Consider the following 62,502-nt stretch of genomic DNA (forward strand, 5'->3'; position numbering starts at 1 on the left):
CTGAGTGCTCTGGAGGAGGTTTTCATCAAGGATCTCTCTGTACTTTGCACTGTTAATCTTTCCCTCGATTCTGACTAATCTCCCAGTCCCTGCCACTGAAAAACATCCCCACAGCATGATGCTGCCACCACCATGCTTCACAGTAGGAGTGGTATTGGCCAGGTAATGAGCGGTGCCTGGTTTCCTCCAGATGTGACGCTTGGCATTCAGGCCATATAGTTCAATCTTGGTTTCATCGACCAGAGAATCTTGTTTGTCATGGTCTGAGAGTCCTTTAGGTACCTTTTGGCAAACTCCAAGCGGGCTGTCATGTGCCTTTTACTAAGGAGTGGCTTCCGTCTGGCCACTCTACCATAAAGGCCTGACTGGTGGAGTGCTGCAGAGATGGTTGTCCTTCTGGAAGGTTCTCCCATCTCCACAGAGTAACTCTGGAGCTCTGTCCGAGTGACCATCAGGTTCTTGGCCACCGCCCTGACCAAGGCTCTTCTCCTCCGATTGCTCAGTTTGGCTGGCCGGCCAGCTCTATGAAGGGCCTTGGTTGTTCCAAACTTCTTCCATTTAAGAATGGGACCCACCCCCTGCATTCTCCCCTCTGAGACTAATAAGTCTCACAGGTTCAATCATAATATTCTTCTCTGAAATCAAACCGTGTTGGCAAATCCCCAGGATCCATTTAATCCCAGGGATGGCCTGCTAAAGGGAGAAACAACTCCTGAGGTTCCTGGAATGGTGGTGGGGTGGGGTGAGTCTGTCTATATTCCCATTCCTCCTGAGTCCTGGGAAGAACCTCACGAGTTGGATAGACAATGGGATTAAGAGAAACCAGAAATGCACCAGCCTCACCTTCATCACGATTTGCATCAGCTTCCACCAACACCATCACTCCAGCATGTTCAAGAGCAGTTTCAGTCATTCTCTTACAAATACAAACAGTATCTAAAATCATCAATCCTCCTACAAGTACAGGAGTAAACAATGAAAACAAAGTCAACATAACTTTACCCATTACATTTCCAAAATTTAGCATTAAACCAGTCACCAATTTTGTCAAAGACAGATTTTTCAGATTTTGAGAGTTTTACTAAGATCAGCAATCTTATCAATTATCGCAGTCATATTCTCAGAGAAGTCAGGGGGGAGCATAACACAATTGTCAGGATCAACAATACCCAGTACGTTACAGCGTCCTCCTTCCTTCACCAAAGGATAATCTAAAGCCAACTCATGGCGGTCGACGACTGCGTTCAGATTTTGGACATCTAATGAGAGTTGGCTAAATCCTCGGATCGTTAAATTCATATGGGCCTGTAAAGAATAGGTAAAATTATTTACCCACTTTCCCAGGTCAGCCACACCCCAGGAGGTTATGACTGACATACCAAAAATCTCACACGGGTGTAGGACATGACCATAGGCTTCCTGATTGTCTGGGATCATTCGTTTGGCACGCTTCAGTTCCCCAGATTTGGTTTTACCTGTCTCATTGAAAAGATCGGTGACCGGAATTCTTAACATGTGCATTTCTGTTCTCCCCAAATAACAACAACCCCCCCATCCAGGAGGTAAAGTGAGGTATCCCTTGTCACTGCATACCCACATCCATCCAAAAGGTGCTCCCATGCCTTCCTCTATCTCGGAAAGGTTTACACCTGTCACCTGTTGCTGTAAGTGTAGCACACTAAAATCCCCTTTAGTATAGTTTCTCCTCTCCCGAGGTGAGATCTAGGCCATAGAGGGATCTGCCTGCTTCCTTCTACCACATTAGGTAAGTTTGCTCCCTTCTTGTGACCATCCCAACATACATGTGTCCCATGTTTCCAGGCTAACCTCTCAGTTCTTCTCCCAAAGAACAGTCCTGTGGTCTCTCTTCGCCTAGTAGGTTGTTTCTCATTACCTCTCTGCATAAAGTATAAAAAGCCACATTCAAACTCCGTCCTTCTCATAGGCTCAACCTGACTCCCAAACAGCTCAGTGGTTGATGTAGGCTTTCTAACCACTAAAACCTGGGTTCCTGGCCTCTTAGTCTGATTTCCAATTTTTCTCACCTTTTGTATCCATTTGTTGTTTTCCTCATATCCCCCAGGGGATCCCGTGGCTTCGCCAACAAGGAGGCCCATGGAAAGGACGATGGGGAAAACAAACCACCAGACCAGGTGTAGTCTCTGTTTCCTAGTTATAAAACCTGAGTGTGAGTGTAAAATGATGCCTCCTTCTTCTGCTCATTGGCTAGAGCCTTCTTCTTCATCTTTCTTTCCGGCCTTTTGGTCTGGGCCCTCTGCTTCTGTCCTTTGGCTTGTACCTTCTTCCTCCTTCAGATGCTCTCGGGGCCCTACTCTCCCTCCCTCCAGTCGCTCATCCATGGCTTCCACTCTGGGAGATGCTTGCAGTGGGAGAGATGATGCCAGCCGGACCTCTCCGCCACTCGCAGGGCTGTTGGTGTCACCATGGTTACCTGGAACGGACCCATCCATCGTGGTTGGTTCCATTTACGTTTGTGGACCCCGAGTTTCACCCAGTCTCCAACGTTTATGGGAAGCTCGTCAGGGTCTTCACCTGGGGGAACCCTGTTTGCTTTCCTGTAGGCAGAGTGGAGAGACCTGACAATAGAGGTTAGTTCTTTCATGTACTCAATGTGGTCACACTGTGCCTCAGTTATGTCTATCTGTCGGTCAGTCATAGGTCGAACACCTGGTGTGTTCATGGGTCGTCCTGTTAACATCTCGTAAGGTGTACACCCAATACCTTTGTTAAGGCTGCTGCACATTTTCATGAGGACAAGGGCAAGCATTCCACCCAGCTAATTTTTGTGGAATGGCAGGCTTTTGCAAGCCCCCCATTGATCGTTTGATTAACCCTCTCTGTAATCCATTTACTCTGCGGGTGATAGATGGACACAAACTTCTGGTCAACACCCATCATTTTGGCCACTTGGGCAACCACTTCTCCTGTGAAATGGGTGCCATTGTCTGCAGACAAAACCTCAGGCACTCCGAACCTGGGTATGATTTCCCTGACTAGCAATTTTGCAACTGTTCGCGCATCGCAGTTGGTGGACCGGTCAATAATCACCAGGCAGTATCTCTTTCTTTCTTTTCGCTCTACCATGTCTCTGAAATCCATAGCAAGGTGGAGTGGGGAACTTCCCTGGTTTCAGTGGAGTTCCCTTGTCTATGTTATATAATAAACATGTCGCGCAACGGTAGATTAACTGTTTTATGTGCTGCATCAAATTCGGACAAAACCATTGGGCCGAAATCTTCTCCACCATATCCCCCCTTGACGAATGACTCACACCATGAGCCAATCGGCAAACAGCAGAGATCATGGTGGAGGGTAAACACAGTTGACCCGTCAAACCATGTAACCATAATCCAGATTTAGGGCAAAGGGCGCACTCTTTGTCCCTCCAAACCTGATGATTAAGAACATCAGCCTGTTGCTGTTTCTCAAGTTCAGTAGTTTCAGATGAAACAACCGACTGAAAGTGGAGTGCATGTGTGTGACAACGGGATGCTGCCAATTTGGCCGCCTCATCAGCTAGGCTGTTACCAATGCAAGCATAATCACTCTTACCTGTGTGTGCCTCAGTCTTTAATCCAACACAGTTGTGCTCCTCCCCATCTTCAAGGGACGCCAACAGTTGTGCAGGGTTTACAACAGAACATCTTTGGATTTCAACATTGGGTTGAGTAAGCAAGCATTCATAGCCTGCTAGTCTTGTACCTGTCATACAGGAGTTTTTATGATTCAGTATTGCCATTACTGAATGTGACACAAATACTGTTACAGGGTGGCTTAGTAACAGGTTCTGTGCTCTATCAAGGCCGAATGCAGTCGCTGCCATTGCTCTTTCACATGGATGGGAACCCCTTTCAACTGGTAGAATAGTAACCACAAGGCCTCATCCTCCCCTGGTTCTTCTGAGTTACCACAGCCGTTGCGAACCCGTTCTTTTCCCCTATGTATAGGAAAAATGGTTTAGAGTAGTCTGGTAAGCCAAGGGCAGGAGACATTCCCAAGGCCTGTTTCAAATCCTTGAATGCTTTCTCTTCTGTTTTTCCCCAGTTTAGAACTCTGCTGTTACCGCCTGCACACATCTCTCTGAGTGGTCTGGTGATGAGGGAGAAATCACAGATCCAATTTCTGCATTATCCTGCACATCCCAGGAAAGAAACCATCTCCTTCACTGATTTTGGTTTGGTACTCAGGATAGCCTCAATCCTCTCAGGTGATAGATGCTTCTCCTGATGTGAAATGTTCAGTCCAATGAACAACACCTTCTCTTTCCAGAGCTGTAGTTTGTCCTTTGACACCTTGTGTCTTTTGTTACAGAGTTCAGTTAGTAGATACAGGGTGTCTTTCCTGCACTCGTCTTGGGAGGTGGATCAAACCAGTAGGTCATCCACATACTGTACAAGAGTGCTCCTATGAGGGAACTCAAGGTCTCTTAGGACAGCCTGGAGCACCCTGTTGAAGATTGAAGGGCTGCAAGCATAACCTTGTGGGAGACGATTGTAAGAATACTGAGTTCCCGTGGAGGTAAATGCAAAGAGATGCCTGCTCTCCTCAGCTAGAGGCACTGAGAAAAAAGCACCACTCAGGTCAACAACGGAGAAATAGGTTGACACAGCTGGAATGTTGATGAGTATGGTCGAAGGGTCTGGAACAACTGCCATTTCTTGTTCCACTACTGCAATAGTGGTCTGAAATCTTGAACCATCCTGTATTTTCCCGACGGTTTCTTACCAGGGAGGATGGGTGTGTTACAATCACTGTGACAAGGGAAAATCATGTCTCCTCCCAATAGGTCGGTTATTGTTTCTCCAATTCCCTCCTCTCCTTCAGGTGACATGGGGTATTGTTTCTGTCTTGATCTGGCACATCCCTCTTTAAGTTTGATTATCACTGGTTCTGCTGACCTTATTCTGCCTAATTCATTCCCCCCGCTTGACCACAGGGCGGAGTTGACCTCCTTCAGATCTCTTTCTTCCTCTGCAGTAAGAACCATGCTTTGAGGTGGGAATACACCTTGGGGTGCGGTTTCCTCATAGAAGATTATCTCGGGGTCACAGGGCACACAGGTATAGTCATTTTCGATATCAATCTTCAGGTCTCCATCTATGTTGCTGTAGACATTACAGCAAGTTATTTTGAAATCCTCCCTCTTCACCCACGTTCTGTCTTGGTTCATCCTCCTCACCATAGGACCCAGGTCTTTTGCTTCATATCCAGGGTTTACACGAAGTATAACATGAGGGTAGAATTTATCACATCCCCTGAACCATGGCCATGCATGTCTGGGGACTTCCACCCCAGCTGCCACCCTTTCAGGGCCCGTGTAACAGTTCTGCACGATGACATACGGGTGAGTACCTTTCATGTAATCCATCCAATCAATCCTGTAGTCTACATCCTGTGACCCCCTGTCATAGAACATAGTACAATGCAGGACTTGATTGAAAGTTCTCTGGTTCAGTATGTCATCATAGGGCATTAACCATTCTGATATGGTGTGGAGATTCAAAGGTTTCAGCTGATAACACGTGTCTCTATGAGACCTTCCCACGATAGTAGTAAAGTCTTCAGTGTAGACTTGGTTCATCATAACCGGGATGGTATTTCTTCCAGTAATCCATGGTATATCTGCAGTTAGCCTTACTCCTCTGAACGTCAGGGTGGCGTTCATGGTTGTTAACAAGTCTCTACCTAGTAGGTTTACAGGTGTTTCAGGTGAATTTAACATGAGGTCTGTGATTCTACCCCCATCTCCAAAGTCTAGTGTCAGAGCTTTAGTCCAGTACACATTTCTGGGCTGTCCTGATGCCCCAATTACTGTAACTGATGATTTGCTCAGGGAAGCCTGAACAACTTGTCCAGGTTTGCCTAAACAGGAACAGTGAGCTCCAGTGTCTATTAGAAATGGTAGGTCATGTCCAATAAATGGGCAGGTAGGACGGTAGCGTCCCACATGGCCAACATCCGGTGAAATTGCAGATCGCGAAATTCAAACTACAGTATTATAAATGTTTAACTTTCATAAAATCACAAGTGTATTACATAAAAATAAAGCTTAACTTCTTGTTAATCCAGCCGCGGTGTGAGATTTCAAAAAGGCTTTACGGCGAAAGCAAACCATGCGATTATCTGAGGACAGCGCCCCACATACAAACACATGAAAAACATATTTCAACCAGGCAGGTGTGACACGAAAGTCAGAAATAGCAATATAAAAAATGCCTTACCTTTGATGATCTTCTTCTGTTGGCATTCCAATAGGTCCCAGATACATCACAAATGGTCCTTTTGTTTGATAATGTCCTTCTTTATATCCATAAAAACTCAGTTTAGCTGGCGCGCTTCAGTCAATAATCCACCCAGTTTCCCTCCATCAAAATGCATACAAAATTAATCCACAACGTTACTAATAAACTTTTCCAAACAAGTCAAACAACGTTTATAATCAAACCTTAGGTACCCTAATACATAAATAAACGATAAAATAAAGACGGAGAATCGTTATTGTCTTTACCGGAGAAAAATACCAAAGAACGCGTTCTCTTCCACGCGCTTGGAAACACTACAGCCAAAATGGGAGCCACCTAGAAAAACTACAATTTCTGGCTCATTTTTCCAAAAACCAGCCTGAAACTCTTTCTAAAGACTGTTGACATCTAGTGGAAGCCCTAGGAACTGCAATCTGGGAGGAGTTGGCCTTGGGGTTTCGCCTGCCATATCAGTTCTGTTATACTCACAGACATAATTTCATCAATTTTTAAAACTTTACAGTGTTTTCTATCCAAATCTACCAATTATATGCCTATCCTAGCTTCTGGGCCTGAGTAACAGGCAGTTTACTTTGGGCACGCTTTTTACTTTGGGCACGCAGGCTGTGGTTGTGGTGAGCCTGTAGAAACAACTTGAGCAGCCATCACATTGTGAGTAAAACCACCACTTCCTTTCTCGATCTGTACAAGCTGTGCCTTCTTCAGTGCAGTGTCTAGTCCTCCTCTCCTCGATTTCTCATCATTCTTTTGTTTCTTCCAGTTCCTGAACCAATGTCTGAGATACTCTTCTTTCTCTCCCCCAGTCTTTCGGTCCCATCCTATTTCATCTTCAACCTTTTTTTGATGGGTTCAGGGCAATTCTTGGCAGTATAATCATAGAACATGCGTTATCCAGTGTCATTCTGGTCATATCTTTCTCCGAGTTCCTCATTCCATATTTCTTTAAACTTTTCAAGCCATTCAGCGAAATCTGAGTTTTCGTCGGGGGCCACATGGCTTATTCTGGTCATATCTCTTACCGTGGGGTATTCATCTCTCAGAGTCCTCCACAGGGGTGTTCTTACCTCAGCCAATACTGTTTTAGGTGGGGCATCCTCGATGCGGGCTCTCGCCAGCAGTGTCTCCAGTTGCCCTGGGGTCATCATCCTTGCCAGCAGTGCCTTGAGGTCACCCAGGCATAGGTTTTCGTTGTGCCAGTGTAGATGTTCAAAAGTCCTGATTCAACCCTCTGCTCCTTTCGAGATCCTGGGCATGCCTTTCACTGCTGTTTCCAGGTCTCCAAAACTCCAAGCCTTGTATTCCTGAGTCACCTGTCCTCCAGGACCTGTACGATACACCAAAGGCATATTGCGGAATGTCTCACCCTCTTTGTTTGTCCATGAGTCTCTCAGTTGCTCTTCACACTCTTCAATCTCGCTCTGGTATTGTTGTACCATTTCCGTTGCTCATCTGACATCATCCTTTAACTTTTTACTTTCTCCCTCATCGTCTGTGACCATTGTTTCTTTAACCTAATCAGATATGAACCCCTACAGATCTTCCATCAACTTCCTCTCCTCCTTTCGTAATGCATACAACTTACTATTTTCCAGTCTCCCTTTTTCTCTTTTTCTTTCTTCACTTTCTCTCTGGTCTCTGAATAGGTCACCCATGAATGGTAACACTTTGTACTTTTATTTTACTTCTTTAATAGTTAGTTTCTTTTCTACAGGCGGCCATATGTCTAGGGTCTTCCAGTCTGTTCCTTTTTGTGGAGTGAGTTGGGGTGGCGAGGGAGACTCCCTCCAGGAACTGGGCCTCCTTTTTTCATCCAATTCTATTGTTCTCATGCCGCTTGTTGCTGCTGTTGTGTCATCCATTTCCTTCATCAGAGTCCCCTTAAGGATAATTGTGGTTGCTTCTCCATTTTCTTCTGTCAGTGGTATGAGAGGGTAGATCTGTGTATAGTCACCCAGGGGGTCCTCTGGGTTGAGTCTCATACGGCGGCGGGGCGGTGGGGTGTACACCTGTTGTACCTCTGTCCTGACTAATTTCTTTCCTCCTGCACTCTATTGTTTTCTCCAGCTTTAGTTTGGTCATGGTAGCCTTGTTCATGAATTTCTGTCCTTCCAGCATCATTATTCCTATCACAGTTTCTGATACAAGGGTACTTTTCTTATTCCCCCTTTTTTGTCAATTTTTCTTGTCTGAATTATCTCCTTGACTAAATCCAACCTAGTCTTGTTGAATGAACCATCCATTGGATATCTATTTTCTCCTGTCATCTCTGTCCAGACATGCCATTTCTTAAAAGTGAATGTAAATTCCACAGCGGGAAACTTCTTTTGTATATATTCAACAGGCGTGACAGGCTTCATTGCTCCTATTCCCTCATTCTGGTTTGACTGTGCCATGGTGCTCCGGCTTTTTATTTAGATAGTCGGCGTGTAATGTGTTTTCCAGTAGGGTTATAGGGTTATCCTACTGTGGGTGTAATATGTATGAATATGCCTATATAAATTCTTCTCTATCTCCTTTCAGTGTGTGTTAAACAACGGGGGGTGATACTGTGATTCTAATTCTACTCCCACTTAATCCAGGCTATAGAAAACGGTTCTATTAAACTCAAATATATTTCACACACTGGCCTCACAGAGACAACCGCATGATAGATTTCAATTCCTAATATTATATCTTGAGGGTGTAGAGTAAAAATAATATTATATTCACCAGTGCCCCTGGTAATAGTGTCACAAAGTAATTTTCTATGAAAATCTTTACAGAACACAACTTCCTTGTAATAGTTTACTGGTATACTAAGGGTTGTACATTTCCTATACAGTCCTATGGTAGGAAAGTGTCACTAACAAATATGTTCAACCTTTTATTCAAATAACTTCTGTCCTACTCCTAACTTTTTATTCCACCATTGGGCCATTACCCAATAAAACCCGCCATAATCCACAGACAAACAAACAAATGAAACATACAACGCACTATTCAAAAACAACTCAACTCATTCACTGGGTAATTTTCACAGAATTACCTCTACAAAAATACAAAAATAAACCACCCTCCCCATAGGTCAAGGTGGCTTGAGTAATTGTCGCTGATTTACCTCTACAAAATAACAGATAACTAGTATTTGGGTAATTGTCGCTGAATTACCTCTACAAATACAATTTGATGATTATCGCTGAATCACCTCTGCAAAACTAACTAGTATTTGGGTAATTGTCGCTGAATTACCTCTACAAAATAACAAATAACTAGTATTTGGGTAATTGTTGCTGAATTACCTCTACAAATTAAATTAGATGATTATCGCTGAATCACCTCTGCAAAACTAACTAGTAGTTGAGTAATTGTCGCTGAATTACCTCTACAAAATAACAAATAACTAGTATTTGGGTAATTGTCGCTGAGTTACCTCTACAAATAAAATAAAAATCATGAATCATTCATCATATACAGTGGGGGGGAAAAGTATTTGATCCCCTGCTGATTTTGTGTGTTTGCCCACTTACAAAGAAATGATCAGTCAAAAATGTTAATGGTAGGTTTATTTGAACAGTGAGAGACAGAATAACAACAACAAAAAATCCAGAAAAACGCATGTCAAAAATGTTAGAAAATGATTTGCATTTTAATGAGGGAAATAAGTATTTGACCCCTCTGCAAAACATGACTTAGTACTTGGTGGCAAAACCCTCGTTGGCAATCACAGAGGTCAGACGTTTCTTGTAGTTGGTCACCAGGTTTGCACACATCTCAGGAGGGATTTTGTCCCACTCCTCTTTGCAGATCTTCTCCAAGTCATTAAGGTTTCGAGGCTGACGTTTGACAACTCGAACCTTCAGCTCCCTCCACAGATTTTCTATGGGATTAAGGTCTGGAGACTGGCTAGGCCACTCCAGGACCTTAATGTGCTTCTTCTTGAGCCACTCCTTTGTTGCCTTGGCCATGTGTTTTGGGTCATTGTCATGCTGGAATACCCATCCACGATCCATTTTCAATGCCCTAGCTGAGGGAAGGAGGTTCTCACCCAAGATTTGACAGTACATGGCCCCGTCAAATGATGCGGTGAAGTTGTCCTGTCCCCTTAGCAGAAAAACACCCCCAAAGCATAATTTTTCCACCTCCATGTTTGACGGTGGAGATGGTGTTCTTGGGGTCATAGGCAGCATTCCTCCTCCTCCAAACACGGCGAGTTGAGTTGATGCCAAAGAGCTCCATTTTGGTCTCATCTGACCACAACACTTTCACCAGTTGTCCTCTGAATCATTCAGATGTTCATTGGCAAACTTCAGGCGGGCATGTATATGTATTCTTGAGCAGGGGGACCTTGCAGGCGCTGCAGGATTTCAGTCCTTCACGGCGTAGTGTGTTACCAATTGTTTTCTTGGTGACTATGGTCCCAGCTGCCTTGAGATCATTGACAAGATCCTCCCGTGTAGTTCTGGGCTGATTCCTCACCGTTGTCATGATCATTGCAACCCCACGAGGTGAGATCTTGCATGGAGCCCCAGGCTGAGGGATATTGACCGTTCTTTTGTGTTTCTTCCATTTGCGAATAATCGCAACAAATGTTGTCACCTTCTCACCAAGCTGCTTGGTGATGGTCTTGTAGCCCATTCCAGCCTTGTGTAGGTCTACAATCTTGTCCCTGACATCCTTGGAGAGCTCTTTGGTCTTGGCCATGGTGGAGAGTTTGGAATCTGATTGATTGATTGCTTCTGTGGACAGGTGTCTTTTTTACAGGTAACAAGCTGCGGTTAGGAGCACTCCCTTTAAGAGTGTGCTTCTAATCTCAGCTCGTTACCTGTATAAAAGACACCTGGGAGCCAGAAATCTTTCTGATTGAGAGGGGGTCAAATACTTATTTCCCTCATTAAAATGCAAATCAATTTATAACATTTTTGACATGCGTTTCTTTGGATATTTTTGTTGTTATTCTGTCTCTCACTGTTCAAATAAACCTACCATTAAAATGATAGACTGATCCTTTCTTTATCAGTGGGCAAACGTACAAAATCAGCAGGGGATCAAATACTTTTTCCCCCCACTGTATTGACATCATGCATTTCACCAATAGCCAGTTATGTAATTTCTCCAATCTGGAATTCGACTATGTCATATTTTGTGTATGTATATATTTTAGAGTGAGTGAGGTGCCACTTACTTGTTAGAGGGAAACCACACCAGTGAATGCCAATTAATTACAGACTTAGATTAAACAGGTGTCTGCTTACCTTGTTTAATTTGGAGCTCTGACACCATGGTGTAGAATCTCCTCCAACCGGGGTGGACACTCACTCCTGGCACGCTCGCCAAATGTCGGGGTAGGTTCCTTGTTCCTTGTCAATCATTTGCTTATTGGTGAAATCAGCAATCAGACAATATCTTTAAGTAAATCAATCATTAATTTATTTATGCAATTGCAGACAGAAGTTGACAACGGGAACACAGCACGCATGTTTCACAGTAAGTTCTGCACCTCACCTAAGGGCACAGCTGATTTATACATGTGATCACTTCCTAGTGGTACGATCACCTACGTCAATGTATGTGTGTATCAATAAGCTGAGGTTACCTTATAAGGCAACCCAGTACAGTAGCTTCTCTGAATTTATGATAATTGTCCACTATCACACAAGATCAAAATATCAAAACCAGACAGACCCAGCCTGCAAGCACACTCTCTCAGCAGCCAGGGCTTAACCACAAAAACTAATATAGATGGCTTGTGCAACGTATAGTGGCAGAGTTCTTAGACACATAGCAACAGTATCTTATTATCAGGCCTGCAGCAAAACATATGGATCTTAAGGTCCCCTTAATCAATAATGGGGAGGGTCTTTGGGACTCACCCCCTACATAACATAACGTAGAGTAGAAAGACGCCTGAGCGTAGTCCCCACTCCTGTTTTCAGGGGAAACGGAAGTTAGCTTGAAAATATTGTATCCCTGAAAACCAGAAACATCTGCTTTCTGCCAACGCTGTTAAGGGTGACTGTGTTGTCACATGTTGTCCAGGAGCTCCTCCCCAATTAGCTGAATGGATTGGTCCCCCAGCAGGCTGTTGGGCTATATGACCTCTGGAGTGGCAACACAGAGGCATATCATTTGTGTGATGGGACAAGGCCATTATGTGTGGGAGTCTGTGTGTGTCATCATTAAAATGGCCCACAGATGATTGCTTTTTGTAATTTGCAATTGAGGTTAAAATAACATACTGGGAATACTGGTTGCAAATACCAGCAACTGTAGAAGTCATCCAAGTTTTGTTTCTCTCGCTCTCTTGGTTTTAAAGATTGAAGTTGAATATTCTGATCGTTGTTGTACAAGAAACCAGTGATAATGTTTTTCCTAAGCATCCCCATTGTTTTCTTGTTCCATTGTCTTTACTAATCAGTGAGACCCTGACAGGTTGGCCTCATTAGAATATGCAGATTTTAGATCGTAAACTCACACAGGTGTCCAGGCAGTGAGTTTGCCAATTATGAAATTGTGTGAATAATTTAAAGACTCATGATCCTCCACTCATCGCTTCTGTCATGATTATTTATGGCTGCCCAGCCATAAACCTCCCTGAGCCTCTTCTCTTCTCTACTTACACATTACACAGCTCACCCCCTGAATAGAACAAAATACAAATAGAACATGAAAAATACAATAGACTGTATAATAGAATGACACTGCATGACATCAATAGAATACGTAGAATAAAATAGTTTGTCAGGCAATAAAAGGGGATGGTTTGGCTTCACAATAAATCCATTAGTCGAAAGGACAATATTTACGTGGATGTAAATAGATTGGCTGAGATTGATTGGCTTGACACATGAAATACAAACGACCATGAAATCCTATTTAGTTTGAAATTATGGGCAAACTCGAATATGTCCAGCCTACTACAGTAGCCCTACACCACTAACTATATGCCCCCGTCGACCTGTCTGAGCACTTCTTCTTCAGGACGCATCTGTGTCTGTGAAAGTCATTTAACACACTGTCGCACAGTGAACTGACGAGCGCGAGGAGGAGGGATCTGTCATCTTCACGGTCTCAGGCAGCATGTTGACCGGCTCCTATCGTGCCACTGTAGAGCGAGAAATGGCGAGAGCCAGTGTCAAAATTCGAGAACATCTATCTTTGGATGCAGAGTAACCTGATGTTTCACAGCTGTAAATAGTTTTGGAGTCTTGGTTCATTGTATTCAGTCTACAGGGCACGCGCTACACTTTGGCGGTGGTGACAGTTAATCTATCTGAGCTGGGTTCTCGGCCAGTGCAATCTAAGGAATTAATCGTTATACAGGACTATATACCTGCAACTTGTTCCCAGAACGGTGGAGCCTGACTCCCGTTGGATGTAACGTTGAGCGGAGTGACGCGGGTCTGTGTGCGGACAAATAGAGCGGTGGCGGACCAAACGCACAACGTCCAATTCAATCTCCCTTCCCGTGTCCCTGTGCTCGGCCCGACTCATAACGGAGATGTTGCTCCTCGGAATACTGCTCAACATCTTCATACGAGGTAAAATGAAAGAAGGTATCCATGCTGTTACATACATTTTTGTCGTCAGTCATGCAGGCTACATGCTAGTCTACTCTGACCTTAAAATTAGTTTTTTAGCACCTGGGTTTTATAGGCAATCATGACACATTTACTCATCTAATTTAAGTATTTGATGATTTCAATTCGTAATAAGGCTAATTTCCCTCATAACACCATAACAACATTTTACATTATGGTTAAAATGCGCGTTTTCAGTGAGCTTTGGATGCAGGCATGGCTTCTAATATGCTCTGCAATGAATAAATGTATTAAACCTATTCCTTGATCTTCTAGGCTACATACACTGCTCTTAATAAACATTTTATGACAACATCAATATTTAGTGAAATGAGAGACTGTAGGAACCACTTGGAAACCACTTGAATTGAAACTTTGGATTAATGAAAGTATTTAAGAAATGATTTCCAATGTTGGGACAAAGGCTGATGATCGCTAAAACCACTCGTTTTTGATATTCTGAAATTGATATTCTGTGAGTTGGTGCCGCCCGATGCATAGGCTACACAAATAATTCCCCCGCGATTGACAGTTTTATTTATTAGCCGTGTTAATGATTGTGTGTTTGGTGTGCTGGTGTAAGCGACAGGCCCAGGGGTCGCATTGTATATCATCTGTGAGTTGTCTGTTTCTCCCTCACCCGAGTGAGCGTGGTTTGATTTACGCAAACACATTTCTGGCTTGCAGGTCTCTTTCTTAAAAAAATTAAAAAATCTTAATATAAAATTCAGCTCACCTCCAACTGCACATCAGAATAAATGGTAAAGTTGTTGTTCAATGAGGAAGCTCACTCAACCGACGCCTGTGTGCAAACAGCGGAATCGTGGTTGACGTCTTATCGGCGCACAGGTGCGTATGGCCGCCAGATGTGCGTCCAGGTGTGTTTGAGTAGCCGCAGAGGCAGACACTGGGACCGGGCGCCGCACGGCGGGGTGCGCATTATGTTTTGACAGCCCAGCGGGTCACACACACACAGGTGACAGATGTCTCCATCAGAGGTGATTTTACTGCACAGCGGGGGGCTGGGGTGGAACAAGAGGGCTTTGGAAAAGGTCAACGGCAGATAAACAGATAAACAGCTAGCTGTAAACTCCTTTATAATTTCCTCATAGAAAAAGATGACGTTAAGGGAAAGAAAATAACATGCATGAGAAATGAAAAGGTATACATCAATGTAAAGATTTGACCAGGTACGACAAGTAAGCAAATCAAATAGGCTAAAAGACAGGGACAAAGAGGAGTCGCAATTCAATGGCTCAGACACGAGACGCATGCGGCAGAGACTTCAGACAATCACGGATTATGGAGGAAAAAGCAGCCTACATTGCGGATACTTTGAAAAATGTAACATATTCTCTGCCCGCTTCAAGTTGCACGGTAGGCCTATACAGAAACAGCCGTTGGCTAGGCAACTCTTTCGATACTATAACATGAAAAACGGTTCGGTACTAGAATTTCTGTTACTTTAGGTTAACCTACTTCTGTCAAATGTGTCTCATGTCATAGCCTACGGATTGAGATGACGAGTCTGTCTAGTAATTTGTCAGACTCTTCTCAAGGGGGCAGTAGTAAATTAGCCAGGCTGACACAGCGCAAAACACGTTTGAGAAGCAAGCAAGAGAGAGAAAATGCCGACAGCATGGCTTCTTCTAACGAAAACATACTTCCACGCCCGCAGTTTATTGACAAAACTGGCTCCAGAAGCGAACTATGGGAATACTTTGCCTACAGAGCAGATGATGGGAATAGATTCCTTACAAAGCATACACTCTAAAAATACGTTTCCTGGAGTGTCCTTTAGGGGTTCTGCAAATTGAAACTGGGGGAACCCCTATAAGTTATTCGTAGAACCCTTTTAAAAGGGTTATTCAAATAACCCATTTTAATGAATACTCAAAGAACCCTTCGAAGAAACTTTTGCCGTTTATTTTTGAACTACCCCCCCACCCCCCCTATTATTATTATTAATAATAACACCATAACAATAACACAATATTTGTGGTAAAATGTGAATGAAAAAAGACTGTTAATGGTTTTCATACACATACCTTGTCCTATGGGATATTCATTTATGAGATAAGGGAGGAGGATCTGCATAGCATACCAATACCAGTTGACATACCTCTGTATGCCTCCTCTGTATACCTGCAGACACAAAAGTGAGCAGTTCAGTCATCTGCACCCAATACAGCTATATATTCTTACCTCTTTTTGATTGATATCCATTGAATTGTGTCCATTTTCCATTTTAGAAAGACTTGAACAAATATGAAAAGATAGATGGTATCATCATAAAACAATATCAATGTATATCATACAAGGGACAAACCCTTACCTTAAATGTAGGATATCTTTACGTTTTTGGGTTAAGTGCCTGCACCTGCTGTCCTTTCAAATTCAAATCCAAATGTTTCAGTTGAGCAGTTAGGTTTCTACAAGAACCCCATCCAACTAAGGAGGTTCCTTGATGAACCCCACCTCATATGGGGATCTTGGAAGAATCTTTTGGGGGCATTTTTCAGTGCCAAGACCCTGAGGTTCTTCAAAGAACTTTGAGGATCTTAGAAGAACCCTTATTGAACCCCTCATTTTTAGAGTGCACCGAAACAACTAAGGGCGGTTTAGTTCCAAAATGACAAATTATTTTTCACATAACATTTGAATTGTAATGTTATTCTACTAGCAACTACAGTAGGCTATTTTCAAATTATTGTTCAGTGACACCAACATGAACATACACTATATACACAAAAGTATTTGGACACCCCTTCAAATTAATGGATTTGGGGATTTCAGCCACACCGTTGCGGACATGTGTATACAATCGAGCCCACAGCCATGCAATCTCCATAGACAAACATTGGCAGTAGAATGGCCTTACCGAAAAGCTCAGTGACTTTCAACGTGGCACCGTCATAGGATGCCAACTTTCTAACAAGTCAAATTCAACCGTACTAGAGCTTCCCTGCTCAACTGTAAGTAAAATTTGTCTGTCCTCGGTTGCAACACTTATTGCCAAATTCCAAACTGCCTCAGGAAGCAACATCAGCACAAGAAATGTTAGTCGGGAGCTTCATGAAATGGGTTTCCATGGCCGAGCAGCCGCACACAAGCCTAAGATCACTATGCACAATGCCAAGCGTGCCGCGATTGGACTCTGGAGCACACTGGAAACGCATTCTCTGGAGTGATGAATCCCGCTTCACCATCTGGCAGTCCGACGGACGAATCTGGGTTTGGCGGATGCCAGGAGAACGCTACCTGCCCCAGTGCATAGTGCCAACTGTAAAGTTTGGTGGAGGAGAAATAATGGTCCGGGGATGTTTTTCATGATTTGGGCTAGGCCCCTTAGTTCCAGTGAAGGGAAATCATAACGCTACAGTATACAATGACATTCTAGACGATTTTGTGCTTCCAACTTTGTGGTAACAGTTTGGGGAAGGCCGTTTTCTGTTTCAGCATGACAATGCCGCCAAGCACAAAGCGAGGTGCATACATAAATGATTTGTCGAGATTGGTGTGGAAGAACTTGACTGGCCTGCACAGTGGTTTGACCTCAACCCCATTCAACACCTTTGGGATGAATTGGAACGTCGATTGCGAGCCAGGCCTAATCGCCCAACATTAATGCCCATGATTTTGGAATGAGATGTTCGACAAGCAGGTGTCCACATACTTTTGGCCATGTAGTGTATCATTCTTACTATATATTTTTGGTGTATATACACATACAGTACCAGTCAAAAGTTTGGACACAATTACTCCGTGGTTTTTCTAGATTTTTTACAATTTTATATATTGTAGAATAATAGTGAAGACATCAAAACTATGAAAATACACATGTGGAATCATGTAGTAAACAAAAAAGTGTTAAACAAATATTTCAGATTCTTCAAAGTAGCCACCCTTTACCTTGATGACAGCTTTGCACACTCTTGGCATTCTCTCAACCAGCTTCATGAGGTAGTCACCTGGAATGCATTTCAATTAACAGGTGTGCCTTGTTAAAAGTTCATTTGTGGAATTTCTTTCCTTCTTAATGCGTTTGAGCCAATACGTTGTGTTGTGACAAGACTCTAAGGTAAGGGTGGTATACAGAAGATAGTCCTATTTTGTAAAAGACCAAGGCCATATTATGTCAAGAACAGCAAGGAGAAATGACAGTCCATTATTACTTTAAGACATGAAGGTCAGTAAATCCAGAAAATGTCAAGAACTTTGTGTGCAGTCTAAAAACCATCAAGCGCTATGATGAAACTGGCTCTCATGATGACCGCCACAGGAAAGGAAACCCAGAGTTACCTCTGCTGCAGAGGATAATTTAGAGTTACCAGCCTCAGAAATTTCAGCCCAAATAAATGCTTCACAGAGTTCAAGTAACAGTCACATCTCAACATCAACTGTTCAGAGGAGACTGTGTGAATCAGGCTTTCATTGTCGAATTGCTGCAAAGAAACCACTACTAAAGAACACCAATAATAAGAAGAGACTTGTTTGGGCCAAGACACACGAGTGTAAGGGCTATTTGACCAAGAAGGAGAGTGATGTAGTGCTGCATCAGATGGCGTGGCCTCCACAATTACCTGATCTGGACTGCAGAGTGAAGGAAAAGCAGCCAACAAGTGCTCAGCATATGTGGGAACTCCTTCAAGACTGTTGGAAAAGCATTCCAGTTGAAGCTGGTTGAGAGAATGCCAAGAGTGTGCAAAGCTGTCATCAAGGTAAAGGGTGGCTACTTTGAAGAATCTCAAATATTTGTTTAACACATTTTTGGTTACTACATGATTCCACATGTGTAATTTCATAGTGTTGATGTCTTCACTATTATTCTACAATGTAGGAAACGTATCCTGGATGAGAGTCCTCTGATGGCTGCCAAACCAAAGACTGTATGGTGTGCTTGGCAGCCATCTTTATAGGGTCGGGTGACAGGTCACCTGATGGGTCAACTGACCAGGAGGCAATCATGGCCATCTAGTGTATTCACGTTGATGAATTAATGAACAGCCGCCCCCGCAGTAGTGCAGCTAATTCATTATTCCCATCGGACTCAAGTCATCTGTAGCACTTCCTGGGGCTGTATGGACCGATTACTTGCTGCAAGGCCATGTTCTGGCTGAGCTGTTGTGGCTGACTGTTGCAGCTCGGGTAGGCAGGAGTTGACCACGGTTACTGGTTGGCAGAGAAAGTGACCATCTTGGCTGCCCCGTCGACTCCCGAACTCGTGCTCCTTGGGGCATGAACGGCTCCGGCCGCCCCATGAGAAGATCTTTGATGGCTGGAGTAAATGCCTGTTGGCTCCTTTTCTGGAGGCCATGGTTGGGTAGGTAGAGCTGGATTCAGGTCAGGTATTAGCAGAGGGTAGATTGCCTGAGCCGAGTCCAGAGCAGTTAAGGTCTGAAAGGTACTGGGAGGTCCTAGGAACTGGGATTAGGCCAGTTGATCTAGACCTGGAAAGAGCTGAGGGCAAACTAGCTGAGCTGCTGACCTGTATACTGAACTCAAGGGTTGTGGTAGCATTCAAAGCTGGTCTCCAGTTATATCTCCTTCTGGGGATGACTGGATGGAGCTGCTTGAATAGGCTTGTACTTGACTTGCAGAGAGAGCTGCCCTATACTTTAGTTGGTCTGCTGCTGCCTTAAGGGAACCTGGGGCAGAGGTTCTCAATTGTTGAGATTGAAGCTCGTCTTCGTCCCTTGGGTTGAGGGGCTCAGCTTCCGTGCTGAGCTCAGAGTCTCTTGGTGGTTTCAGACATTGCACTGAGGCTTGAGACTGGTTGTCTGAATCGAAGGGGTCACCTTGTTTAACACATTTTTGGTTACTACATGATTCCACATGTGTAATTTCATAGTGTTGATGTCTTCACTATTATTCTACAATGTAGAAAATAGTAAAAAAAAATCAAGAAAAACCCTTGTAAGAGTAGTTGTGTCCAAACGTTTGACTGGTACTGTAGATTGCATTTGGATTACTGATAGTGTGATTTGTGTTGTTAACTGGATTCATTCTGACATTCCTGATTTCTTGTTTCTATTTTTTTGTGTACTTGTTTTAGGAGCTGGCAACACAAGCATTTCGCTGCACCCGCTTTAACATCTGCTAAACTGTGTACGTGACCAATTAACTTTGATTTGTTGATAGGATTGATAGCACATAGGATTTGTTTGGAATACGGATTGTGTGTGCAAATGGGGACAGGGAAAGCCAAGGTGTGTGTGTGTGTGTGTGTGTGTGTGTGTGTGTGTGTGTGTGTGTGTGTGTGTGTGTGTGTGTGTGTGTGTGTGTGTGACCGTCTAGGGGTTGTGTGCGTCCATGGGGTAGCTTGGGGTCGTATGTGTGTTTTTGTTGATAACTATGATTTGGAACTCTAACACAGGAGTAACAGATGGTGTGTTGGGCTTTTGCCTCCTTGGCTGGGAGATTCACCCTGTTTATGTGTGTGTGTGTGTGTGTGTGTGTGTGTGTGTGTGTCTTCACTGGAACTCTTTAATTTGCCCATTCTGCTGTACACACGGGGACTGCATGACATCATACCTCACTGCTCCCTCATATGAACTGTGGGATCGCGCTCCACTGCACTGCATCCATAACCACTGATCTCGAGCCAGCTCTCCCGATCCATGACCTATCCCTAACCATTAATGAACAACACATCAGAACTGGCCCAGGATCAGTTACATGTAAAACGGTAACACTTAAACCCTATAGGTGTAATGCTTTATAGCTTGCTGTTAAAATGGGGTTTTACCATTTATAATGTCTTACAAACCACATACATACTGGTCCCCTCAACTTCTTTCAAAAGGTGATAAGGTCAATGTGACGTCATGTGATTGTGAGTGATTCACCTGGTATGTGTATGGCAACGTGTGACTAGTTCAGGGGGAACGTCTGAGTTTCCTGGTTTTTATGTGACATGGGTAACTTGTCTTCTTCCTCTACCTGTAGTTGGTGCTCTAGTGTTTAAAGCGACAATCTGCAGTGGAACAATAACGAAGCGGCTTCCCAACCCCTGGTTTGGTGAAATGCTGAGGGATGGGGCTGGATAAATGTAATCACTCTCAAATTCATAGACAGAGCTATGGATGCAAGGATTGACCATCCATGATATCAAAATGATAGTTTTAACCATGTTTTGAGGCTATATAGTGTTTGTTTACATTTTCTTTGTTTACAGACATTGGAGTAAAACAAGCTTCTATTTTGGGTTCTGATCGGGGTACGACAGTTGAGCTAAGCTTATGAAGCCTTTATAAGTTATATTCTTCAAGAATCAATGGGTACATATCATTCATTTATAAGTGGAGAAATAGATGTAGCAACTGCTGATTGCCTCTGTAAGCGTACTTACGCCCCACTGTACTTAATTTATTCAATTTGCGTTCTCCCATTGATCTATGTTGTACCTAGAGTCTCGGGTAGTCTATTTCCTGAAACTCAACATATTCGATTTAAATATGCTGCTCTGTTGAATATGAAGCTCTTTTTGCTCTACCACTTCAGCCATCTGGTGCAGGGTTTCCCAAACCCAGCTGATTCAAACAACCAACTCATTATCAAGCTTTGATTATTTCAATCCGCTGTGTAGTGCTAGGGCAAAAAAAACCCGAACGTGTACCCAGGTGGGGCCCCAGGACCGAGTTTGGGAAACCCTGATCTAGTGTGTGGCGCGGTGTGTGTGTGTGTGTGTGTCACAGACAGATTGCTGTACCCCCTCCTGTGGGTGTGTGGTATTGTGTTTTGTAATAATGATAGACTCCGTGCCCACAGTCCCCCTCACAGCAGGAGTCAGACATAAAAGGTTTCCTCTCAGGTTGTGTGCGCGTGTTTTTCAGCACATGCTGATTGCGGCTCATACTGTGAGTGTGTCCTAGCCAGCAAGGTTCTGATTGGTGTGTGTCGCCAAACGGTGTTTGTCTCTGTCTCGCTTTCTCTCTCTCTCCGGTGAGTTTTTAAAAGACTGTAATCGGAAAACGTTAGTGTGTCTGTAGGTTTGTGGGTAAACCATTGAATTTTACCAAGGGAGAATTTTGTATTGTTTTACAAATAACAGTCGAAAGCAGCCGAAAATATCACGTGGAACATTTCTGGGGTAAAATAGGAGGTATTTCCCAAATATGAAACCTCACACTGTAAACTCTGGCTTTTGATTCACTCAATGACAATGCCTTCACGTCCATGGAAATGAGATACTGTTGAGAAAGACTCACAAATCCAGTATTGGCTTTTCATATTTAACATCAGTGCATTCAGCCCAAATACAAATCAATGGGTTCACAGAGTGAAAGTACTTGTATGGAAGTCATAAGAGATACTAGAATGGACATGCCCTTTAAAAGCAACATTCCGTGGTGGGTTCCCCCTGTCCACCATATTGAGTGAACCCTTTAGAAATGATTGGAACAATTACTCATCCCAATACGATGGCTGACCATTGTCCCCCACCCCTGTCTCCTCCGCCCTCTTTTCTGTAGGTGTGGTCCCCTCCTTGTCGCCCCTCCCCCTTGGCTTTGTAGACTGTGTGGAGGCAGAGAGGGGGTGTAAGGAAGACCCCCGGTGTAAGGAGCTGTACATGACCCTGGAGTACTGTGCATCCGAGGAGGCGGTGGCGCCGCTGGGGAACAAGGCCAGCATAGAGTGCCTGGAGGCCCTGAGCAGCCTGCACTACCTCCCTCTGTTGGCCTGCAAGTGTCAGCGCGGCGCACGCAGAGAGGAGCACTGCCTCAAAGTTTACTGGAGCATCAGGATCCTGCAGGGTGAGTGTGTGTCCGCGCGTGTGTGTATGAGTTTCTAAAAAACGTGGTAGGTGTAGACGTGCATGGGTGTCACCAAGTGTGTATGTTTGATTACTAGCTTGTAGAGGGAAGGGGGCAGTTTACATTGGTTCTTGACCCACCGTTTGGCCAATACTACGTTAGACCCCTGGCCATCCTCTGTGACACATCTCTATAGCCACCGTGTTTTGCCACTGATGCTACAGTCACAGCATGGCCACGCATCTGACTATCAGGCCTCTGTCCCAAATGGCACCCTATTCCCTACATAATGGGCACACTATTCCCCATAGGTCCTGGTCAAAAGTAGTGCACTAATATATATATATATATATATATATATATATGGAATTGGGTACCATTTGGGACTCGCTGTCAGTGAGAGTTAATGACAGCTAATGGAGCTATCCCCCATGCTCCGTTAGTCACCATGCATACGGTAATTGCACAGCACTCTTCTCTAACACAGAACAGAGTTCTCTCCCCTACCGTGTCATTAAGGAAAACAGTACACAGGGATTTACATGAACAGATTAGTAGATTTATATACTGAACAAAAAATATAAAGGCAACATGCAACAATTTCAATGATTTTACTGAGTTACAGTTCATGTAAAGAAATCAGTCAATTGAAATAAATAAATTAGGCCCTAATCTACAGTTTTCACATGACTGGGCAGGGGCGCAGCCATGGGTGGGCCTGGGAGGGCATAGGCCAACCCACTGGGGAGCCAGGCCCAGCCAATCAGAATTCGTTTTTCCCCCACTTAAAGGCTTTATTACAGACAGAATTACTCCTCAGTTTTATCAGCTGTCCGGGCGGCTGGTCTCAGACGATCCCGCAGTGGAAGAAGCCAGATGTGGAGGTCCTGGGCTGGCGTGGTTACACGTGGTCTGAGGTTATGAGGCCGGTTAGAAGTTCTGCCAAATACTCTAAAACGATGTTGTAGGCGGCTTACGGTAGAAAAATCTACACTAAATTCTCTGGCAACAGCTCTGGTGGACATTCCTGCAGTCAGCTTGCCAATTGCACACTCACTCAAAGCTTGAGACATCTGTGGCATTGAGTTGTGTGACAAAACTGCACATTTTAGAGTGGCCTTTATTGTCCCCAGCACAAGGTGCACCTGTGTAATGATCATGCTGTTTAATCCGCTTCTTGATATGTCACACCTGTCAGGTGGATGGATTATCTTGGCAAAGGAGAAATGCTCTCTAACATGGATGTAAACAAATTTGTGGACAGAATTTGAGAGAAATAAGCTTTTTGTGCGTATGGAACATTTCTAGGATTTTTTATTTCAGCTCATGAAACATGGGACCAACACTCTACATGTTGAGTTTATATTTTTGTTCAGTGTAGTTAGGTTGTACTGTAATTAGTTCAGATCTGGAACATGCCTATAATTAGGTAAATTAAAGAAATACACTGCTGAAGTAGCTTTTAAGACCACACTAGAGTAGAGTTGAAGTGTACTGAGACTAAAGACTAAGTTGTGGGTGGATGCTAACCGCCAATTCAGACAAGACTCCAATGAACATTTGACCATTTATTGTAGCACCAAAAACCGTTCCAGCACAGATGGCAAATGCATGAATGAGGACTGGTAAAATTATGGTTTCTGCCATAGACAGAGACAAGTATTAGTGTTCACAAACATCAATGGAACATAATTAGCATAAAGGCGAAAGCATAAAAGATTACATACTGTGAACTTCCAGAGTAAACAATAGCGTAACATGTCAAAAGGCACAGGTAATACACTCACTTGGTCATGAACGTATCCTGGATGAGAGTCCTCTGATGGCTGCCAAACCAAAGACTGTATGGTGTGCTTGGCAGCCATCTTTATAGGGTCGGGTGACAGGTCACCTGATGGGTCAACTGACCAGGAGGCAATCTTGGCCATCTAGTGTATTCACGTTGATGAATTCATGAACAGCCGACCCCTTAGTAGTGCAGCTAATTCATTATTCCCATCGGACTCAAGTCATCTGTAGCACTTCCTGGGGCTGTATGGACAGATTACTTGCTGCAAGGCCCTGTTCTGGCTGAGCTGTTGTGGCTGACTGTTGCAGCTCGGGTATGGAGGAGTTGACCACAGTTACTGGTTGGCAGAGAAAGTGACCATCTTGGCTGCCCTGTTGACTCCCGAACTCGTGCTCCTTGGGGCATGAACGGCTCCGGCCGCCCCATGAGAAGATCTTTGATGGCTGGAGTAAATGCCTGTTGGCTCCTTTTCTGGAGGCCATGGTTGGGTAGGTAGAGCTGGATACAGGTCAGGTATTAGCAGAGGGTAGATTGCCTGAGCCGAGTCTAGAGCAGTTAAGGTCTGAAAGGTACTGGGAGCTCCTAGGAACTGGGATTAGGCCAGTTGATCTAGACCTGGAAAGAGCTGAGGGCAAACTAGCTGAGCTGCTGGCCTGTATACTGAACTCAAGGGTTGTGGTAGCATTCAAAGCTGGTCCGCAGTTATATCTCCTTCTGGGGGTGACTGGTTGGAGCTGCTTGAATAGGCTTGTACTTGACTTGCAGAGAGAGCTGCCCTATACTTTAGTTGGTCTGCTGCTGCCTTAAGGGAACCTGGGGCAGAGGTTCTCAATTGTTGAGATTGAAGCTCGTCTTCGTCCCTTGGGTTGAGGGGCTCAGCTTCCGTGCTGAGCTCAGAGTCTCTTGGTGGTTTCAGACATTGCACTGAGGCTTGAGACTGGTTGTCTGAATCGAAGGGGTCACCTTGGCTTCTGAGTTTGTAAGGTACTTTCTCTTGGAAAGCCTGTGGCAGTTCTTCCCTTTCTCCCTGGGTAGCATTATAAGTGCTGTCAGACTGAGCGGGGGTTTCTGGACTGGGCACAGAGGTTCGCCTGCATGCACTAGTGACTAGTTGTGTCCTGTCTGTGCTGCCTAGGTCCTATATAATTGTAAAAAATTTAAATAGTATACTTCAAAGGGTCTTAAAATTCAAAATCAAAGAACTAAATGATCCTTGGTATTGCCTTCTTAAAACAATTCCATATCGCTTAGACAGGACTTAGACTGTAATGGTTAACAACAATTACCAAAATCCTTTGGTCTTCCTGTGGCAGTTTTTTCCGGCTCAGAGAGGAAAAGTTGAAGTGGGAGGTTTCACTTGCCAAAATCAGTCCAAAAAATAAGCCCAATGCGTTTCTATGGGCTGATTTATGGACCTAAACTTGACGCCTGCTTTCCTGCCTTTGAGACAATGACTCCCATTGTTAGGGCGGAGACATAAGCATCTCGTCATTATATACAGATCTCTGGAAGGATACACTTTTACGCCTGCCACGTTAGGTTAGATACACAGACCACATGAGAGAGGGATATACACAACAATGAGAGGGACAGAGACCGTTTGTGAAAGTATGCCTTACCTACTTTGAAGAACTTGTAAAAGGATCGTCAGACAGCTCTGCAGCATACTTAAGCAGGCTTGACTGGATACAGCCCAAATAGGATGACTAAAGACAGTACAGTATGGGGAACACAGCCATCTTTATAGGGTCATCTGACCCTCATGAATGGTAAATGTACCCATGATGGAATTTAGACTAGGTGTTATTATGATGTTGGTAGCAGGTGTGTGATGTTTTAACGAGATGTTGGCTGAGGGCTCTGAGTCCCTGTTATGATGTGACGCTTCCGTGTGTGTTTGATTATGTTGTGATTCTGTGTCTCCTGTGGTGTTGGGAGATTATGATGCGATTCGGTCTACTGTCGTGTTCTTTTCAGGTTACGTGGTGATCTCTCCTGCATTTGTCATGTTTAGGTTGCGATGTGACATCATGATGTTAGGTTGTAATATGACTCTGCCTCCCATGTTATTATTATTAGGTTGTAATGTGATGTTCTCCTCTGTGATCATGAAGGTTATGATGACTTTGAGGGGTCTCCCTATGAGGACTCGCCGCTGGAGTCTTCTCGAATGTCCTCCTTAGTGGCAGCAGGTAGCCTGCAGCACAATCATTTATTACCCTCAGGCACTCCTGATCAATACACTATTAAACCCTATCACCAATCAATCCACTCATCTCTACAGCGCTCAAGTGAGCAGATTTTCACTTTCTCTCCCCTTTCTTTCTCTCTCTGTTGCTCCCCTCTATCTCTCTCTCTCCCCTTCTCTCTCTCTCTCCTTCCCCATACCTGCCTCTATATCTGTCCACCTCTATCTTTCCCCATCCCCATCTCCCTCTCTCTCAGCCTCCTCTCTTCTTCTAGATGGACAGAACGTATGTCTGAAGGCAGCCCAGGACTGTGGTCTGTATGAGAAATGCGGCTCCCTGAGGTCTGAGTACGTCCTGGCCTGCACCAAGCATGCCCCGGGCTCGGACCACTGCAACAGGCAGAAGTGCCACCGGGCGCTGCGGCGCTTCCTGGAGCGCGTTCCGGAGGAGTACAGCCTGGGGTTGCTGTTCTGCCCCTGTACTGACAAACTGTGTGGGGAGAGACGCAGGAAGACCATTGTCCCTTCCTGTTCCTACCAGGAGAGAGACTGGATACAGCCCAACTGTCTGCTTCTGCAGAGCTTCTGCAGGAAGGACCAACTCTGCAGGTCAGACAAACACTATATGTACACACACAAAACACAAACCTTTTTGCTCCTAGAAGCACTCTCATTCGTGTGTGTGTGTGTGTGTGATTCAGGTCCAGACTGGCTGATTTCCAGCATAACTGCCAGCCCTCTGGCCATTCCCCTTCTGGCTGTCTCAGAGAGAGTGGAGCTGTGTGCCTCAAATCCTACGCCGGACTGATCGGTAAGAGAGAGCGTGAGAGAGGGAGGGGAGAGGAGGGGTGAAATAGCCTTAAGTGCAGAAGTCAGTCTGGTTCCACGAGGCTTGAGGAGAAAGGGGGATGCAGCGAAGTATGAAGGATGGAGAGGGGTGAGATGAGGGAGGAGAGAAACAGAGAGACTCAAAGAAAAGAGAGAGTGATAAAGATGGCAGAGAGTGTGTTAGCGGATCGTGTCAGGAATGTGTCAGTGGGCCAGCCTTAGGAACTTTTGCAGTAGGAGTTGACTTTGGTAACCTTTGACCTCCTCCAGGCACCATCATGACCCCCAACTACGTCAGCAACAGCACTGTGGATGTGAACTTGTGGTGCAACTGCGAGGGCAGTGGCAACCAATGGCAGGACTGCCTGAGGATTCAGCACATGTTCACCAACAACGCCTGTCTGGGTTAGTCTGTTCATCACCCATATGAGTATGTACTGTTGAAGTCGGAAGTTTACATACACTTAGGTTGGAGTCATTAAAACTATTTTTTCAACCACTCAACCACTATAGTTTTGGCTAGTCGGTTAGGACATATTCTTTGTGCGTGACACAAGTAATTTTTCCAACAATTGTTTACAGACAGATTATTTCACTTATAATTCACTGTATCACAATTCCAGTGGGTCAGAAGTTTACATACACAAAGTTGACTGTGCCTTTAAACAGCTTGGAAAATTCCAGAAAATGATTTCATGGCTTTAGAAGCTTCTGATAGGCAAATTGACATTATTTGAGTCAATTGGAGGTGTACCTGTGGATGTATTTCAAGGCCTAGCTTAAAACTTGCTTGACATAATGGGAAAATCAAAAGAATTCAGCCAAGACCTCAGAAAAAAATTGTAGACCTCCACAAGTCTGGTTCATCCTTGGGAGCAATTTCCAAACACCTGAAGGTACCACGTTCATCTGTACAAACAATAGTACGCAAGTATAAACACCATAGGACCACGCAGCCGTCATACCGCTCAGGAAGGAGACGCGTTCTGTCTCCTACAGATGAATGTACTTTGGTGCGAAAAGTGAAAATCAATCCCATAACAACAGCAAAGTACCTTGTGAATATGCTGGAGGAAACAGGTACAAAATGATCTATATCCACAGTAAAACGAGTACTATATCGACATAACCTGAAAGGCCGCTCAGCAAGGAAGAAGCCACTGCTCCAAAACCACCATTAAAAAGCCAGACTACGGTTTGCAACTGCATGTGGGGACAAAGATCGTACTTTTTGGAGAAATGTCCTCTGGTCTGATGAAACAAAAATAGAACTGTTTGGCCATAATGACCATCATTATGTTTGGAGGAAAAAGGGGGAGACATGCAAGTTGAAGAACACCATCCCAACCGTGAAGCACGGGGGTGGCAGCATCATGTTGTGGGGGTGCTTTGTTGCAGGAGGGACTGGTGCACTTCACAAAATAGATGGCATCATATGGAAAGAAAATTATGTGGATATATTGAAGCTACATCTCAAGACATCAGTCAGGAAGTTAAAGCTTGGTCGCAAATGGGTCTTCCAAATGGACAATGACCCCAAGCATACTTCTAAAGTTGTGGCAAAATGGCTTTAAGGACAACAAAGTCAAGGTATTGGAGTGTCCATCACAAAGCCCTGACCTCAATCCCATCGAAAAGTTGTGGGCAGAACTGAAAAAGCGTGTGCAAGCAAGGAGGCCTACAAACCTGACTTAGTTACACCAGCTCTGTCAGGAGGAATGGGCCAAAATTCACCCAACTTATTGTGGGAAGCTTGTGGAAGGCTACCCGAAACGTTTGACCCAAGTTAAACAATTTAAGGGCAATGCTACCAAATACTAATTGAGTGTATGTAAACTTCTGACCCACTGGGAATGTGATGAATGAAATAAAAGCTGGAATAAATCATTCTCTCTACTATTATTCTGACATTTCACATTCTTAAAATAAAGTGGTGATCCTAACTGACCTAAGACAGGGAATTATTTCTAGGATTAAATGTCAGGAATTGTGAAAAACTGAGTTTAAATGTATTTGGTTAAGGTGTATGTAAACTTCCGACTTCAACTGTATCTCAATCAAGCAACTGTCAGACCAATCAATCAATGCACTTTACATGAGGCAAACAATCAATTTACTGCTTGACACTGCAATCCATCAATCTGTCAAATAGTTAAACACTCAGACACACACTCGCTCTCATGCACGGATGTGAATACTCACACACACACACACACACACACACACACACACACACACACACGTACACACACACACACACACACACACACACACACACACACACACACACACACACACACACACACACACATTATGTAATGTAATGTGTCTATCTGTCCGTCTCACAGAGAACTCCATCAGTACCATGGGTAGCTCCCCCCCTCGGCCAGTAGAGAGCACTTTTCCCCCGCCCTCTCGCCCCTCCCCCTTGGACCAGCAGAATGAGCTCAGCAACAACGCCCAGAATGAGCTCAGCAACAACGCCCAGGATGAGCTCAGCAACAACGCTGTGAGTACTACTACTCAACATTCCCCAATACTACCTATCATTACTCAACATTCCCCAATACTACCTATCATTACTCAACATTCCCCAATACTACCTATCATTACTCAACATTCCCCAATACTACCTATCATTACTCAACATTCCCCAATACTACCTATCATTACTCAACATTCCCCAATACTACCTATCATTACTCAACATTCCCCAATACTACCTATCATTACTCAACATTCCCCAATACTACCTATCATTACGCAACATTACCCAGTACTAACTGACATTACTCAACATTACCCAATAGTACCTAACATTACTCAACATTACCCAGTCTAGCTGACATTACTCAACATTACCCAATACTAACTGACATTACTCAACATTACCCAATACAACCTATCATTACTCAACATTACCCAATACTACCTATCATTACTCAACATTACCCAATACTACCTATCATTACTCAACATTCCCCAATACTACCTATCATTACTCAACATTACCCAGTACTAACTGACATTACTCAACATTACCCAATAGTACCTAACATTACTCAACATTACCCAATACTAACTGACATTACTCAACATTACCCAATACTAACTGACATTACTCAACATTACCCAATACTACCTAACATTACTCAGCATTACCAAATATGACTTAACATTACCCAATATTATCCAATACTACCTAACATTTCTCAATACTACTTATCATTACTCAACATTATCCAATACTACCTGACATTACTCAATACTACCTAACATTACCCAGTACTATCTAACATTACTCAATACTGCCTAATATTACTCAACATGACCAAGTATTACCTAACATTACTCAACATGACCAAGTACTACCTAACATTACTCAACATGACCAAGTACTACCTAACATTACTGAACACTATTCAACATTACTCAGCACTATGCAACGTTGTTAGTTTTAGATCAATTACCATCCCTCAGAAACATGCACTGATTCACTAAACAATGATCACACAACTGGTCAATGAAATGAAGCAAAGCAATTGATCACTCCACCCAGCACTGGCCACTGCCTGCTTGACCACAAACAGTTGGACTGACCCCTGACTGACCGTTGAATTGGACACTGACCACCTGACTTGGGTGGCAGGTAGCCTAGTGGTTAGAGCGTTGGGCCAGTAACTGGAAGGTTGCTGGATCGAATCCCCGAGCTGACAAGGTAAAAATCTGTTGTTTTGCCCCTGATGTTCCCTGGGCGCCGAAGACGTGGATGTTGATTAAGGCAGGCCCCCGCACCTCTCTGATTCAATATTTTCCTGTTTGACCTGGGTTTTTATTTTGGGAGCAACAGTGCAACTAAACAGTGCCAGTTGTGTCAAGTTGGCTGGATGTCCTTTGGGTGGTGGACCATTCGTGACACACATGGGAAACTGTTGAGTGTGAAAAACCCAGCAGCGTTGCAGTTCTTGACACACTCAAACCGATGCCCCTGGCACCTACCATACCCCGTTCAAAGGCACTTTAATATTTTTTCTTGCCCATTCACCCTCTGAATGGCATACACAGACAGTCCATGTCTCAATTATCTCAACGCTTAAAAATCATTCTTTCACCTGTCTCCTCCCCTTCATCTACACTGATTGAAGTGGATTTAACAGGTCACATCAATAAGGGATAATAGCTTTTTCACCTGGATGCAACTGGTCAGTCTGTTTCATGGAAAGAGCAGGTGTTCCTAATGTTTGTACACTCAGTGTATATGCCAAGTCCAATTGAAAAATCCTAATTTGAGTTTTTTTGCCCTTATCATGCAGCCATACTAACAACCTGGTAACTTTACTAGTATATGCAAAGATTCTTCAGGAGATGTGTTTCAAAAGTAAGTAGTATTCATATAGGCCCAATGGAGGTATCTATTTTTCTGTTGCTCCTGAATTTCATGTGGTGCTCCTAACTTTTAAGAATTAGGAGCACCAGTGCTACAAATTATTTGTATTTATTTAGAGCCCTGACCAGAGGCTTCTGGAATGACCATTGACAACAGGAGTGACTGCTGTTGGCTGACCGCTAAATCCTGTTCGGTCAATTGATCAGAATGGCAGTGAAGCGCTTTGTGTCTCCACTGCTTCCCGCATGCTCAACACAGCCAGAGATTATCTCCGCCGCCAGCTAGACCGGGGGGATTCCAGTACCCTCTCTCTCTCATTGGCTATCTCCCTTTCTCACTATCTCCGTCTTTAATTCTGTCTCTCCCACTACAACTCTGTTCCACTTGCTCGCTCTCTCTCCCTCCCTCTCTCTCTCTGTCTCTCTCTCTCTGTCTCTCTCTCTCTGTCTCTCTCTCTCTCTCTCTGTCTCTCTCTGTCTCTCTGTCTCCCTCTCTCTGTCTCTCTCGCTCTCTGTCGCTCTCTCTCTCTCTCTGTCTCTCTCTCTCTGTCTCTCCCACTACAACTCTGTTCCACTTGCTCGCTCTCTCTCCCTCCCTCTCTCTCTCTCTCTCTCTCTCTCACTCTCTCTCTCTCTGAGAGGATTAGATGAAGGTGTTTGCAAGAGAAAGTGCATCAATCAAACTTCATCAGTATTAATTTATGCATGCCCATCTGTCTGTCCATCCCTCCCTCCTTTCCTCTCCCCCAATCCTTCCTCCTACTCCCTCCCTCCCTCCCTCCTTCACTCTCTCGCTCCTCTTCTCTCTCTTTCCCTCCTCCGTGTTCCACATTGTAATCCCTCGCTCCATTCTCTCTCTCTCTCTCTGTCTCTCTCTCTGTCTCTCTCTGTCTCTCTCTCTCTATCTGTCTCTATCTGTCTCTCTCTGTCTCTCTCTCTGTCTCTCTCTCTCTGTCTCTCTCTCTCTGTCTCTCTCTGTCTCTCTGTCTCCCTCTCCCTCTGTCCCTCTCTCCGCTCTCTGGTCCGCTCTCTTCTCTCTCTCTGTCTCTCTCTCTCTGTCTCTCTGTCTCCCTCTCTCATGTCCTCTCTCGCTCTCTGATCCGCTCTCTCTCTCTCTCTCTCTCTGTCTCTCTCTCTCTCTCTCTGTCTCTCTCTGTCTCTCTCTCTCTATCTGTCTCTATCTGTCTCTCTCTGTCTCTCTCTCTCTGTCTCTCTCTCTCTGTCTCTCTCTCTCTCTCTCTCTCTCTCTCTGTCTCTCTCTGTCTCTCTGTCTCCCTCTCTCTGTCTCTCTCGCTCTCTGTCGCTCTCTCTCTCTCTCTCTCTCTCTGTCTCTCTCTCTCTGTCTCTCTGTCTCCCTCTCTCTGTCTCTCTCGCTCTCTGTCGCTCTCTCTCTCTCTCTCTCTCTCTCTCTCTCTCTGTCTCTCTCTCTCTGTCTCTCTGTCTCCATCTTTCTGTCTCTCTCTGTCTCTCTCTGTCTCTCTCTCTCTATCTGTCTCTATCTGTCTCTCTCTGTCTCTCTCTCTCTGTCTCTCTCTCTCTGTCTCTTTCTCTCTCTCTCGCTCTGTCTCCCTCTCTCTGTCTCTCTCGCTCTCTGTCGCTCTCTCTCTCTCTCTGTTTCTCTCTCTCTGTCTCTCTGTCTCCCTCTCTCTGTCTCTCTCGCTCTCTGTCGCTCTCTCTCTCTGTCTCTCTCTCTCTGTCTCTCTGTCTCCCTCTCTCTGTCTCTCTCTCTCTCTCTCTCTCTGTCTCTCTCTGTCTCTCTGTCTCTCTCTATCTGTCTCTATCTGTCTCTCTCTGTCTCTCTCTCTCTGTCTCTCTCTCTCTGTCTCTCTCTCTCTGTCTCTCTCTCTCTCTCTCTCTCTGTCTCTCTCTGTCTCTCTGTCTCCCTCTCTCTGTCTCTCTCGCTCTCTGTCGCTCTCTCTCTCTCTCTGTCTCTCTCTCTCTGTCTCTCTGTCTCCCTCTCTCTGTCTCTCTCGCTCTCTGTCGCTCTCTCTCTCTCTCTCTCTGTTTCTCTCTCTCTGTCTCTCTGTCTCCCTCTCTCTGTCTCTCTCGCTCTCTGTCGCTCTCTCTCTCTCTGTCTCTCTCTCTCTGTCTCTCTGTCTCCCTCTCTCTGTCTCTCTCTCTCTCTCTCTCTCTGTCTCTCTCTCTGTCTCTCTCGTCTCTCTCTATCTGTCTCTATCTGTCTCTCTCTGTCTCTCTCTCTCTGTCTCTCTCTCTCTGTCTCTCTCTCTCTGTCTCTCTCTCTCTCTCTCTCTCTGTCTCTCTCTGTCTCTCTGTCTCCCTCTCTCTGTCTCTCTCGCTCTCTGTCGCTCTCTCTCTCTCTCTGTCTCTCTCTCTCTGTCTCTCTGTCTCCCTCTCTCTGTCTCTCTCGCTCTCTGTCGCTCTCTCTCTCTCTCTCTGTCTCTCTCTCTCTGTCTCTCTGTCTCCCTCTCTCTGTCTCTCTCGCTCTCTGTCGCTCTCTCTCTCTCTCTCTGTCTCTCTCTCTCTGTCTCTCTGTCTCCCTCTCTCTGTCTCTCTCGCTCTCTCTCTTTTTCAACCACCAATACATTGTTCCGCTTACCTTTATCCCACTCTCTCCTTCCATCCTCTCTTCTCCTCACTCATCCCTCATGTCATCCTCTCTTCTCGTTCCTCGTTTCTTTCTCTCTTCCTCTCTTCTAACAATATATCTCTCTCTGTCTCAGGTGGAGCAGAGTGAGGAAGAGGAGGATGTGGAGGAGGAGGGTCAGTTTGACGTGATCCCTCTCTATGCTGAGAAGGCCACGGTGTCCAACCTGGGTTCTGGGGGTGGGGGGGTGTCCCCCCGTCTTTCCATCGGCCCCCCTCCTTCCCTGCTGCTGCTCCTTCTGCTACTGTCTGCCTCTCTGAGCTGGGGGTAAGAGGGGGGGACCCCCTTCACACAGACAAGAGCCCCCACACAGACACAGAGACTCAAAGAAAGGCACAGAGAGAGAGAGAGAGAGAGAGAGAGAGAGAGAAAGAAAGGACCTTATGCTTATTTCTTCTCTCTTCCTTTTGAGACAGTCTTGTACAGTTTTCTTTGTCTTGCTTCACCTCCCACTGTCAGGTGATAGTTTTGTCCAATGGAGACTTGTTGTGTATGACAGACCAGGATGAACCAACTCCAAAGTGAGTGTGTGTGTGTTCTGTCTGTGCCAGTGTGTGAGCGTTACGCAAAGAGTGGAGGGTTTTTCAGAATCATCTCGTCTCCCGCCTCATACTCAACACCCGTCAACAGTCCCACACACACACACACACACACACACACACACACACACACACACACACACACACACACACACACACACACACACACACACACACCCTGGCAGCAGAACATTAGATCCAGCAGATGCTTATGATTTATTAGTCTATCTGTGATCTGTGTCCCTATGACTCAGCACAGGCCTGGGAGAATAACCAGCGGCATTAACACAAATAAAACAGTCATAAAAGAAAATAAGAAAGACGTTCCATAAATGTGAGTAATAAAGTACAAAAAAAATCTACTAACTTTTCAACAGGTGCAGGCGCCCATCTGGGGTTGACACTAGCAAAGAAGACGAGGGATAGAGAGAGAGTTTATCATGTGTGGTCTATTTCCACTTTTTACTTGTTTTAGTTTGAGGGGAGATAATATGGCACGGCATGAACTCTTTATCTTATAGTGGCTCTTGGGGGAAAAATGTTGTTGAGCGAGCAGTAGAGGGAGAAAAAGAAAGAGTAAACCAGAGAAAGAGAGAGAGAGAGAGACCCTTGAGCGGAAACATACCATAGAGAATGGCTGGCCCTCCATTTCCTCTGTCTTATAAATCTTTTGCTGACACTAATGTTTTTTGTCTCTTGTTCTTTCCTATTTCTGGGGGACGTAAAATTAACTTCCATCCGGAGGGGTTGGAGATGGTGGTGGACGGAGAGGGGGGGGGGGGGGCTGGATTGGTGGTAGGTCTGCAGTATGTGTCTTGCATCACTCTCTCCCGGGCACTAAAATTGAATTATAAGCTCACACACACCAACTGTCCAACGGCACGTGAGCAACAGACAGTTACACAAAGTGTCTGTCAATCACTCATTCTTTCCCAAAGAAAAGAGGAACACGCTCACCTGAAGATTTATCCCTCCATTCTATAGAACACGAGCATCATTAATGCCAAGGTCAGCTAGTCGATCGCAGATCTCGTGCTGGGGTTAATTGATAGCAGTGAGGAAAGTAGGCGGGAGATTGATGCGCCTGTCAGGCCTGTGTGGGGCCTTTACAAGGCCTGTTGTTATTTTTTAATTGTTGTCGCGGCCGTTTGTCGTCCGCTGACACCTCTCCACTGCCAACAGACAGACTGAGAGAGAGAGAGAGAGAGAGAGAGAAAGGGGAGGAGGAGAGGATACCAATCATTTACATCAATATCTCCTAAATAAACAAGCCGAGAAGCCATGCGTTAAATCAACTGGCATAGAGAAGGGTAGTGGAATGAGGAGGGATTATTTTACTGTTCTTGTTCGCTCATATTACAGCTCTATCATAAACACACACACACACTGTCAAACATTAGTTCAATGGTGTCTGATTCCCCTGGACTTGAGCATTTTAATCCTTCGTTGGCCTGACACAAGGATGTTGGCGCCACTGTTGGCTTAGCTATACCGCCCACTGTGGAGAGACTCAGCCAGAGAGAGATACAAAACAGCACAAACAGAAAGGCACACAAGGAACTAGAATGACACACACTACACACGACTCTGTAAGAAACATGCCCAGGGAGAGAAGACGGGAGGAAAGCAAAGCGGGAGAAAAAAAGAGAGGAAGAGAGAGAGCGAGAACTGATATGACCTGCAGGCTTATAGCAGAATAAGTGCTGTAGCTTGGCCTTACTGATCTATTTCACACTCTGTAGGTCCTTAAAGCATCAGCACTCTACTGTAGCACAGCCTCAGCCACAGCTCTGCCGCAACAGCCAGACGCACAGTGGAGGACGCGTTCCATTGGATTCATTTAAACAAATACACAAGGAAACGAAAGCAGGAAAAGGCACCATTTGAGCCCAAACCTTCCTAAACAGCTCCTATAGCACCCACACCGGGAACATTGGTTGTATTAATTCATAGCTCAATGGATGTTTCTGTGTGCTGTGTTTTTGTGTGTGAACAACCAGCTGTGCTGTGCTGTCTACCTGCCTGCCCTGCTATCACATTCATAACCACCTATCTTTCATTTATAGAACTGCTGCACTACGTACTCATTAATATGTCTATGCCAGATGTGTACGTCGTTATTTATGCATATGCGCAGTAATTACCGCAAACAATGTCATGTTGTATTGACTGCATATCGGCCATCGGGATGACTTAGTGTGTGTGTGTGTGTTCGTGTGTTGGACATGGCTGTGGAGCATATGGAAGACTCAGAGGATGCTCAAGGGTTACAACGTTTTCCGGCTGCACCTGTACTTAGCTCTGTCTGTTTGTCACTCTGCGTAACCATGGCGATGCTGTATCTGCCGCTGTTCGCTGTAGCACCAAATCATGCTAAATGGTGTTGAATAATGCTCAGATGTTCAGCCTTTTCTATCCCAGCACCTTCGGAGGTGAAGCAGTAGGCCGTGCCTCCTGCAGGTAGTCGGCTGAATAGGCTGATGGGTATTCGGGAGGGGAGAGGACGCACGCTGGGACTGCAAATGAGACGCAGAACTGTACTGCCTGACTACTCTGCACCGCAACAATATCATGATGAAACCCTTTCCTCTTTCTTGCTCACTCTCCCGAATGCTGCAACGCTGAGTGGACCGATCTCCTCTCTGTCGTCAGGCTTGAGACCCCCCCCACTATCTTCCGTGTGTTGCTCCGGACAGCGGGCAGTCACAGGAAGGACCGTTCAGGATCACAGAGCTGCTCTGCTGGTGTTCACGATGACAAAACACTGATGCCATGAACATTCTGTTCATCCCGCTTCCCTTTAAGCATGCATGTGTTAACCACAGGAGAGGGCCAGCTTTGGCCCACTACCCCCCAGAACTGGTTCTGTTCCGACCCCTCCAGTACACACCCCGCCCAGCGTTCTCTAGATCCGGTAGTGTTCTGTGCTTTCCTCCATCTGCTGTTCAGAGAGACAGCCACCACCACTGTGTACATCGGTGAACGTAATAAATACATGATCTTACATTTCCTTACTTTTTTGCTTGTTGTTTTTGTGTACAGTTGACCTTAAATGAACTGGGATATATATTTGAATTGCACAAAGGATGCACTTAGCCAATATACTTTTATCAATAGTCGACTACATTTAATGAACACATTAAGACGGCCTATAGATTACCTTCACATGCACCAGTTCTCTGTCCCAGGTGTGACATGGTGATATTGTGTCAAAGCAGTGACAATGATGATGATAACTGAAACACTACGTCTGGTTTAATGGCCGTTGTCAGTGTGCGGTTAATGAAATCATCGGGATGTATTTCTGCTTCGTCTGAATTCTCCTTAATTCTACACGCTCCGGTGCTTTATTAAATCATTAAAGAGTGACAAGCGACTACCAAACACTGTGGTCACACACACACGCACACTGACCCACACACACACACACCAACACGCGACACGCACGCAAACGCACGACGTCTGTGAATCAGAGGAGCACCAATCACAGACCCATTAAATAATCAGACAGCTTTCTCTCCCATTGTGTCCAATCAGAGCAAATGGGTCTCCTGCTCTCTGCTCCTTCGTGATCACTCTTCCCCTGGGCTGCTTGTGTGTGTGTGTGCGTGCGTGCGTGCGTGCACATTGGCATTACACAGTTCATCTCACCCAACGACCCAGACAAAAAAAAGGCCTCAACTGGAAAATAACTTCCTACCTGAAAAATCTTGTTCCCTATTTTTCTAGGGTCTTTCTCTCACTCGCTTCCTCTCTCTCTCTCTCTCTCTCTCTCTCTCTACCTTATCCTCCATCCTCCCTGTGGAACCCAACAAACTTTTCCTCCTGAGTCTGCTCAGACAGATGAGTGTTCAGACGGAGAGAGATGGAAGAGCAGGAGACCCAGTAAAGCTTTTAATCTGTAAATGGAGAGAGAGGTATCCAGTAATGGTCATTTAAGCATTAAGCCCTCCTCCGTCCGTCTCGTTTGTGCTTCCTAATGGTCCTTAAACATTTATGACCCTGATGATAACAAAGGAAGACTGCAGCCTAATCAGATCAATGCTGGTTAAAAACCCTACTCTGAACTGCACAGGCATCAGCCATTGGCGGGGAGAAGAAAACACAACTCATATCTGGCTCCATATCATCTTTTAAAGCAAGCATCTGTCCTCCTTATATAGGCAGTAAATAAACTGCATTGTGGTACTGACTGTCTGTTCGAATCCAACTCACACTTGCTTCCTTGTTCACTTACTTTGCAGTGTAGTCCACTCTCTCTCTCTCTCTCTCTCTCCTCTCTCTCTCTCTCTCTCTCTCTCTCCTCTCCCTCTCTCTCTCTCTCTCTCTCTCTCTCCCTCTCTCTCTCTCTCTCTAGCTCTCTCTGTTTCTCTCCATCTGTTTGAAATGGAGAGATATGTACTCTCTGAATAGCTGAGACTGCAGTCAGAGATTGGGGTGGCTGTGAATAGCCGGCCAGATAAAGATGGATTTCATTCAGGAATGGATGGAGAAACCGCGTCTGTCTCTGGGTGGTACAGAACGACTCATTCTACTCCGTCTAAATGGCTTCTATTGGGAGTGATGAGATTCAGTCTCCACTCCCCACAGACTGCGTCCTGCAGCATTACAGGGTCACAAGGGTTAAACGGCCTAATAAGGAAAATACACACTGCATTACACACTGCATTACAACACAGACACACACACTGCATTACAACACAGACACACACACCGTGGGACTCTCCAGCTATCAGGATCTGTTCATTCACACCTGAGCTGTTTATTTCCATCCACCTGCACAACCCGGCTGGCTGAACCGACCAAGCTGCACTATTGAATGGAGTGCTGAGCTGCAGGGTATTTGCAGGAGTTTGTTGGTGGTGCGAAATAAAGCTAATTTGATTGGCTGTGGCGGTGCATTTTGTACTCAGTAAATTATACAACTACAATAATATGGTCTTCCTGATCGATTTCTCTCAGGAAGCACGCGGGGTCTGTCTACAGGTGTAAAAGTATTGTTATCGTTACAGATCGTTCATTTTGCTCATCCTCGTTGCGCTCTTGTGTTCTGGCTGGCTGCAGTGGCTGTGAAGTGAACACCCATTGCTTCCCTGGGCTCACACACACACACACACACACACACACACACACACACACACACACACACACACACACACACACACACACACACACACACACACACACACACACACACACACACACACAACAAAATCATCACGACATTGGCTTTTCATCAGCGTTCAGACATTCGGTCTTTACTGTTCGCTGTATCAGTGTGTGTGTGTGTGTGTGTGTGTGTGTGTGTGTGTGTGTGTGTGTGTGTGTGTGTGTGTGTGTGTGTGTGTGTGTGTGTGTGTGTGTGTGTGTGTGCGTACATGCGTGTGTGTCCACTGCCTATCGCTGTGGCATAACTTTATGTCCCTTCATTATACTTCCCCGCCCCAGTTTGCTGACTAATGGAGCCTTTATTCTTAATGAGTGTTGCTCTTGTTCCTCTATCTCTTGCCCCCCTCATTACCTCTCTATCTCTCACCCCTCTCTTCCTCTCTTCTATTCCTCTACCGCCTTCTTCTACCATCACCACATCCACTCTGCTTCAATTTAATTACAACTCCCATCCTGCCATCCTCTCCTCTGCCTCATCCCCCCTAACCCTCATTCTCTTCCTCTACCTCCATCTCTCGCACATTCACTCTCTCTCTCTCTCTCTCTCTCTCTCTCTCTCTCTCTCTCTGAATTCAATTCAAGGGAAAACATATGTTTACATTGCCAAAGCAAGTGAAATGGATTAACAGAAGTGAAATAAACAAAAAGTCAACAGTAAATATTACACTCACACAAGTTCCAAAATAATAGAGACATTTAAAATGTCATATTATGTCTATATACAGTGTTGTAATGATGTGCAAATAGTTAGTACAAAAGGGAAAATAAATAAACATAAATATGGGTTGTATTTCTAATGGTGTTTGTTCTTCACTGGTTGCCCTTTTCTTGTGGCAACGGGTCACAAATATTGCTGCTGTGATTGCACACTGTGGAATTTCACCCAATAGATATGGGAGTTTATCAAAATTGTATTTGTTTTCAAATTCTTTGTGGGTGTGTATAATCTGAGGGAAATATGTGTCTCTAAAATGGTCATACATTGGGCAGGAGGTTCGGAAGTGCAGCTCAGTTTCCACCTCATTTTGTGGGCAGTGTGCACATAGCCTGTCTTCTCTTGAGAGCCAGGTCTACCTTCAACAACCTTTCTCAATAGCAAGGCTCTGCTCACTGAGTCTGTACATAGTCAAAGCTTTCCTTAATTCCCGGGTCAGTCACAGTGGTCAGGTATTCTGCCCCTGTGTACTCTCTGTTTAGGACCAAATATCATTCTAGTTTCCTCAGTTTTTTTGTAAATTATTTCCAATGTGTCAAGTAATTATCTTTTAGTTTTCTCATGATTTGGTTGGGTCTAATTGTGTTGCTGTCCTGGGGCTCTGTGGGGTCTGTTTGTGTTTGTGAACAGAGGACCAGCTTGCTTAGGGGACTCTTTTCCAGGTTCATCTCTCTGTAGGGGATGCTTTGTCATGGAAGGTTTGGGAATAGCTTCCTTTTTGGTATCTCTCTCTCTCTGTCTGTCTCTCTCCCTTTCTCTCAGTGTCTCCTCGCTCACATACAGCGCATTCTGAAATTATTCAGACCCCTTTGTCTTTTTCCACATTTTGTTACGTTACAGCCTTATTCTAAAATGGATTAAAAAAATAATTATCCTCATTAATCTACACACAATACCACATAATGACAAAGCAAAACAGGTCTTTAGCTTTATACAAAATGTTAACTTTTTACATAAGTATTCAGACACTTTACTCAGTACTTTACAGCCTCGAGTTTTCAAGGGTATGACACTTCAAGCTTGGCACACCTGTATTTGGGGAGTTTCTCCCATTCTTCTCTGCAGATCTTCCCCAGCTCTGTCAGGTTATTTTCAGGTATTTTCTGGTCTCACCAGAGATGTTCGATCGGGTTCAAGTCTGGGCTCTGGCTGAGCCCTAGCTGGGCCTCTCAAGGACATTCAGAGACTTGTCCCGAAGCCACTCCTGCGATGTCTTGGCTGTGTGCTTAGGGTCATTGTCCTGTTGGAAGGTCACCTCCCTGACCAAGGACCTTTTCCCCCGATTGCTCAGTTTGGCCGGGAGGCCAGCTCTAGGAAGAGTCTTGGTGGTTCCAAACTTGTTCCATTTAAGAATGTTGGAGGCCACTGTGTTCTTGGGGACATTCAATGCTGCCAAAATATTTTGGTACCCTTCACCAGATCTGTGCCTCGACACAATTCTTTCTCGGAGCGCTATTGACAATTCCTTCGACCTCATGGCTTGGTTTTTGCTCTGACATGCACTGTTAACTGTGTGACCTTGACCTCATATAGACAGGTGTGTACCTTTCCAAATCATGTCCAATCAATTGAATTGACCACAGGTCCAATCAAGTTGTAGAAACATCTCAAGGATGATCAATGGAAACAGGATGCACCTGAGCTCAATTTCGAGTCTCATAGCAAAGGGTCTGAATACTTATGTAAGTAAGGTATTTCTGTTTTTATTTTTAGTGAATGTGCAAAAATGTCTAAAAATCTGTTTTCCCATTGTCATTGTGGGGTATTGTGTGTAGATTGATGAGGAAAAAATAAATGTCATCCATTTTAGAAGAAGCAAGAGGTCTGAATACTTTCCGAATGTACTGTGTGCTCCTTCTCTCCCTCTCTCCATGCCCATCTCCTCTTCCTCTCTCCATTCCTCTCTCCCTCCAGCTGCAGTGTGTGTGTGTGTTGGGAGCATGTGCTGGTACGGAACAGAGCAGCAGTGTCTTTTGTCCGGCCCGTCTGGCCTGGCTACGCCTCGCCAGCTGCTACTCTGCTCACTCTGTTAATAACCCAACATCTTATTTATGGTCTGTCGTTTGTTTTAGCGGCGTCAGTGGCTTTCGCGTTCCCAGGTGTGCCAGCACACCATTTAGACTAGTACCCTTCTGTACATAAGTGTCTTCTCTTTCCCTCTCTCAATCTGCCAAGCCTTACTGCCTATCTGTCCTTTTAACTGTATCTCTCTCTCGCTCTACCTCCATCGATTCATCCTCCCTCTCTCTGTCTCTCTCTCTCTCTACCTCTCTCTTTCTCCTTCTTTGTCCTATCCGTTAACTTCAGATAGACCTGAAATCTCTCCTGAGAGAGGACCTGTTTATCATGTCTCTCTCTATCAGTCCAACTCTCTCGCTCTCTCCCTCCCCCTCTCTCTCTGTCTCTCTCTTTCTTTTTCTATCTCTCTTCCTTTCTCTATGACCATACTCTACATCTCCCAGTCAAAGCATTCCTAATAGAATTCTAAATTCCCCCAGCAACATGACTGTGAACGAAATATAGTTACTCACACACGAGTAAATGAAAAGGTTCGGCACTACACTTCTTTCTCCCCCCTTCCTTGTATCTCTTTCCATCTCTCTCTTCATAGTTCACTCTCTCTTCTCTTTGTCTAGTTCTCATCAGAGATTAGGTAAGTGCAGAGAGAAGTGAGAGCTAGCAAGATAGGAGGTGAGGGTTGGAGGAGGGTAGATAGAAGGTGAGGGTTAGAGGAGGGTAGATAGGAGGTGAGGGTTAGAGGAGGGTAGATAGGAGGTGAGGGTTAGAGGAGGGTAGATAGGAGGTGAGGGTTGGAGGAGGGTAGATAGGAGGTGAGGATTGGAGGAGGGTAGATAGGAGGTGAGGGTTAGAGGAGGGTAGATAGGAGGTGAGGGTTAGAGGAGGGTAGATAGAAGGTGAGGGTTAGAGGAGGGTAGATAGGAGGTGAGGATTGGAGGAGGGTAGATAGGAGGTGAGGGTTGGAGGAGGGTAGATAGAAGGGGAGGGTTAGAGGAGGGTAGATAGGAGGTGAGGGTTAGAGGAGGGTAGATAGGAGGTGAGGGTTAGAGGAGGGTAGATAGGAGGTGAGGGTTGGAGGAGGGTAGATAGGAGGTGAGGGTTAGAGGAGGGTAGATAGGAGGTGAGGGTTAGAGGAGGGTAGATAGAAGGTGAGGGTTGGAGGAGGGTAGATAGGAGGTGAGGGTTAGAGGAGGGTAGATAGGAGGTGAGGGTTAGAGGAGGGTAGATAGGAGGTGAGGGTTAGAGGAGGGTAGATAGGAGGTGAGGGTTAGAGGAGGGTAGATAGGAGGTGAGGGTTAGAGGAGGTTAGATAGGAGGTGAGGGTTGGAGGAGGGTAGATAGAAGGTGAGGGTTAGAGGAGGGTAGATAGGAGGTGAGGGTTAGAGGAGGGTAGATAGAAGGTGAGGGTTAGAGGAGGGTAGATAGGAGGTGAGGGTTGGAGGAGGGTAGATAGAAGGTGAGGGTTAGAGGAGGGTAGATAGGAGGTGAGGGTTAGAGGAGGGTAGATAGGAGGTGAGGGTTAGAGGAGGGTAGATAGGAGGTGAGGGTTGGAGGAGGGTAGATAGGAGGTGAGGGTTAGAGGAGGGTAGATAGAAGGTGAGGGTTAGAGGAGGGTAGATAGGAGGTGAGGGTTGGAGGAGGGTAGATAGGAGGTGAGGGTTAGAGGAGGGTAGATAGGAGGTGAGGGTTAGAGGAGGGTAGATAGAAGGTGAGGGTTAGAGGAGGGTAGATAGAAGGTGAGGGTTAGAGGAGGGTAGATAGAAGGTGAGGGTTAGAGGAGGGTAGATAGGAGGTGAGGGTTAGAGGAGGGTAGATAGAAGGTGAGGGTTAGAGGAGGGTAGATAGAAGGTGAGGGTTAGAGGAGGGTAGATAGGAGGTGAGGGTTGGAGGAGGGTAGATAGGAGGTGAGGGTTAGAGGAGGGTAGATAGGAGGTGAGGGTTGGAGGAGGGTAGATAGGAGGTGAGGGTTGGAGGAGGGTAGATAGGAGGTGAGGGTTAGAGGAGGGTAGATAGGAGGTGAGGGTTAGAGGAGGGTAGATAGAAGGTGAGGGTTAGAGGAGGGTAGATAGGAGGTGAGGGTTGGAGGAGGGTAGATAGGAGGTGAGGGTTAGAGGAGGGTAGATAGGAGGTGAGGGTTAGAGGAGGGTAGATAGGAGGTGAGGGTTGGAGGAGGGTAGATAGGAGGTGAGGGTTGGAGGAGGGTAGATAGGAGGTGAGGGTTGGAGGAGGGTAGATAGGAGGTGAGGGTTAGAGGAGGGTAGATAGGAGGTGAGGGTTAGAGGAGGGTAGATAGGAGGTGAGGGTTAGAGGAGGGTAGATAGGAGGTGAGGGTTAGAGGAGGGTAGATAGGAGGTGAGGGTTAGAGGAGGGTAGATAGGAGGTGAGGGTTAGAGGAGGGTAGATAGGAGGTGAGGGTTGGAGGAGGGTAGATAGGAGGTGAGGGTTGGAGGAGGGTAGATAGGAGGTGAGGATTGGAGGAGGGTAGATAGGAGGTGAGGATTGGAGGAGGGTAGATAGGAGGTGAGGGTTGGAGGAGGGTAGAGAGGAGGTGAGGGTTAGAGGAGGGTAGATAGAAGGTGAGGGTTAGAGGAGGGTAGATAGGAAGGTGAGGGTTAGAGGAGGGTAGATAGGAGGTGAGGGTTAGAGGAGGGTAGATAGGAGGTGAGGGTTAGAGGAGGGTAGATAGGAGGTGAGGGTTGGAGGAGGGTAGATAGGAGGTGAGGGTTGGAGGAGGGTAGATAGGAGGTGAGGGTTGGAGGAGGGTAGATAGGAGGTGAGGGTTGGAGGAGGGTAGATAGGAGGTGAGGGTTAGAGGAGGGTAGATAGGAGGTGAGGGTTGGAGGAGGGTAGATAGGAGGTGAAGGTTAGAGGAGGGTAGATAGGAGGTGAGGGTTAGAGGAGGGTAGATAGGAGGTGAGGGTTTGAGGAGGGTAGATAGGAGGTGAGTGTTAGAGGAGGGTAGATAGGAGGGGAGGGTTAGAGGAGGGTAGATAGGAGGTGAGGGTTGGAGGAGGGTAGATAGGAGGTGAGGGTTAGAAGAGGGTAGATAGGAGGTGAGTGTTAGAGGAGGGTAGATAGGAGGTGAGGGTTAGAGGAGGGTAGATAGGAGGTGAGGGTTGGAGGAGGGTAGATAGGAGGTGAGGGTTAGAGGAGGGTAGATAGGAGGTGAGGGTTGGAGGAGGGTAGATAGGAGGTGAGGGTTAGAGGAGGGTAGATAGGAGGTGAGGGTTGGAGGAGGGTAGATAGGAGGTGAGGGTTGGAGGAGGGTAGATAGGAGGTGAGGGTTAGAGGAGGGTAGATAGGAGGTGAGGGTTGGAGGAGGGTAGATAGGAGGTGAGGGTTGGAGGAGGGTAGATAGGAGGTGAGGGTTAGAGGAGGGTAGATAGGAGGTGAGGGTTAGAGGAGGGTAGATAGGAGGTGAGGGTTAGAGGAGGGTAGATAGGAGGTGAGGGTTAGAGGAGGGTAGATAGGAGGTGAGGGTTGGAGGAGGGTAGATAGGAGGTGAGGGTTGGAGGAGGGTAGATAGGAGGTGAGGGTTGGAGGAGGGTAGATAGGAGGTGAGGATTGGAGGAGGGTAGATAGGAGGTAAGGGTTAGAGGAGGGTAGATAGGAGGTGAGGGTTAGAGGAGGGTAGATAGGAGGTGAGGGTTAGAGGAGGGTAGATAGGAGGTGAGGGTTTGAGGAGGGTAGATAGGAGGTGAGGGTTAGAGGAGGGTAAATAGGAGGTGAGGGTAGATTGGAGGTGGAGCGGGAGCGGGAAGAAGGAGAGAGATCAGATGAGGTGAGTTGAGAGGAAGGGGAGAGAGTTGAGAAGAAGGAAGGTAAGAGGGCGGAGGAGGAGGGGTGAGAGGAAAGGGTACAGAGAACAGAGAGAGGGATGAGGGAGAGGGATGAGGACCAAGGGAGAGGGGGTGAGGTGCAGGGTCGATAACTGAGCAGCTGACATACTGTAAATCCCTCATGCATGTAAATAATTCATAATTACATCTCTTTCCTCGCTGGTCATCACTCTTTTTTATCACTATCGCTCTGTTCCCTACTGTACCTCTGTTCTCCTCTCCAACATTCAATAGCCAACACTCCAAATGTTCCTTTCCTTTCTCTTTCCTCTCTTCATTGCACTCCTCTTTCTGATTCATCTAAAGCCTGCTCTCTAATTTTACACTCTAATCTCTTGCTCATTATTTCTCTCCCTCTCTCACGCTCTCTCCCTCCCTCTCCTAATGATAGATCAGGGTTGTTTCGTGATAGGGAAGAAAGGAGGACAGGCTTGTTGTCACTTACGTTGTGGTGATTGATAAATAAATGGTGATGCATGTAGCTATGCAGGACTGGGTTGGGCTGGGTTGGGTTGGGCAGGGTTGGACTGGGTTAGGCTGGGCTGGGTTGGGCTGGGTTGGGTCGGGTTGGGTTGGGTTGGGCTGGGCTGGGTTGGGCTGGGTTGGGTTGGGCTGGGTTGGTTTGGGTTGGGCTGGGTTGGGCTGGGTTGGGCTGGGTTGGGCTGGGCTGGGTTGGGCTGGGTTGGGCTGGGTTGGGCTGGGTTGGGTTGGGTTGGGCTGGGTTGGGCTGGGTTGGGTTGGGCTGGGTTGGGCTGGGTTGGGTTGGGTTGGGTTGGGCTGGGTCACATAGGGAGACTGATGTTGCGTACAACTGGTAAAAATCAATTACAACGCCCCTCAAACTCATAATTACCAGTGGAAAACTAGTCTGACATGCAGACCTCTGACGTCACCTAGTGAAGACATTACCTCGATAACAACACTTTCGGCAGTTCAATGTAACAACCAAACATAATTTATAAAACTCAATCTATTAATATGGTTTACTTTTAGTTTATGGTTTATGCAGCTTGTTGGCCAATAGCCAATCAATGTTTCTTAATGAGTTCAAAGCACCTGAATGCATCCACCTGGTATTTATGACTTCGTAACTGGTAATTACCACCTTCCCACTTGGTTATGAATGCGGCATTAGAGAGAGGAACAGGGGAAGAGGGAGGGAGAAAGATGGAGAGAGAAAGCAGGTGAGAGACAGGTAAGAGTGATGTGAGGCCAGTAGGTGTTTTCATATCTTATAAGCGATCGATAGTGGCGTTTATTCTGGAGCCGACTACTGTGGGCTCAAATAAATAATCAGAATCACAAAACGCCTCAAGATTGATTTTGATAGAATTATCATTATTTTCTCTTTGGCAGATTAACTTATTGCTCCTTGGGGGTATTCAAATGAAACACACACACACACACAGACACACACAGACACACTGAACAACATATTTAAGTTTCTGTCAAGCAACTGAACTGAATGACATGTGAGGTGGTAATTCAACTTTGTGTAAATGCCTGTGTTCATGTGTGTGTTTGTGTGTGGGGGGGGGGGTGTATAGGGATGCACAGGTTGACTCATAATAATCGCGGGGCGGCCGGGTGGAATAAAGAGAAAATAATGCAATTCATATCTATAGGCTACATTGAGGCTTTTCTTTCATTCTTTTTTATCTGGCGTTAGTGCGTAGCCTAAGCTTTAGGGCCTAACTGCCCGCGCACCAAATACACACCAATTGCCAAATGCTTTTGGAAACTTGGGCAGAAAAAGTTAACGTTGATCCACTGAGGCAAAAAGGACAATGTAGGAGTTTAATTCAATAAGAGAAAAGCTGTGAAATGGAGAGTTGAAAATAAAGAGAACTGTGGGCCAGAACAACAGCCTAATGTTTGGGAAAGATGTTATGTGGGAAGACTGAGGCACTATAGGCCTACAAATTTCGACAGTCACAAGACTGTCAAATATGGGGGGGGACAAATATGTCGCATCAAGGGAATTGTACTGTTCAGATGGGTTGACTGGAATATTAACTGAAATCTGGACCAGAGGTGTGGTGCAGTTCCGGTGGGGCCAAATTGATTGTATATCATTTTTGCCATGGGTCAGAGAGAAAAATGTGCAGTTTTATAGTTAATCTCATGCTATGTTACACATTTAAAAAATCTAAGCTCCTAGAGTGTGCGTCTCTCCTTTTCATTTTTCAAGTGTTCTATTCCGCTTGCCAGCACCTCACCTAAATAAGTGTGCGTTTCGTTCGCCTGTATGTTAGACATTTTGCCATGAAACTGAGATAAATGTTGGTGTTTTACAGCTCAGGGAGTCTTGAAAGATGTGAAACTCCACAAATATGTGTCTAAATATTAGCAAGACTTGAAATATATATTTTTATAGACCAAAGTATCAGCTATCACACCATGTAAAGAAACCTCTTAATTATTTTCATCTTCATAAAACGCAACTAAATGAATTCATGTCAACTCTGTCAGACACCATAAAAGGTATTTCATTTTAATAATTAATGTCCAACAAGTGTTTAAAGGCCTTGTTAAATTCTAACATTTAGATGATTCAAATTTGTAATACAAATCTCCAAATGTATTTTTGTTTTGTTTTATAACAGTATTCAATTCTCCAGGGCTAATTTCATTAGCATTTTGGCATATTTTTCTAGATTTAGAACATAGAACAACATCTATAAACCAAACATTATCCCTTAGGTCTAACACAGTAAATACTTGAATTGTTTAAGCATATGTTGCAGAACAGTGATTCCAATATTTTTTGGGATTGTGGATAATAAAAATGTATCTTAAGAGGGGTGACGGAGTTGACAAGCCACTGACAGAGTTTACAACCGATACTCAAAACAGATATGTTTTTGCCTCTAAAAATAAAAGTTCAATACAAACATTTGTAAAATATGGAAAAATAATTAATTTGAAAATCCCCAATAAAAACAACCATTATATCAGATCTTTTTAGACAAAAATCATGTTTTACAAATTTGACAAAAATTCATTTTTTATTCTTCATTCAAGTGGTATACACAGTAGCAATTCAGTTTTTCCTCATTTGCTTTATGACTCTTAAACCTAAATAAATGTAACATATTTGAACCAAAATTAATATTGTATTTTAATCTATAAGGGAGATGGAGTTGACAGGTTATGGTTGGGACCATGCTGATTCCAATATTGTTTGTTTAAATCTATCAAAAGTAGAGAACTTTACAGGCCATGAGGGGTCTTGTTTCATTACAGTACATGGAATGAGGACATGAATAAAGGGTCCTTATGCTCATTCCTGATTAATTAAGGATCTGAAGGAGTTGATCAAATCGTCGGACACATCTTTTATGAAAGTTTTGAGATAAATATTCTTTAAAGTCACAGAGGGCTATTGCAAGAAACTACAGTACATATGATAATTTTTCAGTTCATATCCATTATTGCCATTTTTTTTCTTCAATTTAAACACTATTTTGAAAGTTTGAAATTGTGATCCTTTGCTCCAGACAAGGGCATTTCCAGGCATACAGACAACATGGAAATTAATAATAATTAAAGTATTTTGAAAATTCCAAAAACAAATATTTTCCCTTATAAATTTCACCTACATGTACATTTTAAGATCAAATAATGCAACAAAATCCATATTTTTCTATTTAGAAAATAAAGTTTTCCTTTCGGACAAGGATTGTCCCAACTTTCAAGAATCCCTGAGCTAATTTCCTGTTATTCTACACATTTTGCCATAAGGCTGAGAGAAATGTTTGGCTTATGACGTGATTATTTGCTATCTGTGGAGCCCCGACCTCCAGGGGAACACAAATCAAATCAAATCAAATGTATTTATATAGCCCTTCGTACATCAGTTGATATCTCAAAGTGCTGTACAGAAACCCAGCCTAAAACTCCAAACAGCAAGCAATGCATGTGAAAGAAGCACCATGGCTAGGAAAAACTCCCTAGGAAAAACTCCCTAGAAAGGCCAAAAACCTAGGAAGAAACCTAGAGAGGAACCAGGCTATGAGGGGTGGCCAGTCCTCTTCTGGCTGTGCCGGGTGGATTTTATAACAGAACATGGTCAAGATGTTAAAATGTTCATAAATGATTAGCATGGTCAAATAATAATAATCATAGTAGTTGTCGAGGGTGCAACAAGCACGTCCGGTGAACAGGTCAGGGTTCCATAGCCGCAGGCAGAACAGTTGAAACTGGAGCAGCAGCATGGCCAGGTGGACTGGGGACAGCAAGGAGTCATCATGCCAGGTAGTCCTGAGGCATGGTCCTAGGGCTCAGGTCCTCCGAGAGAAAGAAAGAAAGAGAGAAAGAGAGAATTAGAGAGAGCAAAGCTTTGCATTTTCTCCCCGGTCCCTAAACGTCCTTGCTGCTCGAGAGAAGCAGAGATGAAAGAGAGAACTTTACAAATGTCAACTACACTGAACAAAAATATGAACACAACATGTAAAGTGTTGTTCCCATGTTTCATGAGCTGAAATCAAAGATCCCAGAAATGTTCCATACGCACAAAAAAGTTTTGTGCACAAATTTGTTTACATCCCTGTTAGTGAGCATTTCTCCTTTGCCAAGATAATCCATCCACCTGACAGGTGTGGTATATCAAGAAGCTGATTAAACAGCATGATCATTACACAGGTGCACCTTGTGCTCGGGACAATAAAACGGCACTTTAAAATGTGCAGTTTTGTCACACCACACAATGCCACAGATGTCTCAAGTTTTGAGGGAACGTGTAAATGGCCTGCTGACTGTAGGAATGTCCACAAGATCAGTGGCCAGAGAATTTAAGGTTAATTTCTCTACCATAAGCCGCCTCCAATGACATTTTAGAGAATTTGGCAGTACTTCCAATTGGCCTCAGAACTGCAGACCACGTGTATGGTGTCATGTGGGAGAGCAGTTTGCTGATGTCAACGTTGTGAACAGAATGCCCCATGTGGTGGTGGGGTTATGGTATGCGCAGGCATAAGCTACGGACAACGAATACAATTGCATTTTATCGATGGCAATTTGAATGCACAGAGACACGTGGACGAGATCCTGAGGCCCATTGTCGTGCCATTCATCCGCCGCCATCACCTCATGTTTCAGCCTGATAATGCACAGCCAGTGCTTGACTTGGGCCGGAGCTGTCCGGAGCGCTATACCGGCACTTCAAATTTTGGGGGAATTGCGTACCAGCTCCTCTATAAAACAAAGTATCCTATCGCCATCCCAGATTCACACACCAAGGCAAAAAAGGTTGATCAAAGCGGAATGAAGGTGGGATCTGCATTAAATAGCAATGGAGAGTAGTCATTCATTTCCTGAGTCCGCTTTGTTCAAGTTTATTTGCCTTTAGTCTGTGAATCTGTGTATGATCGTAGGCTGTTCGAGATTGTGCAGATTGAAAATGTGCCAACCTGAATTCGCATGATGCTCTGTTCCAAGTTGTCAAATGAAGATTTGTAAGGTCATGAAAAGTCATGGACATTTGTTTAATCATTTCATGTAATTCATGAAGGCACACTTAAATATGAAATATTATCAATCCCTTTAAAATCGACATGTCTGCCATTATCGGTATGACGCTTCAGTGCATGTCTATGTGTGCTGCGTGTGTGCCCGTGCGAGTGTACCGTTGCCCCGAGAAGAGAGGGCGTGACATTTCAGCAGCTTTTCACCGACACTGTAGATAGCCTAAATAAATCTGGACTGTTGGAAAGCTGGGATTCCCCCCTATTAAACAGTAGCCATGGAAAACTCCATCCAAAACGATATTTTGGTATTTGCTACATTGGTCCATTGTTGATTAGTCCATTGTTGCTGTGTTTTGCATCATAAAATGCATCATAGAGGGATGATTTCTGTATTTTGAACGTTACATAAATTGAAAACTTGATTGCTGACAAGCAAAACATTTTGGGACTATGTCAACAATGGACTAATGAAAGAAATACCAAAATCTAGTTGTTGGGTGGAGTTTTCCTTAAAACATATTCTAATAAAAGCTTAATTGACAAATAACTTGCTGTGCATAGATCTCCCCTGAAACATTAATACTTGAGCCTTACATATAAACATGTTTAGTTAGATAGCTTGCTTTGATGTAGACTACCTTATCCTTATCCATTATCCATTTGATCCCTGATTCATTGAATGAGGGGATCATTTTATAAAGACAAAAGTATTTGGTTTGTTACCCAATGTTTTATGTCAAGGGTGGCAACTATCCCCCAGGATAGCTACTGGGTGTGCAGGCTTTTGTTCAAGTCCTGGTCTAACCACGCTGTAGCCTAAAGATCAGTGGCTCCAACAGAACCTTGATATGCAGAATTGGGTGTTTCAGGGCTGGATCAAAAGCTAAGCCTGCACACACAGGAGCTCTCCAGATGCTGGGTTGACCACATTTAAGTGCCTTGATCAAGTGCACAATGGCAGGAGATGGTCAGCCTACATGGGATCAGACACAGCAGCCTTCCAGTATCAATAATCAGTGGTGTAAAGTACTTAAGTAAAAATACTTTAAAGTACTATTAAGTAGTTTTTTGGGGTATCTGTACTTTACTATTTATATTTTTGACAACTTTTACTTTTACTCCACTACATTCCTAAAGAAAATAATGTCACACCCTGATCTGTTTCACCTGTCCTTGTGATTGTCTCCACCCCCTCCAGGTGTCTCTTATTTTCCCCAGTGTATTTATCCCTGTGTTTCCTGTCTCTCTGTGCCAGTTTGTCTTGTATGTGCAAGTCAACCAGCGTGTTTTTCCCCGTGCTCCTAATTTCCTATTCTCTTCTACTAGTCCTCCCGGTTTTGACCTTTGCCTGTTTTTTGGACTCCATTCCTGCCTGCTCTGACCTCGAGCCTGCCTTCCATTCTGTACCTCTGTATCTCTGAACTGGTTTTAACCTTTTGCCTGTCCACGACCATTCTCTTGCCTACCCCTTTTGGATTGTTAATAAACATCTTGGACTCTAACCATCTGCCTCCTGTGTCTGCATCTGGGTCTCGCCTTGTGATCTTATAAATAATGTACTTTCTACTCCATACATTTTCCCTGACACCCAAAAGTACTCGCTACATTTTGAATGCTTAGCAGTACAGGAATATGTTCTAATTCACACACTTAAAGGGAAAATCCCTGGTCATCCCTACTGCATCTCATCTGGCAGACTCACTAAACACAAATGACTTGTTTGTAAATTATTTCTGAGTGTTGGAGTGTGCCCCTGGCTGTCATTAAATAAAATAAAAAAATTAAATCGTGCTGTCTGGTTTGCTTAATATAAGGAATTTAAAATTATTTATACATTTACTTTTACTCTTGATACTTAAGTATATTTAAAAGCAAATACTTTTTACTTATTCTCAAGTAGTATTTTACTGGGTGACATTTACTTGAGTCATTTTCTACTAAGGTATCTTTACTTTTACTCAAGTATGGCAATTGGTTACTTTTTCCATCACTGGCTATAATAGTCATGAAAATGTGTATGAACCGTTAAATGTGAATAATCAGAGGTGTCTATAGCACATAGTCTAATGGAACAACTTGGAAAAAGACATCTCCTGCACTTCTTTCATCCCTAGACAAGCCCTGTGCACGGCTCCATGTCGCAAGGATCTTTACACAATTCCTGGAAATGTCCCAGTTCTTCCTTAGCTTGTATACTCACCAGACATGTCACCCATTGAACATGTTTGGGATGCTCTGGATCAACGTGTACGACAGAATGTTCCAGTTCACACCAATATCTAGCAACTTCACACAGCCAGTGAAGAGGAGCGGGACAACATTCCGCAGGCCACAATCAACAGCCTGATCAACTTTATGCGAAGATATGCGGAGATATGTCGTGCTGCATGAGGCAAATGGTGGTCACACAAGCTACTGACTGGTTTTCTGATCCACGCCACTACCCTTTTAGCTGACCCTAACCCTAAACCTAACCTTAACCATTTAACCCAACTCCTAACCTTAACCCTGACCTTAACCCTAACCCCTAAGCCAAACGTTAGTGTAAGCCACCTAGCTAACATTAGCCACAACAAATTGGAATTTGTTGCATATCATACGTTTTGCGAATTTGTAACATGTTTTATGTTTAGCAAATTCATAACATATTCAAATCTAATCAAATTTTATTGGTCACATACACATATTTAGAAGATGTTATTGTGGGTGTAGCGAAATGCTTGTGTTCCTAGTAATATCTAACAATTCACAACAATATACACAAATCTAAAGTAAAAGAATGCAGTTAAGAAATATATAAATATTAGGACGAGCAATGTCGGAGTGGCATTGACTAAAATACAGTAGAATAGAATACAGTATATACATATGAAATGAGTAAAGCAGTATGTAAACAGTATTAAAGTGACTAGTGTTCTAGTGGTTAGAGAGTTGGGCCAGTAACCGAAAGGTGGCTGGATCGAATCCCCGAGCTGACAAGGTAAAAATCTGTCGTTCTGCCCCTGAGCAAGGCAGTTAACCCACTGTTCCCCGGGCGTGGAAGACGTGGATGTCGAATATGGCAGCCCTCTGATTCAGAGAGGTAGGGGGCTGCGTAAGACACATTTCAGTTGAATGCATTCAGCTTTCCAACTGACTAGGTATCCCCCTTTCAGTATTAAAGTGACCAGTGATTCCATGTCTATGTATTTAGGGCAGCAGCCTCTAAAGTGCAGGGTTGAGTAACCGGGTGGAAGCCTGGTTGTTTGTTTTGCTAATTCATAAACATCATACGATTGTAGTTCGTAACATATCATATGAAATGGATGATGGACATCCACAAATTAATACAGTTGAAGTCAGAAGTTTACATACACCTCAGCCAAATATATTTAAACTCAGTTTTTCACAATTCCTGACATTTAATCCTAGTAAAAATTCCCTGTCTTAGGTCAGTTAGGATCACCACTTTATTTTAAGAATGTGAAATGTCAGAATAATAGTAGAGAAAATGATTTATTTCAGCTTTTATTTCTTTCATCACATTCCCAGTGGGTCAGAAGTGTACATACACTCAATTAGTATTTGGTAGCATTGCCTTTAAATTGTTTAACTTGGGTCAAACGTTTCGGGTAGCCTTCCACAAGCTTCCCACAATAAGTTGGGTGAATTTTGGCCCATTCCTCCTGACAGAGCTGGTGTAACTGAGTCAGGTTTGTAGGTCTCCTTGCTCGCACACACCTTTTCAGTTCTGCCCACAAATGTTCTATTGGATTGAGGTAAGGGCTTTGTGATGGACACTCCAATGCCTTAACTTTGTTGTCCTTAAGCCATTTTGCCACAACTTTGGAAGTATGCTTGGGGTCATTGTCCATTTGGAAGACGCATTTGCGACCAAGCTTTAACTTCCTGACTGATGTCTTGAGATATTCCTTCAATATATCCACATAATTTTCTTTCCTCATGATGCCATCCATTTTGTGAAGTGCACCAGTCCCTCCTGCAGCAAAGCACCCCCACAACATGATGCTGCCACCCCCTTGCTTCACAGTTGGGATGGTTATGTGGTTATGTGGTTATTAGCAATTGCGGGCGGGTGAACAAACAGCTGACCCTCGTATCACTGTGTGTGTGTGTGTGTGTGTGTGTGTGTGTGTGTGTGTGTGTGTGTGTGTGTGTGTGTGTGTGTGTGTGTGTGTGTGTGTGTGTGTGTGTGTGTGTGTGTGTGTGTGTGTGTGTGTGTGTGTGTGTGTGTGTGTGTGTATTGCCAAGGGATGTGGATAAGAACAGACTACTGTAATTGAATCTGAGTCTAATCATCCTGTGTGGCTCAGTTGATGGCGCTTGCCACTCCAGGGTTGTGGGTTCCATTTCCACGGGGGACCAATACGAAAACGTATGCACTCACTACAGTAAGTCGCTCTGGATTAGAGTATCTGCTAAACGACTTAAATGTAAACAACAGTGAGCGAGATCAAACACACACATCCTCATTTCATTCAGCCTCATTAAATCGCTACCACCAGCTGGTTATGTCTCTGTTTTCATTCTTCCCCCGCGAGACAATCAAATAAATATGAAATGGTGTTTCGCACCAACAAAACACCACAAAAGACTCCTAGCGGCTCGGCAAATCAACTCCCAGGCACAATAATGATTTCAAAAATACACTGTAAGAGATGTGTGTGTGTGTGTGTGTGTGTGTGTGTGTGTGTGTGTGTGTGTGTGTGTGTGTGTGTGTGTGTGTGTGTGTGTGTGTGTGTGTGTGTGTGTGTGTGTGTGTGTGTGTGTGTGTCTGAGAGAAGGGGTGTCTGAGAGCAAGAGTGAGAGAGACAGAGAAAGCACATTTACACAGCACTGTAAGTGATCACTGTGATGCTGTTTGGCTGGGTCTGTGACTGTGACTGAATGAAGTAGTCCAACGTTACTATTGATTTAGTAAGACAATAGAGCCTGTTGGGCAGCTGTACCGTAGACATCAGAGTGCCATCACTGTAGATAATGTCAAGCCTACAGGTCCAAGATGATACACATCTTCTGATGCTAGCTCCATTGTTAATATGACCACCACAAATACTGCAGGGTGGGACTCAAGTTTTAACAAAACATCTTTACCCACCTTGTGCTCTGCAGCAGCGGTGTGTGTTCTGTGTTTATTCTTCTGAGAGAGTGTGTGTATGTTATGTCTGTTTATGAATAATATGTGTTTCTAACTCCTCTGGGAGTTATCATCTACTGAACATCATACCCCCCACCTTCCCTTCCCTTCCTCTACCACCTCTCTCTCCCACCCTCCAGCAGCCACTCTCTCCCTCCCTCCACCAGCTCCCATCCCTCCACCAGCCACTCTCTCCCTCCCTCCACCAGACCCCATCCCTCTAACAGCCACTCTCTCCCTCCCTCCACCAGCTCCCATCCCTCCACCAGCCACTCTCTCCCTCCCTCCACCAGCCCCCATCCCTCCACCAGCCACTCTCTCCCTCCCTCCACCAGCCCCATCCCTCTACCAGCCACTCTCTCCCTCCCTCCACCAGCCCCCATCCCTCCACCAGCCACTCTCTCCCTCCCTCCACCAGCCACTCTCTCCCTCCCTCCACCAGCCCCCATCCCTCCACCAGAAACTCTCTCCACCAGCCACTCTCTCCCTCCCTCCACCAGCCCCCATCCCTCCACCAGCCACTCCCTCCCTCCCCTCTCTCCAAGCCATATCTACATACTGGATAGTGAGAGATGCTGTATTTGGGCACGTCTTAATCAGATTGCAGGGTCCAGTGAAATATGATAAGACAGGTTATTTCATTAGCAGCACACATCGAGTGATAGCAGCTCATCGCTGCTCAGACACCTATGAGTTCACTTTATTTATTCTGAGCATGAATCTGAAACAACAATTCTCCTAAGAGCATCCCTCGCTCTCCCTCTCTTTCGATCTCTCTCTTTATCCCTTTCTCTCTCTATCCCTCGTTTTATAGTGCTCTAGGGGAAGCAGGGGCAGAAGGCTGATGACACACTTAGTGTGTCGTGTGTGTGTGTGTGTGTGTGTGCGTGCGTGTGTGTGTGTGTGTCTAAGAGAGGTGCAAACGTGTAAAATAAAAGAGAAGAAAAGCGACAGAAAGATATAGAGAGAGGGGAGACCGGGGGAGGGAGGGAGAAAAAAGAGAAGGCGGTAGATAAGGGGAGGAGTGGAAATAGCCAGACGACAGTGTCAGCAGAGGGGACCAAATGATCCCTGTAGCCTCACAGAACGCTACAGATGGTGATGTTGTAGATGTTGTTTGTGTTGACGCCAACAGCAGTCCATTAGCATGGTCCACTTCACACCAAAAAAACATACCAATATGTTTTGCAAACGACTCTCAGATCAGAGCTCATGCATTAGATACTTAGCGAGCGACACAATTAAATACGCTAATGTTGAATTCTAAATCGCCCCCTAGTCCCTACCCCCTAGACAGGCAATCACTACCGTAGATCTGAAAAAACTTGATAGGTGTAAGCAACATGGCGAGACTCCCTCCCAGCCTGTCCGAAGGCAAGGTTAAGCAATTACCACATTGCTTGTAAACTTATGCAATTGCTTCGGGTCTACAAGGGTGCCTAGGGGGCTAGGGGTTGATTTAGCATTCAGCAAACGCATAATAGCAAACCCATGGAGTGATCTACAGTTGGGTCAAACCACCCAGGTATGATATCTGATATCAAATTACAGTGTAGTCGTCATTCCACATGCCTGAACTAAACGTAACCAGAGGCCCCTTCAGTTCCTCCACACCTGAACCAGTTGTGAGGAGGACATCACAGTGAATAAATACATGCAGAATGCGTTGTGAATATTAACGCTGTACGGCCAACAAGGACAACCATCTTGAAATGATGATGTGGTTATTATTCCTCTGTACTATTAGTATTTCATTCCTTGCCTGTCTTTGTCACCCCTGCTGCTGCTGCGTGTGTGTGTGTGCGTGTGCGTGTGCGTGTGCGTGTGCGTGTCTGTGTGTGTGTGTGTGTGTGTGTGTGTCTGTGTGTGTGTGTCTGTGTGTGTGTCTGTGTGTGTGTGTGTGTGTGTGTGTGTCTGTGTGTGTGTGTGTGTGTGTGTGTGTGTGTGTGTGTGTGTGTGTGTGTGCGTGCGTGCGTGCGTGCGTGTGTGTGTGTGTGTGTGTGTGTGTGTGTGTGTCTGTGTGATACCTCCTGTGGGTTGGTCTTCTGTCTCCTGGGAGATAAAGTTTTCCGCTTCTACCCTTTTGAATTCCCACAATGCAGCTGATATAGTTCTACTTTTAGCAAGGACTGTCAGCCAGTGGAGCGACTCGATTGTTTTGATGTGGTCAGAAAGGGGGGGGGGATAGATAAAGAGAGGAAGAGAAAAGAGAGAGAGAAAGAGAGAGAGAGTACGACAGCAGCATTTTTAACAGTGTAGATGTCGTTGGTGCATGAGGATACTGAGGATACTGAGGATACTGAGGATACTGAGGACACTGAGGATACTGAGGACACTGAGGATACTGAGGACACTGAGGATACTGAGGACACTGAGGATACTGAGGACACTGAGGATACTGAGGATACTGAGGATACTGAGGACACAGGATACTGAGGATACTGAGGATACTGAGAACACTGAGGATACTGAGGACACTGAGGACACTGAGGATACTGAGGATACTGAGGACACTGAGGATACTGAGGACACTGAGGACACTGAGGATACTGAGGATACTGAGGATACTGAGGACACTGAGCATACTGAGGACACTGAGGACACAGGATACTGAGGATACTGAGGACACTGAGAATACTGAGGATACTGAGGATGTGGTTTTAATGACCAACTTCCCAGCTTCCACCACACAACCCTTCTATGTGTCACTCTCTGTGAGCGTGAGCATGAGTGTGTTTGAACGTGTGTGTGTGTGTGTGAACGTGCGTATGTGTGTGCGTGCGTGCAGTTGTGTGTGTGTGTTTGTGTGCGTGAGAGACAAATAAAGGATAGAGGGATGCTGAAGGGAAAAGGGCAGTAAGCATGGGGATGTAAGAGGGAGCTTAACTGTGGATGGAAACACAAACGCACACACAATGGCATTTGGATTCCATTAAAATTCTTTGTCTCTGATCAATAATTTAATAAGCTTAAAGGATGAAGGACTCATCATAATCAATAAAGCTGTGTGTGTGTGTGTGTGTGTGTGTGTGTGTGTGTGTGTGTGTGTGTGTGTGTGTGTGTGTGTGTGTGTGTGTGTGTGTGTGTGTGTGTGTGTGTGTGTGTGTGTGTGTGTCAGTAGGCAAGAGTCGCAGAAATCTCATTCCCCTCACAGTTGGTCTCAGCTTCCCTTACACTCAACTCAATCAAACAATACCCTACTACACAATCACTTTCACTAACATACATAGCCAAACATTACACTGATACAGATAACCACACTATGACCATTAACCACACTTTCAGACAACCACATCTTTGTTCACAACACTAACACACTCACTAATGCAGCTATCTCTCTCTCTCTCCCTCCTCCATCTGCATCTCTCTCTCTCTCTCCCTCCTCCATCTGCATCTCTCTCTCTCTCTCCCTCCTCCGTCTGTATCTCTCTAACTCTCTCCCTCCTCCGTCTGCATCTCTCTAACTCTCTCCCTCCTCCGTCTGCATCTCTCTAACTCTCTCCCTCCTCCGTCTGCATCTCTCTAACTCTCTCCCTCCTCCGTCTGCATCTCTCTAACACTCTCCCTCCTCCATCTGCATCTCTCTCTCTCTCCCTCCTCCATCTGCATCTCTCTAACTCTCTCCCTCCTCCATCTGCTTCTCTCTAACTCTCTCCCTCCTCCGTCTGTATCTCTCTCTCCCTCCTCCATCTGCATCTCTCTAACACTCTCCCTCCTCTGACTGCATCTCTCTCTCTCTCTCCCTCTTCCATCTGCATCTCTCTAACTCTCTCCCTCCTCCATCTGCTTCTCTCTAACTCTCTCCCTCCTCCGTCTGTATCTCTCTCTCGCTCCCTCCTCCATCTGCATCTCTCTAACACTCTCCCTCCTCTGACTGCATCTCTCTCACACTCTCCCTCCTCCGTCTGTATCTCTCTCTCTCTCCCTCCTCCATCTGCATCTCTCTAACACTCTCCCTCCTCTGACTGCATCTCTCTCACTCTCTCCCTCCTCCGTCTGCATCTCTCTCACTCTCTCCCTCCTCCGTCTGCATCTCTCTCACTTTCTCTCCCTCTCCCTCCTCTGTCTGTATCTCTCTCTCACACACGTTCTCTCTCACTTTCCATCTCTCTCTCTTTAGTCTCTCACTCTCTCTTATCTGCATCTCTCTCTCTATCTCTCACTCTGCATTCTCCATCTCCATCTCTGTCTCACTCTTTCTTTTAAAATTCTATTTCAGTGTCCCACTGGCAGGACAAGCTGAGCTACTGCCAAGGCAATAATGAGAACTGTCAAACTCCAACAAATGAACAGGTGAGAGAGAGAAACCGGGAGAAGGAGAGAGCGAGGGAGACAACTACTACAGTTACTATCATGCAGACTCTCTCACTCTCACTCTCTCTCTCTCTCTCTCTCTCTCTCTCTCTCTCTCTCTTTCTCTCTCTCTCACACACACACACACTCACAGACCTTCTCTGTTTACCTTGTGTATGTATTCTCCAGATCACATTAAGTTTGCAGTGAATAAGTTCTTTAATGCACTTTGCCATAGTGCTGGGGAATGAGCAGACGTAATTTATGTCCGACAGCATCAGCAAATAGAGTTCATGGAGGAGATGCTATGACAGCATGATAGAGAGCAGGCCCAGTTAGTGTGTGTGTGTGTGTGTGTGTGTGTGTGGTGTGTGTGTGTGTGGTGTGTGTGTGTGTGTGTGTGTGTGTGTGTGTGTGTGTGTGTGGTGTGTGTGTGTGTGTGTGTGTCTGTGCGTGCGTGCGTGCGTGCATGTGTGATTACAGTAGGATGGAAGGATGGCAGAGCTCTCCAATTGCTATCACTCTGTTGCTGACATAAAATATGCACCGATGTTGTTTTACAACCATTACACAAAATCCAATCATTCAAAATAGCAAGACATGAAATGATTCAACACATAAACACTTACGGTGCAGGTACCCATGCCCGCACGCACGCATACGCGCGCGCAGACACAAACACATACAGTCCCATTGGAGCCTTGAATCCTGTCTCTCAAACTAGCAGAGAGATGGGGGGAGGAGGAGGGGGATGAATGGATTGGAAGATTAGAGAGGAGGAGAGCAAATTGAAAGTATTGAGTGGAGAGAAGAGGAGTGGCAGTTCAAAGAGAAAGCAATACGAAGGAGGAGAGGAAAAAAAGAGATTGAGATGGGTACGCACTCTTAGGGAAAAAAGGGTTCCAAAAGGGTTCTACGGCTGTCATGTACA

At 44.9% G+C, this 62,502-nt stretch overlaps 1 protein-coding gene and 1 long non-coding RNA gene across 3 annotated transcripts; both read left to right on the forward strand.

Moving 5' to 3' along the window:
- Positions 1-2,257: 2,257 nt before the first annotated feature.
- LOC115172342 (uncharacterized) lies at positions 2,258-4,479 on the forward strand. Its single transcript, XR_003871425.1, has 3 exons — positions 2,258-2,609; positions 4,066-4,228; positions 4,333-4,479. It is a non-coding gene; the product is annotated as an uncharacterized LOC115172342 (long non-coding RNA).
- An 8,727-nt stretch (positions 4,480-13,206) lies between these two features.
- On the forward strand, positions 13,207-37,945 carry gfra3 (GDNF family receptor alpha 3). 2 transcript variants are annotated; one of them, XM_029729716.1, is made up of 8 exons: positions 13,207-13,816; positions 22,315-22,596; positions 26,500-26,577; positions 26,831-27,182; positions 27,275-27,384; positions 27,672-27,806; positions 29,750-29,910; positions 34,469-37,945. In XM_029729716.1, exons 1-8 carry the CDS (start codon positions 13,762-13,764, stop codon positions 34,661-34,663), a joined length of 1,368 nt encoding a protein of 455 aa, XP_029585576.1. In that variant the 5' UTR covers positions 13,207-13,761; the 3' UTR covers positions 34,664-37,945. The 2 variants fall into 2 exon arrangements, with proteins under 2 accessions (XP_029585576.1, XP_029585585.1); XM_029729725.1 differs by having other exon boundaries at positions 13,211-13,801.
- Positions 37,946-62,502: the final 24,557 nt, after the last annotated feature.

Source organism: Salmo trutta, chromosome 3, assembly GCF_901001165.1.
Source record: "Salmo trutta chromosome 3, fSalTru1.1, whole genome shotgun sequence".
NCBI classification, from domain to species: Eukaryota; Metazoa; Chordata; class Actinopteri; order Salmoniformes; family Salmonidae; genus Salmo; species Salmo trutta.

Excerpts from the sequence above, each read along its gene's own strand:
- gfra3 (XM_029729716.1), top strand. The coding sequence starts at position 13,762 with ATGTTGCTCCTCGGAATACTGCTCAACATCTTCATACGAGGTAAAATG. Across the intron at positions 27,807-29,749 it reads CACCAACAACGCCTGTCTGG|AGAACTCCATCAGTACCATG; the intron begins GTTAGTCTGTTC and ends TCCGTCTCACAG. Across the intron at positions 29,911-34,468 it reads ATGAGCTCAGCAACAACGCT|GTGGAGCAGAGTGAGGAAGA; the intron begins GTGAGTACTACT and ends TCTCTGTCTCAG.